The 68,169-nt window shown below is 39.6% G+C and overlaps 1 protein-coding gene across 2 annotated transcripts; it reads left to right on the top strand.

Annotated features, from left to right (window-relative positions):
• The first annotated feature begins 33,589 nt into the window (after positions 1-33,589).
• On the top strand, positions 33,590-67,824 carry CNRIP1 (cannabinoid receptor interacting protein 1). 2 transcript variants are annotated; one of them, XM_070798893.1, is made up of 4 exons: positions 33,590-34,143; positions 36,233-36,383; positions 63,185-63,303; positions 67,363-67,824. In XM_070798893.1, the coding sequence occupies exons 1-4, from the start codon at positions 33,965-33,967 to the stop codon at positions 67,379-67,381; spliced, it is 468 nt and encodes a 155-aa protein (XP_070654994.1). In that variant the 5' UTR covers positions 33,590-33,964; the 3' UTR covers positions 67,382-67,824. The 2 variants fall into 2 exon arrangements, with proteins under 2 accessions (XP_070654994.1, XP_019825977.2); XM_019970418.2 differs by lacking the exons at positions 63,185-63,303; positions 67,363-67,824 and adding an exon at positions 60,739-61,734 and having other exon boundaries at positions 33,616-34,143.
• The last annotated feature ends 345 nt before the right edge of the window (positions 67,825-68,169 follow it).

Raw genomic sequence — 68,169 nt, 5'->3', positions numbered from 1 at the left:
CACCAAATAAATAAAAATGACCAATAAGAATGAAAAACTAATCACCTCCGTAGTAATTTTTTAAATGCAACTTAAGAAACAACAAAGTTTTGCTATATAGCACAGGGAACTATATTCAATATCTTAAAACTATACTTGAAAAAAATCAGAAAAATAAAAAAGAATATAGATACATATATACATATAACCAAATCACTTTGCTGAACACCTCAGGGTAACACAATAATGTAAATCAACTATGCTAAGTGCTAAGTCGCTTCAGTCGTGTCCGACTCTTTGCAACGCCATGGACTGTAGCCCGCTAGGCTCTGCTGTCCATGGGATTTTCTAGGCAAGAATACTGGAGTGGATTGCCATTTCCTCCTCCAGATCTTCCCCACCCAGGGATCGAATGTGTGTCTCCTGCATTAACAGGCGGGTTCTTTACCACTAGCACCATCTGGGAAGCCCCCAAATCAACTATACTTCAATTAAAATACAAAATGCAACTTAAAACAATTAGAATGTGCCATTTTTTGCCCACCAGACTTAAATTTTTTTTCATATTGGTGAAATCATGAGTGCACTTTTATATACTGTTAAGTGAAAATATAAATTAGTAGAAATTTCCTTGAAGAACAATGTGGTTGGTATCTCTCAAAATTTAAACACATGCTGTGAGGGTAACTAACTGTTTACCCCAACTTGTGTATCCCATAAAGGACCTCTGCTCCTTCTAAGAAAAGTGTCCTCTACTTGCCAAGATTTCATTTGTGGTCTGCACTGAAGATTCTCTGATTTCTTTCTAAAATCACTTGTATTTAATTTTTTTTAATATTTATACATTTTATTCTTTGAATCCTTCCTTTTTAAATTGAAATACTGTTTATCATTCATCTCTAAATTAATAAACAGCTTTGTTCTCTTCAGTTCAGTTCAGTTCAGTCACTCAGTCGTGTCTGACTCTTTGCAACCCCATGAATGGCAGCACGTCAGGCCTCCCTGTCCATCACCAACTCCCGGAGTCTACCCAAACCCATGTCTATTGAGTTGGTGATGCCATCCAACCATCTCATCTTCTGTCCTCCCTTTCTCCTCCCACCCTCAGTCTTTCCCAGCATCAGAGTCTTTTCCAATGAGTCCACTCTTCGCATCAGGTGGCCAAAGTATTGGAGTTTCAGCTTCAACATCAGTCCTTCCAATGAACACCCAGGACTGATCTCCTTTAGGATGGACTGGTTGGATCTCCTTGCAGTCAAGGGACTCGCAAGAGTCTTCTCCAACACCACAGTTCAAACGCATCAATTCTTTGGCGCTCAGCTTTCTTTATAGTTCAACTCTCACATCCATACATGACTACTAGAAAAACCATAGCCTTGACTAGACAGACCTTTGTTGGCAAAGTAATGTCTCTGCTTTTTAATATGCTCTCTAGGTTGCTCGTAACTTTCCTTCCAAGGAGTAAGCATCTTCTAATTTCATGGCTGCAATCACCATCTGCAGTGATTTTTGAGCCCAGAAAAATAAAGTCAGCCACACTTTCCACTGTTTCCCCATCTATTTGCCATGAAGTGAGGGAACCAGATGCCATGATCTTAGTTTTCTGAATGTTGAGCTTTAAGCCAACTCTTTCACTCTCCTCTTTCACTTTCATCAAGAGGCTCTTTAGTTCTTCTTCGCTTTCTGCCATAAGGGTTGTGTCATCTGCATATCTCTCCCGGCAATCTTGATTTCAGCTTGTGTTTCATTCAGCCCAGCGTTTGTCATGATGTACTCTGCACATAAGTTAAATAAGCAGGGTGACAATATACAGCCTTGACATTGTCTTAGTAGTGAAATATCATTGATTTTCACATTTGAAAATGTAAATCAGGGCTTGATACACTTTTTCTGTAGAAGGCCAGATAGTAAATATTGGATTCACCAAAAATTTCATTCAAATTTTTCCGTAAGATTTTAGTAAAAAAAAAAAAAAAAAAAAACAGAATGAACTTTTTGGGCAGCCCAGTATTTCAGGTGATAAGAGCCATATGGTCTCTGTCACAACTACTCAACTCTCCTTCATAGTACAAAAGCCACCACTGACAATACATGAATGAATGTGTGTAGCTGTGTGCCAATAAAATTTTCTTTTAAAAACAAATTTTATTTGTTTATTTATTTTTGGCTGTTCTGGGTCTTCCTTGCTGTGAGGGCTTTCTCTAGTTGCAGTGACTGGGATCACTCTCTAGTCTCAGTGCAAGGGCTACAGCTACTGAGCACATGCCATAACTACTGAAGCCCATGTGCCCCAGAGCCTGTGCTCCACAAGAGAAGCCACCACAATGAGAAGCCCTCGCATCACACTGCAACTCCCTGGATCTAGGGCACAGGCTCATTAATGGTGGCTCAGGGGCTTAGTTGATCTGCAGCATGTAGGATATTTCCAGATCAGGGATCAAACCCATGTTTCCTGCATTGGCAGGTGGATTCTTTACCACTGAGTCACCAGGAAAGTCCTGTGCCAATACAATTTTCTATGTGAACTCTGAAATTGTATTTCACATCTTGTTCTTGTCTCACTAAATATTACCAGCGTGCTAAGTTGCTTCCGTCATGTCCGACTTTTTGCAACCCCATGTACTGTAGCCTGCCAGGCTCCTCTGACCATAGGATTCTCCAAGCAAGAATACTGGAGTGGGTTGACATGCCCTCCTCCAGGGGATTGTCCTGACCCAGGGATCCAACCCGTGTCTCAGGTATCTCCTGCATTGACAGGCAGGTTGTTTTACCACCAGCGCCACCAGAGAAGCCATTAATCTTTTTTATTTTACTATAAAAAATGTAAAAGACATTATTAGCTCACAGTCCATTTAAAACCAGATGACAATTTAGACCATGTGCCATTTGTCCACCCCTAATCTTAGGGATGGAACTCTTTTTGCACATGAGAGAAACAAGCTACAATATGGTCTTTTGTCCTTAACTCTAGATAGTAACAGAAAAATTCTCAACTAAATTTCTAACAGTTTTCTCAGCACTCTGTAATATGCATACATTACAGAAATATAATAAATTTCTTTTTTATAGTTTTGGGTGGCATCCCTTAACAGTCATGCTGTTTCTAACATATGTGTGAATAAACTCAGGGATTGATTGGATTATCAAATAGTACAAACCAGGGACTTCACTGGTGGTCCAGTGGTTAAGAATCCACTTTGCAGTGCTTGGGACATGGGTTCAGTCCTTGGTGGGGGAACTAATATCCCACATGCCTTAGAGAAAACAAGCCCATGAGCCACAACTAGAGAACCTGAGCACTGCATGGAAGACACTGCATGCTGCTACTAAGACCTGATCTGCTGTATGCTTAGTTGCTCAATCGTGTCCAACTTTTTGCGAGCCATAGACTGTAGCCTGCCAGGCTCCTCTGTCCTTGGGAATCTCCAGGCAAAAACACTAGAGTGGGTTGCCATTTCCTTCTCCAGGGGATCTTCCTGACCATCGATTGAACCCAGGTCTCCTGCATTGCAGTCAGACTATCAACTGAGCTACAAGGGAAGCCCTAAATAAATAATTTTTTAAAAATTATACAAACCAGTAGACATTTCAGACAGTACATAAAGGAATGAGATAAATATAGAATGAAAGAGGGTGAATTAATGTTTTAAGTGTTTTCCATTAAAAGCAGGGATTTTATATTAATATTTCAACAGAGTTGTTTTCATCACATCAGAGAAGGTAGATGCTAAAATCTCAGAACTGTCTTCTTGCAGGTGCACTGGTCAGGAAAGCAGAAGGAAACACACAAAACTGTTAAAACATTGGGAATTGTTTGGTGGTCCAGTGGTTAGTACCTCTCACTTTCACAGCAAAGAGCCTGGTTAACATAATCCCAAGTGTTTCAGGAAATCAGAGAAATTGGAAACCTTTCACTTTACACTTTAATCACTGCTTTATCATTTGAACTTGTTATGAAGTGCATGTATTCCTGCTTATGCATTAATCCAATAAACATTTATTTTAATGATCTTTAAGGTGTTGTCAAGAGCATGGTAGGAGTGTAAATCAGTCCCACCATTGGAGAGGGAAACTAGATCACATGTTGCAGAAGCCTGAAAAAAACAAACTCCTTTGACTCAGGGCTTCCCAGGTGGCACTAGTGGTAAAGAATCTGCCTGCAAATGCATGAGATGTAAGAGATTCAGGTTTGATCCCTTGGTCAGGAAGATGCCCTGGAAGAAGGTATGGCAACCCATGCACAGAAGAGCCTGGCAGGCTACAATCCATAGGGTCACAAAGAATCAGACATGACTGAAGCAACTTAGCATGCATTAGCATGTGGGGGGAAATATAACCATGAGGATGTTCTTTGCAGCATGGTTTATAATATGGCCCTCTATATCCACAGGTTCCAAATTTAAGGATTCAATCAACTGCAGATAAAAAAAAATACTCAGAAAAAAAAATTCCAGGAAGTTCTAAAAAGTAAAACTTGAATTTGCTAAGCACTGGCAACTATTTACATAGCATTTACAATGTATTAGGCATTATAAGTAATCTTCAGTTCAGTTCAGTTCAGTTCAGTCGCTCAGTTGTGTCCGACTCTTTGAGACCCCATGAATCGCAGCACGCCAGGCCTCCCTGTGTCCATCACCAACTCCCGGAGTTCACTCAGACTCACGTCCATCGAGTCAGTGATGCCATCCAGCCATCTCATCCTCTGTCATCCCCTTCTCCTCCTGCCCCCAATCCCTCCCAGCATCAGAGTCTTTTCCAATGAGTCAACTCTTCACATGAGGTGGCCAAAGTACTGGAGTTTCAGCTTTAGCATCATTCCTTCCAAAGAAATCCCAGGGCTGATCTCCTTCAGAATGGACTGGTTGGATCTCTTTGCAGTCCAAGGGACTCTCAGGAGTCTTCTCCAACACCACAGTTCAGAGATGATTAAAGCAATGGCACCCCACTCCAGTACTCTTGCCTGGAAAATCCCATGGACGGAGGAGCCTGGTAGGCTTCAGTCCATGGGGTCGCGAAGAGTCGGACACAACTGAGCGACTTCACTTTTACTTTTCACTTTCCTGCATTGGAGAAGGAAATGGCAACCCACTCCAGTGTTCTTGCCTGGAAGATCCCAGGGACGGGGGAGCCTGGTGGGATGCCGTCCATTGGGTCGCACAGAGTCGGACACAACTGAAGCGACTTAGCAGCAGCAGCAGCAGAGATGATTAAAGTATTCAGGAAGATATGCATAGGCTGTATGCAAATACTGCTGCTGCTAAGTCGCTTCAGTCGTGTCCGACTCTGTGCGACCCCATAGACGGCAGCCCACCAGGCTCCCCCCTCCCTGAGCTCCTCCAGGCAAGAACATTGGACTGGGTTGCCATTTCCTTCTCCAATGCATGAAAGTGAAAAGTGAAAGTGGAGTCATTCAGTCGTGTCCGACCCTCAGCGACCCCATGGACTGCAGCCCTCCAGGCTCCTCCATCCACGGGATTTTCCAGGCAAGAGTACTGGAGTGGGGTGCCATTGCCTTCTCCGATGCAAATACTATGCCATTTTATATAAGGAACTTGAGCTTCTGCCAGTTTGAATATCTGAAGTGTGGTCCTGGAAGCAATCCCCATGGATACCAGGGGACGACTGGAATGAAAAATTAGGGCAAAATCTAAATTTGCAAGAATAAAAGGTTGGTTGAATGAATTATGAAGCCCAGACAGACTGAATAAAGGTATTCAACAGAAATAAGTGGAAAAAAACAGGATATAAACCAGTTCAAAACTTTATGTGATAATTTTTGCACAACAAACTTGGAACTTTAATTAGGCTGAAAAGTGTTGAGTTCTGTGATGATCTGGGTGCTATGGAATCAACTGTTTCATTTTTAATAAAAGCACATTTAATAACGGTCCATAAGAATTTCATTAGTAACAGGTACAGAGTGCTGGAGATCTGGGGGTATAGCTTTGGTGTCCAATTAACAGATGAATAGGATTAACAAATGTCAAAATGCCCTCTGCTTTGGGGTTGCTTCAGCTACACCAAAGGCTCCAGAAGACCAAGCACAGCTTTTAAGGGACTGGCAGCAGCAGCCTCTGCAAGTGGGGAACGTGCTCTCAGTGCAGATGTCAGCATCCTTGGCATTACACATCCCTGGCCTGGATGGATGCGGCAGACCTAGGCAGGCATCACCTGCTGCAGTGGCAGCATGAACTGCAGGAGACAATGGTAAGAAGGGCCAACAGGGGAAACCCATGGTAACTGATAGGGCTGTCCATGAGTCCATGTGAGTCAACTGCACAATTTCCAAAATACACAAGGGACCCACGGAAGGGAGCCAGAGCTCACATCACTGAAAGTATGTGCAGAGCTCGAGAAATACTATGTACAACTGTTGTTGGGTAGCTTCATTTTCCCCAGGCTTGCAGGGCTGGAGCTATACAAGTTCTGTATCTGCATCACAGCCACTGGACACCAAGGGTATCTTCCATCTTCAACTTGTTCAGGCAAGTTCTTTCCTAAAACGGGCTTCTGAAGACACAGCTGCTTGGAATTGCAGTTGTCGCCCATCCTTCTTACATTTCTTGCCTGTGTCCAGATGAGCTAAGAGGCGCTAAGTGTAGCTGAGGTCACTGAAAAGACTTTTAAATAAGCTATTTTAAAAGTTACTGACATCATCAGCTCAGAGCTGTTATTCCTGGGTCAGCAAAATGTCTTCACTGCAGCAATGCTGATCACTGCCTGACTGCACAGGACCACAGTAGGTACCTGATCTCAGTGGGTGCCAAGAACACAGGGGGATCACAGGCCTTCTAGAAGTTAACCTTCCATAAAAGACAGAGGAAACTATTTCCCAACAAAATTTAAACCAAGTGTTATATCAGATTATGGCTTGGTCCTGAAAATATTTGACACTTTAGAAATAGTAAGTATATATTTCATTCTGATTCAAACTGACTTCTCATTTCTTTAAAAGATGCCTTAGTCTCACAGGGAAAAAAGTTAAAATTGAGGTTTATTTAAATATTTAGTGAATAACTCTGGGAAGGAAAACTGGATCAGGTAACATCCAAATTATTTTTTGACACCTAGATTCTGTAATTCTATGAAATGGATAGGATTCACTCACATTTGCTTTGTTTAACTTTTTCAAGTCCCCATTTTCTGATGTTAAGGATGATAGCAAAAGAGAAATAATTCATCTCTTCCTGGGAAGGACAGAGGTCAACACATCTAAGACTTGTATTAACCTTCCAAATGCTATAAACCATTTTTTAAATGGCAAACTTCTAAACATTTGATCAACTTGAATCAATAACAATAATAATAAGCTAAGTTTTATAGAATGCTTACTATGTTTTGGCATTGTGCTAAAGCCTTCATTTATTTTAATCTCGTCTAATCCTCCCAATCTAACAAAGGCAAATGTGATTATTATACCCCGCTTACAGATGAGGCAGCCAGCACAGAGATGTTAAATGACTTGCCCAAGGACCTACAGATTGTCATATTAAGTGAAGTAAATCAGACAAAGACAAATATAATATGATATTACTTATATGTAGAATCTTATCTGGAGTAGGAAATGGCAATCTACTCCAGTATTCTTGCCATGGACAGAGGAGCCCTATCACTTCATGGCAAATAGACAGGGAAACAGTGGAAATAGTGTCAGACTTTATTTTGGGGGGCTCCAAAATCACTGCAGATGGTGATTACAGCCATGAAATTAAAAGACGCTTACTCCTTGGAAGAAAAGTTATGACCAACCTAGGTGGCATATTAAAAAGCAGAGACATTATTTTGCCAACAAAGGTCCGTTTAGTCAAGGCTATGGTTTCTCCAGTGGTCATGTATGGATGTGAGAGTTGGACTATAAAGAAAGCTGAGCGCCAAAGAATTGATGCTTTTGAACTGTGGTGTTGGAGGAGACTCTTGAGAGTCCCTTGGACTGCAAGGAGATCCAACCAGTCCATCCTAAAGGAGATCAGTCCTGGGTGTTCATTGGAAGGACTAATGTTGAAGCTAAAACTCCAATACTTTGGCCACCTGATGCGAAGAGCGGACTCATTGGAAAAGACCCTGATGCTGGGAAAGATTGAGGGTGGGAGAAGGGGATGACAGAGGATGAGATGGTTAGATGGCATCACCAACTCAATGGACATGGGTTTGGGTAGACTCCGGGAGTTGGTGATGGACAGGGAGGCCTGGCATGCTGCCATTCATGGGGTCGCAAAGAGTCAGACACGACTGAGCAACTGAACTGAAATGAACTGAATGGGCTACAGTCCATGGGGTCACAAAGAGTCAGACACAACTGAGTGACTAACACACACACTAACATATATATAGAATATAAAAAAAGATACAAATGACTATTTACAAAACAGGAATAGACATACAGACACAGAAAACAACGTACAGTTACCAAAGGGGAAAGAAGGGAGAGGGATAAATTAGAAATTCAGGATTAACAGATACATACAATTATATGTAAAATACGTAAGCAACAAGGTCTGACTGTAGACTATAGGGAACTATATTCAATATCTAGTATTAGCTTATAATGGAAAAAAATGCATATATAACTGAATCACTTTGCTGTACACCTGAAGCATTGTAAGTCAAATATACTTCAATAAAAATACTTAAAGGACAAACATTATTCATAAAAATAAATGAGAAAATACATACATACATACATACACAAATACATGGCTTGCCCAAGGCAGCTCAGCTCATGAGAATGATGGGCTGAGATTTGATCCAGGTCTACCTCTTTCTAGAGCCTAAAGCTCCATACAACACCTGGCATACAGTCACCTTAAGCTCTGGTGCTTGGCAGCCAAGAGAAATCAAGCATTAAATTCACATCAGCCTCCAAAAAGAGCCACCATTTCCACAGAAGGAAAAAAACTTCACTGATTCTTTATTTTTAAAAAATGCTTACTGTGTATTTTTCTATCAGTTCAGTTCAGTCACTCACATGAATCCAACTCTTCGTGACCCCGTGGACTGCAGCACGCCAGGCCTCCCTGTCCATCACCAACTCCCGGAGTCCACCCAAACCCATGTCCATAAAGTCGCTGACGCCATCCAACCATCTCATCCTCTGTCATCCCCTTCTCCTTCTGCCTTCCATCTTTCCCAGCATCAGGGTCTTTTCCAATGAGTCTGTTCTTCGCATCAGGTGGCCAAAGTATTGGAGTTTCAGCTTCAGCATCAGTCCTTCCGATGAATATTCAGGACTGTTTTCCTTTAGGATGGACTGGTTGGATCTCCTTGCTGTCCAAGGGACTCTCAAGAGAATTGGAGAACCAGTACCACAGTTCAAAAGCATCAATTCTTTGGCACTCACCTTTCTTTATATAGAAGTCCCTGAATAAAATATCCCTACAATAAATGCAATCTTATGTTCTGGATAGCAATTTCTTAAAATTTCTCAACAAATCTGAGGTACAGAAATACTCACCTTCAAAAAGGTGTTAAAACAGTAGGAGTTATATATAAAGCTCTCTGCCATAATCGAGAAATAACACTTGAAAACACACACATGCACACACACACATATATAATCTGAAAGGAATATCTTTTAAGCAATTGTGCATGTAAATCATCTTTCATTAAAGTGCTTAAGATAAAAATTTGAGATTTTAGTCTTTGGCAAAGGACTTAGTGTATATATTCTAGTTGGTCAATTAGGAGCAGATGTATAAGCAGAAATAAGTCATTATTCAATAAATCAAAGTGGTGATAGCCATATAGAAAAAAACAGATACATTTAGATTCTACATTTCACACCTTATATCCCAATGACTTCCAGATGGATCAAAAATATAAATATTAAAAATGATATCAATAAAGTCTGATCAGAAAACACAAGATAAATTTATTTTTATCATCCTAGAGTGGTGATGCCATAAGAGATTGATGGATTTAATTACATAAAAGTTTTTAAAAATTATGTGTGAGAAAAGCATCACATACAAAGCAAAAAGATGTGTCAAGTCAAAAAACATTGTGCTACACATCCCAGACAAAAGACATTTCCTTCACACAAAGAAATAAAATATAGAGACCACAGAAAATGGGCAGAGAACATAAAGAGGAAAGGGAGTTCAAATGATTTCCTAAACTTATGAAAAATATGTGAAGCCATAAAAGGAATCATAAAAAGAGATGAGATGCTATTCTTTACCTATCAGATGGCTCAGAGTCGAAACTTAGATAGCAGCTTGTGTTGATAGAGGTGTGGGGAAATAGGCACGTGGCTGGTAGGAGTGTAAAGGAGAGCGAGCTCCACAGAAGGAAATTCGGCTACATTTATGAAAATTCCCCAAAGCATATACTCTTTGACCCAGCAAATCTGTTTCTGAGCAAAAATCCTATGGATATATTTCAGTTCAGTTCAGTCACTCAGTCGTGTCCGACTCTTTGCGACCCCATGAACCGTAGCACACCAGGCCTCCCTGTCCATCACCAGCTCCCGGAGTACACCCAAATCCATGTACATTGAGTTGGTGATGCCATCCAGCCATCTCATCCTCTGTCGTCCCCTTCTCTTCCTGCCCCCAATCCCTCCCAGCATCAGGGTCTTTTCCAATGAGTCAACTCTTCACATGAGGTGGCCAAAGTATTGGAGTTTCAGCCTCAGCATCAGTCCTTCCAATGAACACCCAGGACTGGTCTCCTTTAGGATGGACTGGTTGGATCTCCTTGAAGTCCAAGGGACTCGCAAGAGTCTTCTCCAACACCACAGTTCAAAAGCATCAATTCTTCGGTGCTCAGCTTTCTTCACAGTCCAACTCTCACATCCATACATGACCACCAGAAAAAACATAGCCTTGACTAGACAGACCTTTGTTGGCAAAGTAATCTCTCTGCTTTTCAATATGCTATCTAGGTTGGTCATAACTTTCCTTCCAAGGAGTAAGTGTCTTTTAATTTCATGGTTGCAATTACCATCTGCAGTGATTCTGGAGTCCCAAAAAATAGAAGTCTGACACTGTTTCCACTCTTTCCCCATCTATTTGCCATGAAGTGATGGGACCAGATGCCATGATCTTCGTTTTCTGAATGTTGAGCTTTAAGCCAACTTTTTCACTCTCCTCTTTCACTTTCATCAAGAGGCTCTTTAGTTCTTTTTCGCTTTCTGCCATAAGGGTGGTGTCATCTGCATATCTGAGATTATTGATATTTCTCCCAGCAATCTTGATTCCAGCTTGTGTTTCTTCCAGCCCAGCATTTCTCATGATGTACTCTGCATATAAGTTAAATAAGCAGGGTGACAATATACAGCCTTGACGTACTCCTTTTCCTATTTGGAACCAGTCTGTTGTTCCATGTCCAGTTGTAATTGTTGCTTCCTGACCTGCGTACAGATTTCTCAAGAGGCAGGTCAGGTGGTCTGGTATTCCCATTTCTTTCAGAATTTTCCACAGTTTATTGTGATCCACACAGTCAAAGGCTTTGGCATAGTCAATAAAGCAGAAATAGATGTTTTTCCAGAACTATCTTGCCTGTATGCAAATAAGAAGTATGCAAGGCCTCTGCTCATTGAAGTATAAAGTAGCACCTTGCATCATTCTCTCTTTCTCCTTCTTGGTCATCATAACACTTAGTAACACTGTTCTTACAATACTCTAATCTGTTTTGTGTGTCTCCCCCTTAAGTGTGTGCATGTGAAGAAAATGTGACCAGCAGGCTTGCTTGCAGAACTGATTCTGGGTTTGCTTTCTCACAGGGCTACTTCCTTTCATAAACATGGACTATTACATACTATGTTTTTGTTTTCTGTCTTGTTTACTGAGAGAGAAGCAGGCACTCAAGCCTTGGACTGACATATCCAGAATCATATAGAGAGACAAGAAGGGAACTAGAGCAGAAAAGTTTCTGTTTCAGGATGAATCACACATCTCCTGACCTTGTTCATGGAAACTGTTTGCACTCCCTGCTGGATCACTGATCAACCCAAAGATGCTTTGCGTGTTGCTTTCCATGACCTGTCTCTATGGACAGAGTAAGCTTAACACTAGACTCAGTCCCATTGAGTCCAGCCAGTTGGATTGCCAGTCTGAACCTGGAACTTCTCCTGGTAGAAGGACAAAGCACCAAAAAGCAGGCTGTGTGCCCAGCATCTAGAACAGCACCTGGCACATATTAAAGTTTTATAAATAGTACGTAAAGAATAAATGAATAGATGAATGAATATACTGGTAAGTGAAAAAGTGCAGGGTACACAATGGGGACACTGCATGCTGTCCTTTGTGCAAAAAAAATTATATTGGTCCCATCTGCACAAGGTAGCTTCTGCATTTGGTGGTTGCAGAATGTTTTAATGTCAGGACAGAGATTCTTCTTGGAAAACAGTTGTTGGTCTATTATTCTTCCAAATATACAAATATGTAAATGACTAATCGAGGTTGTGTATCAGAAGCAATAATGATTTTGAACTAGAAAAGTCTCAAAGCGGATATTACTAGGATAGCTCTGTGATTTGCTTTCAGGAGTATAGTGTTCTAGTTCTCTGAGGGCATGAACATGCCACAGAAAGAAAGATTTTAAAAGGCTCTGAACAAAGCTGGGAGTGGGATGCAGTAGATAGGCAGATATGTAACAACATAAAGTCAAAGTGATCCCACCAAGACAGCAGGTTGGAAAGTAATATACCAAAAGTGACTAATCATATTGGTATTCTCTAAGAAATTGTTGAATGTCAGTCAATAAGTTTTGAGGGAAGGGACGCTGACAAAAAGTAATTGCTTTTAAGGAGCTTGTATTAAGCTTTCTGATCATAGAGAACAAAAATCACTGCTATTTCTAACAACTAAAAGTATATCTATTGAAGCAGAGAAAGATTTTTTTTCTATTTCCTACATAACAAATGGGACAGATGAGGAGAAACTTACAGATGATCCAAGAGTTGTGAGAAAATCATTCAGAAATAAACTTAAAAGATAGGGTTAGAGCATTGCCTATCTTTATATCACTCAGAAAGATCATGTGATTTGATAGGTTCCTACTAACTGGTTATCATAGGATGAGCTCTTTAATCAGGCTCTAGGAATCAGCGAGCTGAAATGGACTGGAATGGGTGAATTTAACTCAGATGACCATTATATCTACTACTGCGGGCAGGAATTCCTCAGAGGAAATGGAGTGGCCATCATGGTCAACAAAAGAGTCCAAAATGCAGTACTTGGATGCAATCTCAAAAACAACAGAATGATCTCTATTCATTTCCAAGGCAAACCATTCAATATCACAGTAATCCAAGTCTATGCCCCAACCAGTAATGCTGAAGAAGCTGAAGTTGAACAGTTCTATGAAGACCTACAAGACCTTTTAGAACTAACACCCAAAAAAGATGTCCTTTTCATTATAGGGGACTGGAATGCAAAAGTAGGAAGTCAAGAAACACCTGGAGTAACAGGCAAATTTGGCCTTGGAATACAGAATGAAGCAGGGCAAAGACTAATAGAGTTTTGCCAAGAAAATGCACTGGTCATAACAAACACCCTCTTCCAACAACACAAGAGAAAACTCTATACATGGACATCACCAGATGGTCAACACTGAAATCAGATTGATTATATTCTTTGCAGCCAAAGATGGAGAAGCTCTATACAGTCAGCAAAAACAAGACCAGGGGCTGACTGTGGCTCAGACCATGAACTCCTTATTGCCAAATTCAAACTCAAATTGAAGAAAGTAGGGAAAACCACTAGACCATTCAGGTATGACCTAAATCAAATCCCTTATGATTATACAGTGGAAGTGAGAAACAGATTTAAGGGCCTAGATCTGATAGATAGAGTGCCTGATGAACTATGGAATGAGGTTCGTGACACTGTACAGGAGACAGGGATCAAGACCATTTCCATAGAAAAGAAATGCAAAAAAGCAAAATGGCTGTTTGGGAAAGCCTTACAAATAGCTGTGAAAAGAAGAGAAGCAAAAAGCAAAGGAGAAAAGGAAAGATATAAACATCTGAATGCAGAGTTCCAAAGAATAGCAAGAAGAGATAAGAAAGCCTTCTTCAGTGATCAATGCAAAGAAATAGAGGAAAACAACAGAATGGGAAAGACTAGGGATCTCTTCAAGAAAATCAGCGATGCCAAAGGAACATTTCATGCAAAGATGAGCTCGATAAAGGACAGAAATGGTATGGACCTAACAGAAGCAGAAGATACTAAGAAGAGATGGCAAGAATACACCAAAGAACTGTACAAAAAAGATCTTCACGGCCCAGATAATCACGATGGTGTGATCACTGACCTAGAGCCAGACATCCTGGAATGTGAAGTCAAGTGGGCCTTAAAAAGCATCACTACAAACAAAGCTAGTGGAGGTGATGGAATTCCAGTTAAGCTATTCCAAATCCTGAAAGACGATGCTGTGAAAGTGCTGCACTCAATATGCCAGCAAATTTGGAAAACTCAGCAGTGGCCACAGGACTGGAAAAGGTCAGTTTTCATTCCAATCCCAAAGAAAGGCAATGCCAAAGAATGCTCAAACTACCGCACAATTGCACTCATCTCACATGCTAGTAAAGTAATGCTCAAAATTCTCCAAGCCAGGCTTCAGCAATATGTGAACCGTGAACTTCCTGATGTTCAAGCTGGTTTTAGAAAAGGCAGAGGAACCAGAGATCAAATTGCCAACATCTGCTGGATCATGGAAAAAGCAAGAGAGTTCCAGAAAAACATCTATTTCTGCTTTATTGACTATGCCAAAGCCTTTGACTGTGTGGATCACAATAAACTGTGGAAAATTCTGAAAGAGATGGGAATACCAGAACACCTGATCTGCCTCTTAAGAAATTTGTATGCAGGTCAGGAAGCAACAGTTAGAACTGGACATGGAACAACAGACTGGTTCCAAATAGGAAAAGGAGTATGTCAAGGCTGTATATTGTCACCCTGCTTATTTAACTTATATGCAGAGTACATCATGAGAAACGCTGGACTGGAAGAAACACAAGCTGGAATCAAGATTGCCGGGAGAAATATCAATAACCTCAGATATGCAGATGACATCACCCTTATGGCAGAAAGTGAAGAGGAACTCAAAAGCCTCTTGATGAAAGTGAAAGAGGAGAGTGAAAAAGTTGGCTTAAAGCTCAACATTCAGAAAACGAAGATCATGGCATCCGGTCCCATCACTTCATGGGAAATAGATGGGGAAAGAGTGGAAACAGTGTCAGACTTTATTTTTATGGGCTCCAAAATCACTACAGATGGTGACTGCAGCCATGAAATTAAAAGACGCTTACTCCTTGGAAGGAAAGTTATGACCAACCTAGACAGCATATTGAAAAGCAGAGACATTACTTTGCCAACAAAAGTTCATCTAGTCAAGGCTATGGTTTTTCCTGTGGTCATGTATGGATGTGAGAGTTGGACTGTGAAGAAAGCTGAGCACCAAAGAATTGATGCTTTTGAACTGTAGTGTTGGAGAAGACTCTTGCGAGTCCCTTGGACTGCAAGGGGATCCAACCAGTCCATTCTGAAGGAGATCAGCCCTGGGATTTCTTTGGAAGGAATGATGCTAAAGCTGAAACTCCAATACTTTGGCCACCTCATGTGAAGAGTTGACTCATTGGAAAAGACTCTGATGCTGGGAGGGATTGGGGGCAAGAGGAGAAGGGGACAACAGAGGATGAGATGGCTGGATGGCATCACTGACTCAATGGACGTGAGTCTGAGTGAACTCTGGGAGTTGGTGATGGACAGGGAGGCCTGGTGTGCTGTGATTCATGGGGTCGCAAAGAGTTGGACACGATTGAGTGACTGATCTGATCTGATCTGAAATCAGACAATGCTTGTCTATACAAGTTTTCTATAGACTTTGGCCCATTAACTGCTTGCTTCCACAAAGTCAAAGGTAAAGTCCAACCAAAAAAAAGCAGCAAATATTACAAGGTTCTTCCAATCTGGCTGGTAGCAGTGCAAACCACTCCTGCACCCCCGCACCCCCACCCCAACCACCGCCCTTGAGCTCCAGGAATTATTCAGCCTTCTGCTTTCTGGTGGTTCTGTCCTAGTCTCATGGGATTTCACTCCACACAGATTCAATCCATCAGCCAAAGATTCTTGAGGACTGCCCTGCAGATATCCAGAGTATTCTCTCTCACTCTCTCCCCAAACCTTTCCTCACTGATATTCTGTACTGTAAATTCTAGCCAGTTTCCACTAATTCTGATCTCTGCTCCTCAGTCCCACTGGAGGCCACTAAGCACTCTTTCCATTCTCCTTCCAGCTCCATGGCCTGGAAGTGGCTGTAGACAGCAAGCTGGGACAGCCGTTGAGCTTACCTTGTGTGTATTTCACAGTCCTATGCTCCCTGCCAATCCACTGTCTGGAAACAGTGTCATATATTTTGTTTAATTTTCTACCTTTTTTTCATTACAGGAGGAAAATTCTTGTTGCAGTTAAATCTCCTTGAGAGGAAGTACATGTCAATTTTATGCTTCATAATTTCTCCAAGAGTATCTACTAGATCAACTTAAATGATATAATGATATTGTGGTCATGTTTTATACACATAGACACACCAATTCTTATCTTTTAGGGCTTCTGACTAAGTGATATAATTTCTGGGATTCGTTTCAAAAATATGGGTGAACGTGAAGTTGCAATGGGGTGAACACTGACTATGAATGGATAATTATTGAAGTTGGGTGATAAGTATGTAGTGTCTACTTTTTAATGTTTAAAATTTTCCATAATAAAAAGTTTTCTGAGATCAATTATAAGAACCTCTATGTTTAAGGCCCACTACACAACTTCTACTATGTCAGCTGAGTAAGAACAAAGGAGCTGAGAGCAAGCCTTTATGGTCAAAATGGGCAGAACACAAAGGAACATGGGGTGAATAAAAAAGAAACTGAAGGAAAAAGAAACAAGCTAATGGCAATCTTCAACTGCTGTATCTTATCAGTTCAGAAGAAACCCCTCCTGAAAGGGTATAAATGAACTTATCTACAGAAAAGAAGTGGAGTTACAGATGTAGAGAAGAAATTTATGATAACCAGGGGATAACGGAGTAGGGAGGGATAAATTGAGAACTGGCATATACACCCTACTATACATAAAATGTGGGCTTCCCTTTTGGCTCAGACAATAAAGCGCCTGCCTACAATGTGGGAGACCCAGGTTCGATCCCTGGGTCGGGAAGTTCCCCTGGAGAAGGAAATGGCTACCCACTCCAGTATTCTTGCCTGGAAAATCCCATGGACAGAGGAGTCCGGTAGGCTACAGTCCATGAGGTCGTAAAGAGTCGGACACAACTGAGCGACTTCACTTCACTTCATATAAACAATGGGCTTCCCTGGGAGCTCAGCTGGTAAAGAATCCGCCTGCAATGTAGGAGATCTTGGTTCAATTCCTGGGTCAGGAAGATCTCCTGGAGAAGAGATAGGCTGCCCACTCCAGTATTCTAGGGCTTCCCTGGTGACTTAGCTGGCAAAGAATCTGCCTGTAATGCAGAAGATCTGGGCTCGACCCCTGGGTTGGGAAGATCCCCTGGAGGAGGGGACAGCTACCCACTCCAGTATTCTTGCCTGGAAAGGAGCTTGGCAGGCTACATATATCTACACATATCTATATATGTATATATCTATATATGCTGCTGCTGCTGCTAAGTCACTTCAGTCGTGTCTGACTCTGTGTGACCCCATAGGCAGCCCACCAGGCTCCTCTGTCCACGGGATTCTCTAAGCTAGGGAGTGGGTTGCCATTTCCTTCTCCATATATCTATACATATCTATATATAAATTATATATATATATATAAAAGATAATTAGTAAGAACCTACTAATACTCTGTAATGGCCTGTAAGGGAAAAAAATATCTAAAAAAAGAGTGGACATTTGCATAACTAAATCACTTTGCTTTGTAGCAGAAACTACCACAACATTGTAAATCAACTGTACTCCAATAAAAACTTAAAAAACAAACAGAAGACAGCCCCTCCTGATCAACCCACACGTCCAGGACCTGGCACTAAGCCAGGCTGACAATAGCTTCCCCACTTTATGTGTGACTGGGAGGTCGCAGAAGCTCTACCCAACACCTTGTTGTTACTGCTGCCACCACTGCCTGTTCCTTAATTTAGAGAGTGAGATTTCACAAATCACAAAACCAATCTGTCCTGTTACAAACTCTGGCTAAATAGAACCTGGATCACCATGGTAACAGCAAAAGCAGGCGAGGGGGTGGAGAAGGGATACTACTTCATTACAGAGACAAAAAGGCTGGTGAAAAGCAAAAGTCAGAGAAAGCATCCTGAGGATCCATCCCAGAATTCTGCCCCTCTTTCAACCCTCCATGGCCTCCCTTATATAACTAGGTTTATAAAGAGCCTAGTCCGTGCACCGGGAAGCTATCATTATCTCCATTTTGCAGAAGGGAAAACTGAGGCTCAGTAAGGCCAAGAAATTCTCTAAAGGCTATTAGGTGCCAAAGCTAGGACTGAAGCCCAGATCTATCTAGTGCCAGGACTTATGTTATCCCATCCTGACCCTGTAGCATTTAGCACTTGAGACTGTCCATTTTGAAATTATCCATATAAACCTATAAGTCATCCCTTATTAAAAAAATACACAATGGAAAACAAAAAAAGGCAAAAAGTAGACATAAAAATAATTCTTAAGCATTTAAAGGTCCAGAGTGTTTTCAGAACTCATATTTCATTTCCTTGCTCTCCCAAATTTCAACCATATAAGAATGAAATATTAGAGTATAATAATAAGAGGAAAGTCTCTTTCCATCATAGAAACCTGAAAAGAGACACAGAAACAAAGAGCTGAATTAAGGGTTGGCCAAACAAGCAATATTCTAAGACATTGAACTGTATTTAAAAATCATTGGGATAAATAAAAATTCAGGTTCAGGTCTTCTCATATAACTCCTCAAAGAGTACAATGTAAGTTAGTCTTATTCTTGTTCAGGGTCTATAATAAATCCTTTATTTAAACATTTGAAAAAGTGGTAGAGAAAAGAATATTTATCATCACAAACTGGTTTCTACAGAAGGTATTTGTATTTGTTGTTGATGTTATTTTGGGGAATTGTTTGCTTGTGGATTTTTTATGTTTTGTTGAGCACAAATACAATTTTTATCTTCAGTATAGTTGCCTTGTCATACATGAAGAGAGAAATCTAGGTGTTCCAGCAGGAATTCCATGGCCAAGAGGCTGCTAATATAGAACATCCAACACCAACCACTCGTACAGCTGATGAATTCTCATCATGTTTTAGTCTTTGCATCATCCATTCTAGATTTAAATCTAGAAAAGTTTTATTTTTTTAAGTTTATTTTACTGAAGTGTAGTTGCTTCACAATGTTGTGTTAATTTCTGTACAGCAAAATGATTCAGTTATACATATATATATATTCTTTTTCATATTCTTTTCCATTATGGCTTCTCACAGGATATTGAATATAGTTCCCTGTACTATACAGTACGGCCTTGTCCTTCCATCCTGTATGTAATAGTGTGCATCTGATAACCCCAAACTCCCACTCCATCCCTTCCGCATCCCTGCTCCCTTCGTAACCACAAGTCTGTGGTCTCTGTGTCTGTGACTCTGTTTGTTTCCTAGATAAGTTCATCTGTGTCATATTTTAGATTCCACATATAAGTGATACCATATGGTTAAATCTTGAAAAAAATTAAGACCTATCCCTCACACTTTTCATAAAAAGTAACTGAAAATAGATAACAGCTCTAAACGTGAAGCCTATGGACAGGGAAGCCTGGCATGCTGCAGTCCATGGAGTCACAGTCAGACACGACTGAGCGACTGAACTGAACTGAAAACTAAAAAACTTGCAGAAGAAAAATAGGAAAAAACATTTTGAGACCTTAGATTAGGCAAAGATTTCTTAAATATGGCAGCAAATCATGATCTGTAAGAAAAACAGATTGGAATTCTTCTAAATTAGCAACTCTCCTTCTCAAAAAACACCGTTAAGAAAATGAAAAGACAAAGCTCATAACAGAAGAAAATATTTGCAGAGCACATTTCTGTATTAAGTCTAAAACATACGAAGAACTCTCAAAACTTAATAACAAATGCAAAAATTGTCCCAAAAAATTTAATCACTTTGCAGTAGGCTAAACAATGGCTTCCCAAAGATGCCCACATTCTAATCCCTAGAGTTTGTGAATATGATACTGTTATCTTGCATGGCAAAAGACACCCTGCAAGAATATTTAAATTAAGGATCTTGAGATGGGAGATTATCCTGGATTATTCAGCTGGGCCCAGTGTAACTACAGGAGTCCTTGTAAAAGGGAGGCAAGAAAAAGCGATGTGACAACAAAAGCAGAGACATTGGAAGATGCTAGGCTGCTGGTTGGGAAGATAGATATTGTGTCCACAAGCCAAGAGTGCAGGCAGCCTCTAGAAGGTGGAAAAGGCAGGGAAATGGATCACTCAGAGCCATCAGAAGAAACACAATCCTGCCAACACCTTATTTCAGACTTTTGACCTCTAAAGTGAAAGGCCATAAATTTATATTGTTTAAAGCCACTAACTTTGCTGTAATTGGCTACAGCAGGAAAAGGCAGTAAACACATATGTATACATATATATACGTACACGCATATACATGTATACACACATTCATTTCATAATTTTTCTTTAAACTGTTTATATGTATTATTCACCATTCTTTGTGGTAATATACACATATATATGTATATATGTATACACACATTTTAAAGAAAAACATTAAAACGTTTGTATATGTATGAGTAAAATATATAAACAGTTTAGAGAAAAGTTACAAAGTGAATATGTATGTAATCATCACTCACGTCTAGAAATAGAAGATCACCAGCAGCCTAGAAATTGCATACACTCCTCCCTATGGTGCTCTTCTCCTCCTCCCAGAGATTATCATTATCTTGACTGCTTGATAATAATTGTGTTTTCCTTTGTATTTCCTTATATGTACATAGAAATTCACATAGAAGTGCATCTCTAACTAGTACAGTAATTTTGCTTGTCTTCTAAAATTTTTTAAAATATAGGTAAAATACACTGTTACATTGTAAAATACATGTAACATAAAATGTTCCATCTTAACCATTTCTAAGTGTACATCACTGTACAACAGAGCTCCTGAATGTTTCATCTTGCTAAATGGAAACTTTATACCTGTTAAACAAGGACTCTCATTCTCCCTTTCCCTTAGTCTTGGTAAACCACTGTACTTTGTTTCTGTGATTTTGACCACTTTAAATACTTCATATAAGTGAAATGACACAGTATTTGTTTTTTTGTGGCTAGCTTATTTCACAAATCGTAACACCCTCAAGTTTCATCCATGTTCAATATGTCAGAATTTTCTACCTTTATAAGGCTAAACAATATTCCATTGTATGTCTACACCACATTTTGTTTATCTGATCATCTGTCAACAGGGCATTTGAGTTGCTTTCACCTTATGGTTATCATGAATAATGTTACTATGAACATGGTTGTACAATTATCCCTTCAATACCCTGCTTTTAGTTCCTTTGGATACATACCCGTATTGTGGGGCTACCTGGTAATTCCAATTTTTTGAGAAACACCATGTAAGATATATGATTTACAAATATTTTCTCCCATTCTATGGGTTGCCCTTTCACTTTATTGTCCTTTGACACAGGGAAGTTTTTAATTTTGATGTAGTCAAATTAATCTATTTTTCTTTAACTGTCCATGCTTTTGGTATTATAGTCAAGAAATCATTGTCAAATCCAGTGTCATAGAAATTTTCCCTTATGCTTTGTTCTACCAGTTCTATAGTTTTAAGCCTTACACTTAAATCTTTGACCCATTTTTGGTTAATTTTTTATGGCTTTAGTTAAGAGCCCAGCTTCTTTCTTTTGGATGTAGAAAGCCAGTTTTCCCAACACCATTTGTTGAAAAGACTATTCTTTGCCCCACTGAAAATCATTTGAGCGTGTATGCAAAGGTTTATTTCTGGGCTCACTATTCTATTCCATCTGTCTGTATGTTTGTCTTTATGCCAGTACCACATGGTTTTGATTACTGTAGTTTAATTTTGCTTGTTTTGGAACTATATGGAATCTTATTATTTGTATTCTTGAGGAGCTTGTTTCTTTGATTTGGCATTGAGAGATGGATTTGTATTACTGCTACAGTTCTAGTTTTTATTGAAGTATGGTATTCTATTCTCTGAAATGTATCCATTCTATTGCTGGTGAATATTTGATTCTTTCCCCCCAATTTTTATTTATTTATTTATTTATTTAGGCAATGGATTGCTGCTGCTTGGTCTCAGTGAGTTTTAAATTCTTTTTCATTGCCACCTGAGTCTATTTTGTAGCAGTCTCTTTTGACCTACCACATCAATGTGATTTTATCTTTTTGTTTCTTTAAGCATTTCATCCATAGCTATTTTATAGTTCCTGTCTGGTATTCTAAAATCTGCAGTTCTTGGTGGTCTAAACTTGTTTATTGTTTATGTGGAATCTCGTTATTTTTTCATTTATCTATGTGGCTTTGGTGATGTTTGATTGTAAGCTGACATTTGGTTGATACTTATCTGCTTGAAATCTGTGGCTCAAATTGAGGATGCTTCCTCCAGATATGGTTTTTATTCATTCTTTCAGGAGGCTGGGACTGCTGCAAACCTGCAAGCATTTCTAACCCGTATTTGGAGCATCAGGAGTCGTAGACATCCCTGCCTTTCCATCCCTCCTCCATTGTGTCGCTGACCCAACAGCTTGGTTTCTGGATTGTAGGACAGATCCTGTCCTTTCATTTGCCTTCTCAGAGGCATGAGATTCATTGAGCTGTTGTTTTTTCCTTTGGAAAGTTCTCTATTTGCTGTGACACAAGCAATATAACAAAACTGTGTTTTCTGTACATTCTAGGTGTTTTGTAAGAGATTATCTGGTCCATTGCCACGTCAAAAGCAGAAGGCTTCCAGGTCTCATTTCTTGATAGGTTGGTAAGGCACTAGGGTTGTGCTTGAGAACAGTAAATGGAAATCATTAGACTAACCAAACAAGGCTAATTTTTTTTTTAATAAAATAGACAAGAGCTGGCTTGTTCTCAGCTGAGGAAAAAAGCTAAACCTGGAAAACAGAGAGGATTTATAGTAATTTGGGGAAGAGAAGAAGAAAAAGCGGTAACTGGAAAGAGAAACAAACTCTATGGGATGAGTCTGATTTAAGCTTTTGCTGTTTGGTGAGAGATGTGACTCATAAACCAACTGCAAATACGTCTATGTTTTACAATAATGTGAATTCGTATCAACTTTGGAAAAAGCAATGAAATTCTGAATTTGGCTCTGAGGTAGGTGAGAGTGAGAGTCACGGTCCACTACCTACCGTTGATCATATCTGGAGAATGAAACTTACCTTAATCTTCTTATTTTGGTCTCTTGCAGAAATGTCTTCACTATATTAAGATGTAATATAAGTCTCATAGTTTTTACAGAATACTAATATAAAAGTTCATTTGAAGAATATTCTGTCTTTTACAAAAACACATTTTAAGATATCTATTAAATTACTCAGTGTACCTTAAACAGGAACCCACACATACAAAATTTCCCCTCAAATTCAGTGCCAGGAAAAATTTTGCCTTGTTAGAAAAATATGTTTGCTTCTTTTTATCAGACTAAATAACCCATATGTTTCCTGTCTCAATTCATTTTCCTTAACTCCCAAAAAAGTCAGATCTAAGCTAAGCTCACTTGGGTGCCTGGCCCATCTCTGTCTCTGATCCTGCTTGTGTTAAAAGTAGCTTGATTCATATTAAATCATAAGAGTAACACATATTCATTATTCACTGTAGAGAATATAGACACAGAAAATGAAAAACAAAAAACAATTGCTACTTTTGAGACCTTACTGTAGATTCTCTGGTTATACCATCCCCGCCCCCACCATCCCTGCCCCCACTCCAACTTTATTATTATTATTTGATGTCCAGAAGGAAAAACTGACTTGCACTATGCGGGGGAAGGAATTTTTCTTTTTCTTCTACCCACTTAGGTTCACTGACTGGGACCCTGCAAATTAGACTGACAAAAGATAAGTTAACAAGGGAAAACAAACAACGGCATATTAACAAGTACATCACAGACTTGGGAGAACCCGGTGAGATTATAAAATATCTTAGCAAAGAACAATAATTTTGTAGAGAAGTGACAAGATAAAACGACTTTTAGTTTCTGGTGGAAACAGATTACAGGAAGGCAAACAGATGGGGAAATGAATGGTGGATAAGAGTTCATTTCAGCCAGGTTCAGTATAGAGGTAACTCTAGTGCCTTCTCTGGGCTGATAAGGGTCTACAATGGCCTCAGTGATTAACTTCTGACCTTTCTGATAGAGAGGAGTGGGGGTACATATTTATGAATTTACATCCTGCATTTAGGCAAATAGGGGAGGACAGAGAGCTTTTCTTGTATCTGCTCTTTTCAGATGCCTTCAGCTCAATGCCAAAGTGGCATATTTGAGGGTGGCAAATCCTGCTACCATTCAGTTATTTAAACAATAAAAGGTATTTATTAGAAAGATCTGGTAAGCACCCAGAGTTCAACTGGAACACTCAGGCCTCAGAATGTACAGGAACCATGGTAGTCTTCAGAAAATGGAAATCACAGACAATCTCCCTGGGACTCATCTCCAGACTGCCTGTCAGCCAGCACGGAGCACTGTGTTTGCAATCCCACCAAGACTGCAGGGAATCAGGCAGGGACTAAGAGCCGGTGCAAGTGAGTGTGGGATGCTTCTGTTACCACCAAAGTGAACTGGATAAAAAGGAGTGCTTTCGAACCACCTGTTTTTCCTCCTTTCTGTGGGGTCACAGCCAAGTGTTCATGAATTTATGTTGCCCCACACCTACCACCACTGCTTGTGAGAAAGAAACCCTGGGCTCTCTCTCACTCTGGTGGGTTTCTGAACAGATATCAGTGACTGAGGACTGTGGTTTTCTGCTCCCTCCAGGCTCCTCCTACCCTTTATCCTGCCAAAGACAACTGGGTGATGAGAGGAGTGAGAAGAGAAAGTCCACACTGGACTGGAGGGTGTAGTCCCCGTAAGTACATTACACATATGCATGCTAAGTCGCTTCAGTTGTGTCCAACTCTTTATGACCTCATGGACTGGTCCTCTGTCTGTGGGATTCTCCAGGCAAGAATTCTGGAGTGGGTTGCCATGCCCTCCTCCAGGGGATCTTTCCGACCCCGGGATCGAACCCACATCTGTTATGTCTCCTGCATTGGCAGGCAGGTTCTTTACCACTAGCACCACCTGGGAAGCCCATATTACACATAATTAAAGCAAAATAAAAGTTGATTCTATTTATTTTAAAAATTATTAGGTGATCGGAGTCTATTCTACACTCTCAACAAATGAGAAATGAAAGGCAATATCCTCAGATGTGCATCTAAAGCAGTACTTTGCAATACTTATGGGCACATTCATTTATAGAATGCTAGTGCACTTGGTGATATTAATATTAATTTTGAGGAAGGAGTTTTGGCAGTCAACTACATTTGGGAAACATTGTATACTATGTTATATTTTTGGATATGCAAAGTGCCCTGTATCAAACTAAAAGCTCTAGGAAATTCTAGAATTTCTTTGCTGTCTCTCTAATATATAAATATATACACTAAAATTATACAGTGATTATATTCCACAGGGTAAGTAAAACTGCAGACATTTTTCTTTGTTTTGCTTTTCCTTTTATTCTGATTTTGATATTATATTCCAATTTTGATATTACATTCTGATTTTTATGTAACACATACATTTTAAAAGTTAACAATTTATACAAAATATATGACAATTTAAAGATTATTTTAAAACTAAAGATTAAATAGCTGTTAAATACAACAAATAAGGAGAATTTATTCTCATCAAACACCAAAAGTGTTTGATAATGTCTCCCATTATCTATTAAAATATAGCACACTGTCCATTAAATATCTGAATTGGATATGTGCTGAATGAGCATAGCAATATCATAATGTCTATAAGATTAATGTAGTATCCCTATATCGTTACACAAATACTCATCCATAAGATATACTGCATTATCAATTTAAAAGGTCTTCATATTCTTTTACCATTATGAGTAACAAGGACATTATTTTAAATATCCTTTGAAACCAGCGATTGGCAAGTTTTTTATATAAAGAGTCATATGGTAAATCTTTTAGAATTTGCAGGCTAGAGAGTTGGACTGTAAAGAAGGCTGAGCGCCAAAGAATTGATACTTTTGAACTGTGGTGTTGGAGAAGACTCTTGAGAGTCCCTTGGACTGTAAGGAGATCCAACCAGTCCATTCTGAAGGAGATCAGCCCTGAGATTTCTTTGGAAGGAATGATGATAAAGCTGAAACTCCAGTACTTTGGCCACCTCATGTGAAGAGTTGACTCATTGGAAAAGACTCTGATGCTGGGAGGGATTGGGGGCAGGAGAAGAAGGGGACAACAGAGGATGAGATGGCTGGATGGCATCGCTGACTCGATGGATGTGAGTCTCAGTGAACTCCAGGAGTTGGTGCTGGACAGGGAGGCCTTGCGTGCTGTGATTCATGGTGTCACAAAGAGTCAGACATGACTGAGCAACTGATCTGATCTGATCTGAACTGATAGTCTCAGTTGCAGAGCTTCCCAGGTGGTTCAGTGGTTAAGAATCTGTCTGCTAAAGTAGGAGACACAGGAGATGTGAGTTCCCATTCCTGGGTCAGGAAGATCCCCTGGAGCAGGAAATGGCAACCCACTCCAGTATTCTTGCCTGGGAAATCCCATGGACAGAGGAGCCTGGTGAGCTACAGTCCATGGGGTCACAGAGAGTCGGACACGACTGAGCATGCATGCACTACCACAATCTCAGTTGCAATTACCCAACTCTGCTGTCTCAGTTAAGTGCAGTCACAGACAATACCTAAACAAGTGTGTACAGGTGTGTTCCAGGAAAGCATATTGATGGACACTAAAATCTGAATCATTTTCTTCTTGTATGTTATTAAGTATAATGACATTTTAATTTTTTTCCAATCATTTGAAAATGTAAAACCATTCTTACTTCACGGGCCATGTGTAGTCCCCACCCATATCACAGTAGCACATGGGAGAAGTGATGCTACATAATGTCTAAGATGCAGTTTTAAGGACCATACGTTTCTGTCTTGGATGCATGCTCTCTCTCAGGTCTCTGCCATGTTGTGTGGTGAGGCCCACAAGGCAAGGAGCCAAAGCCACTACCCAATGTTCACAGATGAACCGAGGCCTCCTGAAAACACACATGAGGGTAAGTTTGGAGGCAGATCTTCCTCTTCCAGTCGAGCCTTTAGATGACTGCAGCCTTGGCTAACAGCTTGCACACAACCTCATGGGAGATTCTGCAATAAAGTCACCCCACTAACTCTCCTAGAATTCTAACATCACAGAAACTGTAAAACTGTGTATTGGGCTTCCCTGGTGGCTCAGTGGTAAAGAATCCACCTGCCAAAGCAGGAGACACGGGTTTGATCTCTGGTCTGGGAAGACCCCATCTGTCACAGAGCAACTAAGCCAGTGCACTACAACTACTAAGCCTGTGTTCCAGAGCCCGGAAGCCCTGACCACTAGAGCCCATGCACTCTAGAGCCTGTGGTCTGCAACAAGAGGAGCCACTGTAATGAGAAGCCCCTGTGCCACAACATAAGTAGCCCCCGCTTGCCGCAACTAGAGAAAAGCCCGCACAGCAATGAAGATCCCGCACAGCCGAAAAAACAAACAAACAAAAAGTGTGTATTCTTTGTAGCTGCTAAGCTTGGGGGTAATTTTTTATGATTCATAAATTAGTACAGTACGTATATTCGACCAAGGTCTGTTGGGCTCCTAACACTAACCCTTCACATATCGCTGCTCTCAAGAACACTCTGCTCTGACTCAAACCCAACAGCTTGTGCGGGTGCCCAGTCTACGAACCTTGCTGTACTAAGACACTCGCTGAAACCAAGCCTTAACTCCAGTCTTTGGAATGTCTGTGTGTTACATGTGGAAGTAGTAAAAGAAGAGGAGGGGAATGTTCCTACACATTATTTTCCATAAAACACTGGTCAGATTTTCTGAATCTTGTGGTTTAAAGTATCCTTCCCTCTCAAGAAAAAACAAGAAATTTAGTCACTGCTTCTTAACCTGCTATATAAATCTCCAGCTCTCCTCAATCACCCTTTTCAGTATCTTTCCACACAATACATTTTGTCTTTGAGAATTGTGCTTTATTTTTTGATCAGTCACCTGATTTTCCTTTAAAACGCACAATCGATTCCACTGTTTATTGCTTCTTACTTGTCAGTATTAAAGGTCCTGTGATTGTTCAAGATGACATTTTGTAAAACATAAGGCAGGAAAAGCAAGAAAATAATACTCTGCCAAGTCAATCACATGATCCTGACAGAAGCTTGGAGCCAGGCCTGTCGTCATTAGCAGGAAATCATCTTATTGTATTTTGTGGTTTCAGCGCAGTGGAATGTTCATAAACCCCTTCTATACATTCAGAACGTGACTGGGATTGTGCATTCTGTTTCATTGTGAAGGGGTTTGTTAGTCCTGAGCATGTGGGCACGTGTATGCAGGAGGCAACAAGAGACAAGGAGTGGGAAGTGGGAAATACCCAGTTGTTCTAACTTCCCTTGTTCAACGTGTTTCTTAATTAATCAGAGAACTCTAAATTCAGAACAAACATCAAGAGGTCTTTAAGAGGGCTTCCCTGGAGGTTCAATGGTTAAGAATCCACCTGCCAATGCAGGGGACATGGTTCGATCCCTGGTCTGGGAAGATCTCGCATCGCAGGGGGTGGGGGATGGCTGAGGCAACTAAGCCCATGCACGGCAACTACTGAGCCCTCACACCCTAGAGCCTGTGCTCCGCAACAGAAGGCACTACAGTGATAAGTCTGTGCAGTACCTTCACTGGTCCTTCTTTGGGAAACAGCACCCTTTATTGGGGGAAATGGTTCTCTCTCCAAGCATTCAATTTTAAAAATTCTAGTTCCAATGATTCCTGAGGTTCAGCTGAGCCTCTCCCTTTGCTACATATGGCTTCATTCACTCTTCATTTTGTTACATAATATATCCAGCTTTCCCTAAACTAGTTAGAACAGAGTTACTTTGCTAATGAATCCCAACTAATTCAGGTGTTGTGTTGTGATATAAATAAAAGAATAAGAAACACAAGGCATATTAAAAAGAAAAAAGTAGCGAATTGTGTAAGAGAGTGTATAAATATAATTACCTGCTGGTGCATCATGTGGTTTTCAGCTAAAGTGAATTTGAAAAAACAGTATTATATTTATGACAAAAATTATTAAAATTGCCATAACACCTGCATGCTAAAAGACATCTATTAGTAAGTAAAATATGCCCAGAATTAAACCTCTTACCAATCAGATACAACCTATAATACTGTGTTACAGCCAGACATTTTCCATTGTTCTGTGCATTCACAGAGTAAGAAAGTTTGAACTGGGGATGATGAAAACATTCTGGAGATGGATGTGGGTGATGGTTGCACGAACAATGAATGTGTTTAATGCCACAGAACTATATTTGTTATTGTTAGTTTAGTTATTGTTGTTGTTTAGTTGCTAAGTAGTGTTCGACTCTTTGCGACCCCATGGACCATAGCCCAACAGGCTCCTGTTTATCAGTTTCCAAAAAAAACGGTAATAATGGTTGCCTTGTTGATTAACAACATTTAAGGTCATCAGTTCGAGGTAATAATACCAGACAACTTAAAACTATAGTTTTGTTTCAGACAAAAAAAAAATAGCTACAATGTATTGAGTTTCTATACATGACGGATACTCTTGTGGGTTTTATATATTCTCACTTGATTCTATCATTGAACAAATGATTTTAAAAAATAAGGGGGTTCTGATAGGCTAAATACCTTAGTTTGTTCAAGGTCAGCCAGCTTGTAATCAGCAGAACTGAGATACAAACACATCCATTAAACTCCATTCCCACTTTCTTTGCAAATTTATATCAATGACAAGAAATTTTCCTATTACTTTGACATTTATTAATTCTATCTTAAGAAGTTGCATTTTATTGTTCCACAAATGTTATTCCTAATGCAAGCTGCCCAGCATTTGTAAAACTTCATATTTGGAAAGTAATTTATTTTTTCAAATGCTTTCCCTTTTCTCATTTAATTTTCATGACATTGGGAAGGAAGTGTTTTAATTCCCATCTTGCAAAAAATGAAAAATGAAATGCAAAGATTGAAGTGCTTGTGTAAAAGAAACCAATAGTGACTGAGCCAGGATTCAAACTGAAATACTCTTACTCCATGTTCAACACCATCTTCAATATCTAGGTGGAAACTGGCTAGAGACTGTGGAGCTATTGAACAAAAAGTTAAGAAAAAAAGTGAAATTTTAAAAAGACTTTCAAACAATTCCAAAAAGTTATCTTCTTCTTCCCAGCCCCATCCACCAAAGTAACTAACATTAAGTTTGCTGTACACCCTCTAATTCTTTAATATGCTAATAAAAGCATATATAAATTTATTTGTGGTTTTATTCGTGTTTTTAAATACTATCATACTATAGATGTTATTTGAAATTATATATTTTTTCTCTTTATTATTCTACATAAATCATATGGATATAACTACTTTTCAAGATATGGAAAAAACATATAAGGACATGTTTAAAATTAGACAGAAATTCAATTCAACAAATACTTACAGAGTACCTACAATGAGCCAGGCACTGTTCTGTGCATTCTGGGGATACAACAAAGAACTTAGCTTAGTCACTCAGTTGTGTCCAACTCTTTGCAAGCCCATGGACTGTAGCCCACCAGGCTCCTCTGTCCATGGAATTTTCCAGGCAAGAATACTGGAATGGGTTGCCATTTCCTTCTCCAGGGGATCTTCCTGACCCAGGGATCGAACCTACATCTCCTCTGTCTCCTGTGTCTTCTGCAGGAGGATTCTTTACCACTAGTGCCACCTGGGAAGCCCTAGATAAAAATGCATGCCGGCAGGCTTCCACAGTTTGCCACTGTGTAGCTGTCCCATCTTTATCATTAATAGTTTAAAACACATGTTTGCCAATACAACAAGCAATTTATTATTTTAACAGTGGTATAAATTCTATAGTATGGATATATGAGAAGCTTTTTCAGTCATTTACTCATTGGTTAACATTCAATTTATGCTTGGTTTTGATTTTCACAATCAGAACTGCAATAAACACCCATAACACAACAACAACAACAACTACATATATCCAATTATATACAATGATGCCTTTATTTCTTCTGAAGGATAGGTTTTTTAAAGTAGGATTTCTAACTCTATATATACATATATATGGTTTAATAAAGTTGGAATAAATTCATCAGATTACTACTAGGAGGCCTGATTTCCCCACATCTTTACCAACACTGAATTTAAAAGCCTTTTAAAATTTTTCCTACTGATAGGCCAAATAGTTTGATATTACTGATTCAATCTGCATTTTTCTGACTCTTCTACTAGAGATGGTGAGCATCCTTGTGTGTGTGTTAGTTCCTCAGTCGTGTCTGACTCTTTGCGACCCCAAGGACTGTAGCCCACCAGGCTCATCTGTCCATGGAATTCTCCAAGCAAGAATACTGGAGTGGTTTGCCATACCCTTCTTCAGGGGATCTTCCCGAACCAGGGATTGAACCAGGATGTCCAGCACTGCAGACAGATTCTTTACTGTTTGAGCTACCCAGGAAGCCCAAATAGTGCCTATTTGCATTTCCACCTAATAATAGTTGTTAATATTAGATTCAGCACTGGAATGTGCATTATCTCATTTGATCCTCACAACACCCATATCAAAGAGATAGCATCTACTTCCCCCTCCCTTATTTTACAGATGAGAAAACCATTTCCAAGAGGCAGTGAAACTTACACAAGGTTACACAACTAGCCAAGTGGTCGAGCATGGATTTTATGAAGTCTGATTGTAGTGATTCTGGGCTTAATCACTGCACCACCTGCTTCTGCTGCCAGGAACATTTTCAAGCCATTTCCTCCAGCATTACTCACTCCCTTCTAGTGAAGTCTGAACAAGTTGGTTAAATTAGCAAAAACTTGAAGAGTCCTTTTGCCGAAGACACTATGGTAGACGCTATTGGGAAATCTGAAGAGGCAAAGATCCTGTGCCAAAATCTTCTTAGGGAACCAAAATACACTACATATAAGAAGCATATGGGTTCCCCGGTTCCTCAGACGGTAAAGAATCTGCCTGCAATGCAGCAGATCCTGGTTCAATCGCTGGGAGGGGAAGATCCCCTAGAGAAGGGAATGGCTACTCACTCCAGTATTCTTGCCTTCCAGGCTCCTCTGGGCATGGGGTCACAGTCAGAGAGGGACTAACACTTTCATTTTCACTTTTTAAAACAAATTAATATATATATATGGATATATATCAGTATTTTTAGAAGGAAACTAACAGTAATGTTAGTAACTGTGGTGTGGTGGGCAAATCTATCCAATGTCAGGGAAACAAATGGCCATACCCAATTCTGCAGCTCTACAGAATTTAATACCCTTTAAAGAGTAGTGTGGGGAATATTGCAGACCATCCTGAAATGAGAATTAAAGCTGATTTATTTTTTTTTAGATGACCAGGTTTTGTTCCTTTTAAAAAACAAAACAAAACAAAAAAGCTGATTTATATTTGTAGAATGTAGGAAACAAATCACCTTCGAGATGGAGCTATTTCTAAAGAAAATATTACTACCGTGAGTGAGCAAAAACCACCGAACGGACTCATCCCGCCCCTTCGTCCTCACTAACCTGCTTCTCCATTACCCAGGTGTGCTCTGCGGCCCTGGTACTATCCACGAAGCGGTGCTGAAGCAGGTGATCATTCCTGGCTATCTGAAGCCATTCCCAGTGGACCATAACACCCTTGGTCTCCCCTTGCCTCCAAAATCTCGAGCTGTCAACCGACTTATGCATGCTTAATATGCAAATCTGAACTCTGCGGGTGTCGCACCAGATGCCCTGCCAACAATTTTTTTACTGATCCCTCCTCTTGGCCACTGTCACCATGCCTTAGACCCATGCCAATTCCTTTGACAGGGTTATAATAGCTCATCCTACAAGATCAGTGAAAATGTATGTGATTCATTATACGCTTTCATTCTTGAGACAAGGATATGCATAATGGAAATACACACCCAAGAGAAGATGTAGCTCCTTGAATATGTATTGGTTATTTTTTTTTCTTTTTCTTTTCTTTTTTTTTTTTTTTTTTGCGCGCATTACTAATCCAGGATGGTTTGCAATCCACATTACATGGAATTGCGAGTATCCTCAGCCTTGTCCCCTAAGCTTTGGAAAAACATGTCTCCTGAGATTAAAATCACTAGCTAACGGTTTCCTGCCCCGCTTTGGCCCCTCAGCTTCCTCCTGCCTGGCTGGGGCCAGATCCGCGAGCAACGGTGTCCACAGCTCTTCGCTGTGCGAGGGGATATCCAGATCCCGGAGTCTTGCGGCTGCCTCTTAAACCCAGGATCTACCCTGTCCCTCCCCATCCTCCCCTCCGCCCGCCCCGCGCTGCCCTAGGAGGAGCCTAAATGTCCGCTTCCCCCGCTGAAGGGGATTGTAATGCGTAAACAGGATTAACTCTCTCTCCTCCAGTTGCGCAGATCTGCCCGCGGCCTGCGGGCCGGAGTGAGCCCCATGGGTCCGCGGAGCGCGCGGCTCGAGGAGTGGGGGATGTGGGAGCATCGGACCTCGGAGCTGTCCCTGGGGCCCGCTTCTTCGCCGAGAGGGGCTGGGGACTACAGCCTGCGGAGCTGCTCCTGGGAAGCCGGGGCTGACGGCCGCGACGGCTCGGGCTCCTAGCGGCAGCCTCCGCTCCGCCACCTCCCTCTCCCTCCCCGCGCTTCCTCTCCGCCCACCGCGCTCCAGCCTCCCGGTCGCCGCTGGCTCAGTCCTCCGCCCCCCTGGAGCCGCCGCGCCCGCCCGCCCCAGCCATGGGAGACCTGGCGGGCCTCGTGCGCCTCTCCATCGCCCTGCGCATCCAGCCGAACGACGGCCCGGTTTTCTACAAGGTGGACGGGCAGCGCTTCGGCCAGAACCGCACCATCAAGCTGCTCACGGGTTCCTCCTACAAGGTGGAGGTGAAGATTAAGCCCACCACGCTGCAGGTCGAGTGAGTGCGGGCGCGCGCCGCGGCTAACCGGCCCGTCTCGGGATACGCTGGGTGGAACGAGGTCCCCGGGACAGCCAGAGCCTCTCCCGGGCACCTCTTGCCTCTCACCTCGCCCGGAGGGCCCAGGAGGTTTTGTTGGGGGGAGGTATGAGGTCAGCTGTCTGCTCCCTAGGTCATCTCCTTCGCTATTCTCGCTTCCCTCCACGCCTTAAGGGTGAGGTGTTTAAAACTGCAACTGGAAGCCAGGGGATTGGGGGTTTTTTCTTGTAAATTTCTCATCCCTTCTGTCCAGCCATTGATGTGGACCCTCAGGCGGCCGGGGTGGGGCGGAGGGGAGAAGCTCGCCCTGGGCTTCACCTACCGCAATTCCGGTTCATCTCCGCCGAGTTCTGCGAGACTGAAGGAGGGAAAGAGGCTGAGTTATGAGGTATAAAATTGGGGGTGGCTGATTACTGGGGCTTCTTAAGGATGCTCGCCACTCATCCATCAGCCATTATGAGCCTGGAATCCCGGGGCTGGAAGAGCAAGCCTGAGGGCAGCCTTCCCCACTTAGGCCTAGTTTTCTTTGCCTGGTGTGTTTCTTTTTCTCCTGAATTGTCTGTTTCAGCCTGATGATGGGATTAGCAGCATCCTTACAACAAAAGGATGGTGGTGTGTGTGTGTGTGTGTGTGTGTGTGTGTGGCAGAAACTATCTCGTCTCTGCTATCAGAGGTTGATGTATCCAGTAAACCTCGGGCTAGAAAGTCAGTGTAGAAGAGTGCAGGAACGGGGAAGTATCCTTTACCATAAGAGGTGGAGTCCTTTACCTCTCAGCTTCTGCCTAAGCATGGTGGAAAGAGGAAAGAAACCACCCCGTATTGTATCTACTACCATTTGCTGAGCTCAAAAGGTGGGGTGCAGAGAAAGGGCTGATAGGTTAAGTCTCCCCCAGTACACCTTAATTCAACAAAGTTGTATCGGCCAATAGACTTTAATTCAACAAAGTTGTATCCACCTTCTAGGTGCCAGGCTCCAGTTGAAAGACCTAGAATCAAACCTGGGTTGATTCTGATGCTCTTGGTCTATTTACTTGTCAGCATCCCCAGCAGCTCCAAGCATCCATTATCCTCACATTTCCCAGTGTTCTATGCATCTAGATATGATCTAGACTTTTCCTTTCCCTTTTTTCCTGGCAAACTCTTCTACCAAGTTACCTGGTCTAGTTCCCTCAGGATAGTTCTCTATTTTTCAAGTTAATCTAAAAACAAATTTGTGTTAATGATAAAACTTTTTTTTTTTCCTGTTATACTTTAATTTTTTCAAAGCGCTTCAATGCCCTAACTAGAGGTTCTCAAACCTGAGTGTACATGAGAATCACCTAGAGGGCTCTTTAAAACACAGATGACTAAAAAAAAAAAAAAAACACAGATGACTGAACCTCACCTTAAGTAGATGTAGTAAACTCTAGCACTAGAGTGGAGCTTAAGAATTTGCTTTCTGATAGGTTGGCAGGTGATACTGACATTGCTGGTCCAGGGATGAGACTTCAAGAACCATTACCCTAACATGAGGAATGATGCAGTGAGAATTTTTGGTATATGCCTGGCTTGAGGAAGTGTACCCCCCAAATCATGGACCCCTAATGTTCTATTGTTGCAACAGAAAAAAAAAATTATTAGAGAACTTGTTCAGTGGTTCTGAATTCTACCTGTGCATTAGAATCACCTCTGCAATGTTAAAATAAATTTACAAATGCCCAAACCACACCCCAAGCCAAGTGTTTGAAATAGGCTGGGTATAGCTAGATTTTTAAAAGTTCCATGGATGAGAAACTAAAGAGGAAGACCATTGACAGAATCTGACTTAGCCTTGTACAAGTATTCTGGATGAGAATACTCATGTCAATCCAGAGAGATTAAGCATTGATCTAGGTTCACATGACTGGTTAGTTGGGAAAGACAAGCTCCCTAAAGTTTCAGAACTTTCTATCACACCACAGTGTCTCTGTTAGCCAACCCTGTATGGTTTCTGCCCAGGGTTATGGTCCAGACCAGGACAGGGTGCCTAAGCTAATATCTACCATATATGATCAACTCAAGTCCGTTGCAGGAACATTTCCATTGGTGGTGTGGTTGTCCCACTGGAACTGAAGTCTAAAGAGCCCGATGGGGACAGAATCGTATATACAGGAACATATGACACAGAAGGTGTGGCCCCAACCAAGAGTGGAGAACGGCAGCCCATCCAGATCACCATGCCGGTAAGGTCTACTTGGGAGTGTTGGGGTATGATGCCAAAGCAAATGGAAACCATGTAAAGGAAAATAATCACTATTTTCCCTTAAGAAAGGATATAAAATCAAATATTATGAAATGTTATATCAGCTCATAGTTTCATATATTTGTTCATAATGTCCCAGTTGTTGTTCTAGTCTCTAAGTCATGTCCAATTTTTTGTGACCCCATGGACTCTAGCCTGCCAGGTTCCTCTGTCTATGGGATTTCCCAGACAAGAATACTTCCCAACCCAAGGATCGAACCCACATCTCCTGCATTGGCAGGCAGATTCTTTACCACTGAGCCACCTGGGAAGCCCAGTGTCTCAGTACAGTTAATTAAATAATCCATGCTTCTCCAGTGATCAGTTTTATAGTAATTTCTTTGTGGCAAAAAATGAATTCTCTCGCTACATTTTTGTTATCTGTTCCATTGATCTGCCTATACTTAATGCCACTGCTGCACTGTTTTTACAGTACATGTTTGTGTATTTTATAATTGGCCACCTTACTGAACTTGCTTACTAAAATTCTTCATTCATTTATCTTGGATTTTTCAGGTAGATAGTCACAATCTATTAATTCATATCATAGTGTCATTTTCTGGGTTTTTTTTCCTGCCCTTATTGCACTGGCTAATGTTTCTAGAATAATGTTTTCTACTAATAGTGGTAATCCTTATCTCCAACATTTCACTATTAGATATACTGTTGGTTTCAAATATTTGTCTTGTTAAAACATCCTTTTTCTGGTTCATTAAGAGATAATTGGGAGATGTGTTGAATTTCATTTCATTCCTTTACCCATCTATGGAAATAATATAGAATACTAAACTTCTCATTTCTTCAAAGAAACCCTACTTAATGTCACTTATCATTTTTAATATGTTGTTACATTGAAAATGCTAATATTTAAGGGTTTTAGTTTTTAATTTTATATTTTTTTTGTTTGGCTGATTTATCAGCAAATATGTAAAGACTTCCTCTATATATCAGGCATTGGGGGAAGAGTGGTGAACAGAATAGATTTCCCTGGCTTCATAGGGCTTCTAATCTAGAGGAGGAAAACATACTTTATACAAGATTATCAATAATAAAGTAAATAATTATTATTGTACAAAATGTACTAAAAAAGTAGTGGTACCCTTGGGACATATACCAGGGGTCTTAGTCTAGCCCAAGATTTAAGGGATGGCTTTCTTAAGAGCTGACAGAAGAGGGAACACTTGAGGAAAAAGGAGCTACAACGATCAACAGCTGGAGGACAGCAAAATGTGTTTCAAGGAATGAGTAGCCCAGCATAGCTTGAGCAGACAGTGAGGTACAGACTGACTTAAGATTAAGATGGATTTAACACAACATTGTCGGAGAAGGCGATGACAACCCACTCCAGTACTCCTGTCTGGCAAATCCCTTGGACGGAGGAGCCTGGTAGGCTGCAGTCCATGGGGTCGCTAGGAGTTGGATACGACTTAGCGACTTCACTTTCACTTTTCCCTTTCATGCACTGGAGAAGGAAATGGCAACCCACTCCAGTGTTCTTGCCTGGAGAATCCCAGGGATGGGGGAGCTTGGTGGGCTGCAGTCTCTGGGGTCGCACAGAGTCAGACATGACTGAAGCGACTTAGCAGCAGCAGCAGCAGCAGCAACCCAAGATTGTAAATCAACTATATTCCAATAAAAAATTTTTTTAAAAAAAGATTAAACTGGAGAGGTAAATAGAGCTTAGATGTTATAGGGCCTGCTTATTGAATTTACCTTCATGCCTCTGGGAATCCATTGAAAGTTTGTTAGTCAACTTTGGTATACAATTTACATAAAAATTTTATGTAAATATATTCACCAGGCTAGATTACTGGAGTGGGTAGCCTTTGCCTTGTCCAGGGGATCTTCCCAACCCAGGGATCAAACCCAGGTCTCCCACATTGCAGGCAGATTCTTTACCAGCTGAGCCACAAGGGAAGCGTAAATATATTAATACACCAATTTAAACTGTACAGTAACATAGATTTTGACTAGTGTATAATCACCACCCCAATAAAAATATAGAACATTTCTGGTCATCCTGAAAATTTCCTCCATGCCTATCTGTAGTCAGTGCCCCCAGTCTTAGCCACTCTGAGCTTTTTGTCTCAATAACAGTTCTAATGGTTCTAGAATTTCATGTAAATAGAATCATGGCATTGTGGCTGATTTCTTTCACTTAGCATTATGTTGTAGTATAATGTTTTTGTTTAAATAGTTGGTTCCTTTTGTTATGAGTAGTATTTCATGGTAAGGATATATAAGAGTTTATTTATCCCTTTACCAATAAATGAACAGCTGGGTTGTTTGCAGCCTTTGGAGTTATAAATAAAATTGCTATGAATATTTGAGTATGAGTCTTAAAGTGAACATGTTTTCATTTCTCTTGAGTAAACACCTAAGAGGAGATTTAACAAATCACATGGTAAGTATACATTTAACCATATAAGAAATATCCTGATTGTTGTACCATTTCATATTTTTACCAGCAATGTATAAGAATTCTAGTTACTTTACATAGTTAATTATATCAGTCTTTTAAGTTTCGAAATGCAAAAGACCTACAAGAGCTAAAACATTTTATTTCATGATCTATATTTTAGTCTTTAAATTGGATAGCCTAAATCTTTCAGCTTTGTTTATTCAAAGTCATTTTGACTATTCTAGGCCCTTGGCATTATTATATAGATTTTAGCATGAACTTGTCAGTTCATTCTCCAATTCTCCAAGAACTGGAATATTAATTGGGTTTGCAAATTGGGCAGTTTGGGAAGATTTGACACTTAAATATTGAGTCTTCGGATACATAAATACATCTGTTTATTTAGGTCTTAAAGCTTTAATTTCTCTATATAATGCATTACAGTGTTTCCTGTACAGATTTTATATATATGTTGTTAAATTTTTCATTAAGTATTTCATATTTAAATACTATTATATATGGTGATTTACTATTTATAGAAATAAAATTGATTTTTTTCTATATTCATCTTGAATTCTGAGGCCTTGCTAATCTCACTTGTTAATCCTAATAGTTGTTTGGGATTTTTTTTTTATAGAACACTTAAGCTTTTCCATGTTTGATATAATGTCTTCTGCAAAGAAAAAGTTTTTCTTCTTCTTTTTCAATTCATATTCCTTTTATTTCTGTCTTGATGGCAATGCCTAGGACCTCCAGTTTGATGCTAAGCAGAACTGATGAGAGTGGACATCTTTGTTCCTTAATCTCAGAAAGAAAGCATTCAGTTTTTCAACACTAAGTACAATGTTAGCTGTAGGGTTTTTTATTAAATGCCTGTTATCAGGTTAATGAAGTTCCCTTCTATCACTAATTTATTGAAATTTTACTGAGAGGTTTAAAAAATATGAATGTGTAATGTTTTCAAATATTCTTTCTTTACCTACTGGGATGATCATATAATGTCTTCTTTATTCTCTAGTAGATTTTATTGTTTATTCAATGTTGAAACAACTTTGAGTTATTGAATACTAGGATAAATACCAATTGGTCAATGGTATGTTCCGTGTATATTTGACTGGATTTGATTCATTAACATTTTATTGAGGATTTTACATCTGTGTTCCTGAGAAATATTGGTCTGTGGTTTTCTTTTTTTGTATTGTCATTGTCTAGTTTTGGTATCAGAATAATAATAAAATTATTTGAAAGTTGTTCACTCTTCTGTTTTCTGGAAGAGTTTATATTATTATTATTAAAATATTATTTTTATTTAATGTTGGATAGAATTCACCAATGAAGGCACGCATTTCATTTTGTTTAAAGGCTTTTAGTTACAAATTCAACTTCCTTCTTTGATAACGGGCTATTCAGGTTTTATTTCTTGAGTTAATTTGTATAATTTGTCATTGATATCATTGATTTATTTCAACTAAATTGTCAAATTTGTTGGCACAAAGGTGTTGGTAATAATCCTCCACCATCCTTTGATGTGTTAGGATCTCTAATAATGTCCACTCATTCTTTATGTTTACGAATTGCCATTCCTCCCTTATCCCCAACCAGTCTAGCTAGAGATTTACCAATTTTATTGGCTTTTTCAAAAACCCAGTTTTGTTTTCATATGCTTCACTGACCCATTTTTCTGTTTCATTGATTTTCAATCCTATCTGAATTATCTCTTTCTTTTGCGTGCATTAAAATATTTTAATTTAGGTTATACACACAGAGATAGAATTTGAGTCTATAATGTTCTTACCAAATTTGAGTTATTTTTAATTTTTATTTTGCCTCAAATTCTTTCCAACTTTACTCTCTCCTTTTCTTGTAGTGCTTCAATTACACATTGGACAGTTTGGTATTATCCTATAGGTCTTTAAGATCTTGTCCAATTGCTTTTATGGATCTCCAAATTATATACTTTCTATGGAGAAGGTAATGGCACCCCACTTCAGTACTCTTGCGTGGAAGATCCCATGGACAGAGGAGCCTGGTGGACTGCCGTCTATGGGGTCCCGAAGAGTCGGACGACTAAGCGCCTTCACTTTCACTTTTCACTCTCATGCACTGGAGAAGGAAATGGCAACCCACTCCAGTGTTCTTGCCTGGAGAATCCCAGGGACGGGGGAGCCTGGTGGGCTGCCGTCTATGGGGTCGTACAGAGTTGGACACGACTGAAGCGACTTAGCAGTAGCAGTATTGATATATACGCAAGTTCACTGTTTTTTTCATCTGCCCCAATTTACTCATGCTTGTTTTCTGATTTTTTTTCTATCATTATATTTTTCAGCTCTAGAATTTTTATCTGTATTTTCTATAGTTTCCATTTCTCAAGGTTCCTGATCTGTTTGCCCATTTTGACCATATACCCCTTTACCTCTTTGAGCATATTTATAATTGCTGGTCTGAAATATTTATTTGGTAAATCTGGTATCTAATCCCATTTAGAGCAGGAATGACTTTTTTCCTGAATATGGGTCATGCTTTCCTCTTTTGTTACTTGTTTGATAATATTTGATTAGAAACTAAACATTATAGATGGTATATTATTGATTTTAGTTTATTTTATTCTTCTGAGGATTATTCTCTTTTTGAGTTACATTCCTGGACTGAAGCAGCAAATTCTGTCTTTCCAGTAGGATAGCAGCTGAAGTCTCTGCTTACTTTTTTTCAACTTCCAGTTGCTGCTCTAGCCTAGTCCCCTTTGTCCCAGTGGAGTTTAGCAGTCAGCTAAGGAATTGGACAGTTTATACTAAGATTTTGGTATCATCCACCCTCAGGTTCCTCTAAATTTCCAGTTTCTCTGCCAGTCCTGAGCCCTTTGCTTTGGTACTTTCAAGCCATTAAGGCTTCAACTTCTCAGGTTTGGGAATGCATTCAATTAAAAAAAAAAAAAAAGGCAGCAAACTTCCAAATCTTATTCAGCATAACTTTCTCTTTCAAAAAGAGACGCTTCACTTAGATGAAATCAACCATGCTAACACCCTGATCTGGGGACATCTGAGGAGCCTGACGTCCTATAGTCCATGGGGTCGCAGAAGAGTCAGAAACGACTTAGCGACTAAACCACCACCAATCTCTTGAACTATGAAACAATAAACTTATGTTGTTTGGTGGGGGGAAATAGACTCTTTACTGGTTTGTCTGCTTTTTCAAGCAGGAAAAACCCCCTCCCAGCAGCCTATACGTGCGATTAGCCTGTAGAATTATGGCGTAGTCATAGTCAAGATTTTGGGTCTCACCTCTTCTGTAGCTCTCTTGCTTCCAGGATTTTCTCCCTAAATTTCCAGCTGCTCTTCCAGCCCAGGACACTCTTCTCCCTTTTCCAGTAGATAAAACTGCTGTTTCCTTCTGCGAGAACTGCCTGGGATTGGGGAGCACCCTCAGGCAAAAAACCACAGGGACAGTTCTTAATTGTTAGAATTGAGATCCTTCAAGAGGAACTGATTTCTGTCTTGCTTTCAGTTGCTTTTTAAAGGCATCAAATAGCTTTTGTTTGCGTTTTGTCAGTTTCTTACAAACTTACATCTTTGTAAGTTTCATCTAACAGTTCCACTCCACTATTATCATCATTTTAAAAAAACATTTCAATGTAGGACTTCCATTTCCTGGTAACGGTGATAAGATTTGCCAGTTGTTAAAAATCAGTCTAGTAGCAATGTGTAGATTAGAAAGGGAAATGGGCAAAGGACAGAAGGTCTTCACAGTTTCAGATGGGTTGTTAGAGTTAATCGCTTTATAAAATGAATTGGGCACATTTTCATAGTTTGTGCTCTGAAACTGTTTACATGGTGTATGATTTAGCTGTTATTTGAAAGTCTGACAGAATTTCCCCATGAAAGTCAGGATCCAAAGTAAAGATATTTGGAAAGAATATCCATAACTTTCAACTTAGTCCATTAAGTTTGCCTTTGGAGAGGCTTTGAAGATTTTATTGAGTCCATTTTAGTTGGTTTTCTGAGAAAACTATCCATTTCTACAGAAACACATTTTAAAAGGTATTTTTAGACTTCTAAAAAAATATTTGAAGATCACATATCCAGTAAAGGGCTGGTGGATCAAAATAGATTTCTTTTGTATCAAACAAGTATGCTTCTATTCTAGTGTATCAAGAATAGCATATGTATCAATAATTAGAGTTAAAGGAATGATTAACTGGAAGCAGAATTGCAAATGCTTATCAGAATTTTATTTTTGTTAATTTTTTTTTAATTTTATTGAAGTTTAGTATATTTACAGTGTTGTGTTAATTTCTTCTGTATAGCTAAGTTACTCGGTCATATATGTTTATATTTTCCAGAAAATCCTGGAAGACTATATATATATATATATATATATATAGTGTTTTTCATAGTCTTTTCCATTATGGTTTGTCATAAAATATTGAACATAGTTCCCTGTGCTATACAGTATGACCTTGTTGGTTTTCTATCTTATATATAATAGTTTGCCTCTGCTAATCCCAAACTTCCTTTCCTTCCCTCCCCTACCCTCTCTCCCCCTTGGCAACTACAAGTGTGTTGTCTATCTCTGTGACTCTGTTTTTCTTTCATAGATATGTTGATTTGTATAGTATTTTAGATTCCACATGTAAGTGCTATCATATGGTATTTGTCTTTTTCTTTCTGACTTACTTTGCTTAGTATGATAATCTCTAGGTCTATCCAAGTTGCTGCAAATGGCATTATTTCATTCTTTTTGATAGCTGAGTAATATTCATTGTATGTGTGCACCACATCTTATTTATCCATTCATCTGTCAAAGGACATTTAGGTTGTTTCCATGTCTTGGCTAAATGGTGCTGCTTGAACATAGTGATGCATGTATCTTTTAAAACTTTTATTTTTGTCTGGGCATATGCCCAGGAGTGGGATTGCTGAATCATATGGCAACTCTCTTTTCAGTTTTTTTGGGGAAACTCCATACTGTTTTCCATAGTGTCTGCACCAATTTACATTCCCACCAATGGTGTAGAGATCTCCGCCCCCTGTCCAGAATTTGTTATTTGTAGACCTTTTAATGATAGCCATTCTGACTGGTGTGAGGTGGTACCTCATTGCAGTTTTGATTTGCATTTCTCTAATAGTGATGTTGAACATCTTTTCATGTGCCTATTGGCCATCTATCAGAATTCTAATGAGAGCTCAAAAGGCCATAGAGCTGACTTTAAGTTGTTCATTCTTTCACTGAACTGGTACTGAGCCCTGGATTAGGTACAGAGGCAGTCACAGTAGATGAGACTGTATCCCGTTCCAGGTGGTCACCGGACAGGAGAGGAGACCTCCCCTCCCCACCTTCTCCCTGGAGCCAGTATGGGCAGAGCTATAACTTCCTGGGGTTTTAAAAGGGTGTGGAGTCACACTTCTTTTGCTGCAAGTGTAAAAACAACACTAGGGAGAACAATTAATAAACAATTTAGAACTTGGTTAAAAACTTAATTGGATTTGTAAACTAAGAACATCTACATTTTTTTTTTTTTTCCTTCCAATTTTATTTTATTTTTAAACTTTACATAATTGTATTAGTTTTGCCAAATATCAAAATGAATCCGCCACAGGTATACATGTGTTCCCCATCCCGAACCCTCCACCCTCCTCCCTCCCCATACCATCCCTCTGGGCCGTCCCAGTGCACCAGCCCCAAGCATCCAGCATCATGCATCGAACCTGGACTGGCAACTCGTTTCCTACATGATATTGTACATGTTTCACTGCCATTCTCTCACATCTTCCCACCCTCTCCCTCTCCCACAGAGTCCATAAGACTGTTCTATACATCAGTGTCTCTTTTGCTGTCTCGTACACCGGGTTATTGTTACCATCTTTCTAAATTCCATATATATGCGTTAGTATACTGTATTTATGTTTTTCCTTCTGGCTTACTTCACTCTGTATAATAGGCTCCAGTTTCATCCACCTCATTAGAACTGATTCAAATGTATTCTTTTTAATGGCTGAGTAATACTCCATTGTGTATATGTACCACAGCTTTCTTATCCATTCATCTGCTGATGGACATCTAGGTTGCTTCCACGTCTTGGCTATTATAAACAGTGCTGCGATGAACATTGGGGTACACGTGTCTCTTTCCCTTCTGGTTTCCTCAGTGTGTATGCCCAGCAGTGGGATTGCTGGATCATAAGGCAGTTCTATTTCCAGTTTTTTAAGGAATCTCCACACTGTTCTCCATAGTGGCTGTACTAGTTTGCATTCCCACCAACAGTGTAAGAGGGTTCCCTTTTCTCCACACCCTCTCCAGCATTTATTATTTGTAGACTTTTGGATCGCAGCCATTCTGACTGGTGTGAAATGGTACCTCATAGTGGTTTTGATTTGCATTTCTCTGATAATGAGTGATGTTGAGCATCTTTTCATGTGTTTGTTAGCCATCTGTATGTCTTTTTTGGAGAAATGTCTATTTAGTTCTTTGGCCCATTTTTTGATTGGGTCGTTTATTTTTCTGGAGTTGAGCTGTAGGAGTTGCTTGTATATTTTTGAGATTAGTTGTTTGTCGGTTGCTTCATTTGCTATTATTTTCTCCCATTCTGAAGACTGTCTTTTCACCTTGCTAATAGTTTCCTTTGATGTGCAGAAGCTTTTAAGGTTAATTAGGTCCCATTTGTTTATTTTTGCTTTTATTTCCAATATTCTGGGAGGTGGGTCATAGAGGATCCTGCTGTGATGTATGTCGGAGAGTGTTTTGCCTATGTTCTCCTCTAGGAGTTTTATAGTTTCTGGTCTTACGTTTAGATCTTTAATCCATTTTGAGTTTATTTTTGTGTATGGTGTTAGAAAGTGGTCCAGTTTCATTCTTTTACAAGTGGTTGACCAGATTTCCCAGCACCACTTGTTAAAGAGATTGTCTTTAATCCATTGTATATTCTTGCCTCCTTTGTCGAAGATAAGGTGTCCATATGTGCGTGGATTTATCTCTGGGCTTTCTATTTTATTCCATTGATCAATATTTCTGTCTTTGTGCCAGTACCATACTGTCTTGATAACTGTGGCTTTGTAGTAGAGCCTGAAGTCAGGTAAGTTGATTCCTCCAGTTCCATTCTTCTTTCTCAAGATCGCTTTGGCTATTCGAGGTTTTTTGTATTTCCATACAAATTGTGAAATTATTTGTTCTAGCTCTGTGAAGAATACTGTTGGTAGCTTGATAGGGATTGCGTTGAATCTATAAATTGCTTTGGGTAGTATACTCATTTTCACTATATTGATTCTTCCAATCCATGAACATGGTATATTTCTCCATCTATTAGTGTCCTCTTTGATTTCTTTCACCAGTGTTTTATAGTTTTCTATATATAGGTCTTTAGTTTCTTTAGGTAGATATATTCCTAAGTATTTTATTCTTTCCGTTGCAATGGTGAATGGAATTGTTTCCTTAATTTCTCTTTCTGTTTTCTCATTATTAGTGTATAGGAATGCAAGGGATTTCCGTGTGTTGATTTTATATCCTGCAACTTTACTGTAGTCATTGATTATTTCTAGTAATTTTCTGGTGGACTCTTTAGGGTTTTCTATGTAGAGGATCATGTCATCTGCAAATAGTGAGAGTTTTACTTCTTCTTTTCCAATTTGGATTCCTTTTATTTCTTTTTCTGCTCTGATTGCTGTGGCCAAAACTTCCAAAACTATGTTGAATAGTAATGGTGAAAGTGGGCACCCTTGTCTTGTTCCTGACTTTAGAGGAAATGCTTTCAATTTTTCACCATTGAGGATAATGTTTGCAGTGGGTTTGTCATATATAGCTTTTATTATGTTGAGGTATGTTCCTTCTATTCCTGCTTTCTGGAGAGTTTTTATCATAAATGGATGTTGAATTTTGTCAAAGGCTTTCTCTGCATCTATTGAGATAATCATATGGTTTTTATTTTTCAATTTGTTAATGTGGTGTATTACATTGATTGATTTGCGGATATTGAAGAATCCTTGCATCCCTGGGATAAAGCCCACTTGATCATGGTGTATGATCTTTTTAATGTGTTGTTGGATTCTGATTGCTAGAATTTTGTTAAGGATTTTTGCATCTATGTTCATCAGTGATATTGGCCTGTAGTTTTCTTTTTTTGTGGGATCTTTGTCAGGTTTTGGTATTAGGGTGATGGTGGCCTCATAGAATGAGTTTGGAAGTTTACCTTCCTCTGCAATTTTCTGGAAGAGTTTGAGCAGGATAGGTGTTAGCTCTTCTCTAAATTTTTGGTAGAATTCAGCTGTGAAGCCGTCTGGACCGGGGCTTTTGTTTGCTGGAAGATTTTTGATTACAGTTTCAATTTCCATGCTTGTGATGGGTCTGTTAAGATTTTCTATTTCTTCCTGGTCGAGTTTTGGAAAGTTGTACTTTTCTAAGAATTTGTCCATTTCTTCCACGTTGTCCATTTTATTGGCATATAATTGTTGATAGTAGTCTCTTATGATCCTTTGTATTTCTGTGTTGTCTGTTGTGATCTCTCCATTTTCGTTTCTAATTTTGTTGATTTGATTTTTCTCCCTTTGTTTCTTGATGAGTCTGGCTAATGGTTTGTCAATTTTATTTATCCGTTCAAAGAACCAGCTTTTGGTTTTGTTGATTTTTGCTATGGTCTCTTTTGTTTCTTTTGCATTTATTTCTGCTCTAATTTTTAAGATTTCTTTCCTTCTACTAACCCTGGGGTTCTTCATTTCTTCCTTTTCTAGTTGCTTTAGGTGTAGAGTTAGGTTATTTATTTGACTTTTTTCTTGTTTCTTGAGGTGTGCCTGTATTGCTATGAACTTTCCCCTTAGGACTGCTTTTACCGTGTCCCACAGGTTTTGGGTTGTTGTGTTTTCATTTTCATTCGTTTCTATGCAAATTTTGATTTCTTTTTTGATTTCTTCTGTGATTTGTTGGTTATTCAGCAGCGTGTTGTTCAGCCTCCATATGTTGGAATTTTTAATAGTTTTTCTCCTGTAATTGAGATCTAATCTTACTGCATTGTGGTCAGAAAAAATGCTTGGAATGATTTCTATTTTTTTGAATTTACCAAGGCTAGCTTTATGGCCCAGGATGTGATCTATCCTGGAGAAGGTTCCATGTGCGCTTGAGAAAAAGGTGAAATTCATTGTTTTGGGATGAAATGTCCTATAGATATCAATTAGGTCTAACTGGTCTATTGTATCGTTTAAAGTTTGTGTTTCCTTGTTAATTTTCTGTTTAGTTGATCTATCCATAGGTGTAAGTGGGGTATTAAAGTCTCCCACTATTATTGTGTTATTGTTAATTTCTCCTTTCATACTTGTTAGCATTTGTCTTACGTACTGTGGTGCTCCCATGTTGGGTGCATATATGTTTATAATTGTTATATCTTCTTCTTGGATTGATCCTTTGATCATTATCATCTACATTATTTTGAATGAGACTGAAACACAGTATTTTTTTTAATGTGAGTATAATTTAAACACATCCATAAAAAGAAAGATTTTATTATTCACAGTAAGTCTGGATTGCCTGTCCAGGTACCTGCTAAAAGGCTGGAGAGCTTTTAAGTTACTCAGTGCCTTTGGGGTGTGTTTTGGGGAAAAGAATCTCTACGCTCTAACTCAAGAATCCTGAGTTCCATCTGTAAAGCCTAGATTCTTCCATATAATTTCCACTCTAGAAGAAGCAGGTGATTGATAGTTGAATGTTCCAGCAGTGATCACATAGCGTTAGGTTTGAGCATTGGCCATGCATTTGTGTTTTATTTGTAGTAGGCTGATTCTCAGGAAAACAATGGAAATTAGAGGTTTTCTGTATGTTAGCAGCTCTGGTATTGAATTCAAATGTTCATTCTAGTGGTGAAGCTTTCAGCTAGTTTCATCATTATCCTGTGACATTTTTAAGTTACCATTATTATGACTCAAATTTTAAAAAGTGTAGACATACCATATTCTCACAGGCAACACCAAAACCGTGAACTATCCAGGTAAATACAGTCAGTTAAGCAGCAAGTTCCTGGATTATTAAAATTACATACTTTATCAAGGGAAACATCAGTGGTGTGGGTGCCTGAGGAAACCTCTAGAATGTGAGAATTAAAACTGGAAGTTATGAAGGTATTAGGAGGCCATCTTCTTCTATAATTAACTGTGTTAGTCCCTCAGTTGTGTCCGACTCTTTGAAACCCCATGGACTGTAGTCTGCCAGGTTCCTCTGTCCATGGGATTCTCCAGGCAAGAATACTGGAGTGGGTTGCCATTCCCTTCTCCAGGAGATATTCTTGACCCAGGTCTTCTGCTTTACAGATGATTCTCTGTCATCTGAGCCATGAGGGAAGCCCCATAATTAACTGTGATTCCAGGCATTGGGATCCCAGGCTTAACTCAGTGGGCCTGTTTCTTTAATACAAATAGGTGGATTCTACTCTTTGATCACTAAGACCACTGTCAGCCCTAACAGGGTATAAAAATTATAAACTTACCCATAGGGTATGATACTAGTTATTTGCTGAAGAAGTCAGATTCTCAAATACTGTCATTTAGGATGACACCAACTAGGACTGAAACCCAACAAACCCATATAGGATTCCTTCCTGGTTGGGTACAGGCATGCCGAGAAGTGTGGCAATGCATCCCAGCGTCTCAGGGGATTTGCATGTTTCTTTAACAAACTGTGAAATATCAAGACAAGATTCAGAAATGTGAGCAAACTTTTAAAGCACCAGGTAATCCCTACATTTTTATTTGGTTCATTTTCAGATTAACTTCCACATAAATACATTCTATAGTTGTAATCATTTTTAATATATATTGTCCAACTTTCTACATATTTTTAAAATTTTAATGGTAATATAAGACTCTATCACAATGTATCACGATTAGATTTACCCAGATATTAGATATATTGATTGTCCCATCATAAAAAGTGCTATAGTGTAAAATTTTATATATGTATATACATATATATCTACCTCAATCTGAGTAAAAATATTTGGTCAAAAGAACTGAATCTTTAAGGCTGTTCTCCAATATGGCATTTTGGTGTTTGTTTTTTTTTTAAGTTGTACGTACTATTTTACAATGTTGCTAGCAATGAAGAAGCCTACTGACTTTGTTATAATTATGACATCACCAAGAATCACTTCAAATGTAATAGATTTTCCAGTTTACTTTTCACTATCACAAGAATGAACATTTCTACATGTCAATTTAATTTTGTTTCTTCTGTAGATTGTTCTTTCATGTTTTGTCAATGCTTCTGTTGAAAATTATTTTTTTAAATCACAGACTCCTAATAAAGAAAAAAATCTGTCATACCTATCCTATTTCTCTTACTTTTGCTCTGTTTTATTTTCCATTGTATAGGAATACAATTACACTAAAATTTTTCATTTTTTATTATGATTTCTTCTTTTAAAATGAAGATGGTTATTTTTTCATAGTCAACAGTCTATTTTGGCTTTCCCATAATTTTAGATTTTATGTGATTTAACTTTCCTCTAATTCAAACTTGATTTATGTTTATATTGTACATCATTTCCAAAAGATTTAAAATGGTATTTCACATTTTATGGGTCCAAGCAGTAAAGCCTAGGTCCTTAAATATAATTTCTACTCTAGAAGAAGCAGGTGATTGATTGTTCCAACAATGATCATACAGCTTTTGGTTTGTGCATTAGCCATGCATCTGTATTTTATCAGTGATAGGCTGATTCAATTACAGTTGAAATTAGAATTATTAACTGAAATTAGAAGTTTTCTTGATTAAGTAAGCAGCTGAAATGTTAAGTGAAAATTTCATTTTAGTGATGAAAGCCTTGCATATGCTTTAACACTATCCTATGACAAAACTTTTGTCAAGCTTAAGTATTACACATTGCTGACACAACCAATTACACAAGTAATAATGAAGTCTTGAGATGTCCAGGTAAAGTCAATTAATCAAGTAGGTGAAGCTACCAAGGAAAGCTGAATTAAAGGGACACCAAAACAACTTCTTATAAGTCTAAGGTTACCTCAAAATAGTTTCTCAGATTTTTAAACGTTGGATAAATGATGCTAGGATAAATTGGCTATTTGGGAGGCTCTGTTCTTCTTTCCTGATGCCTTTCCTTCTTTCGTGATCAAAAAATATTTCAGATGGATTATGAGATTATCTCTAAAGCATCAACTTTGTAAAAAAAAATCAAAATGAAAAGAATCTATCTAAACCTAAAAGAAATGGAAGAAATTCAAAGGTAAAAATGGAAGAAATCCAAAGATTAAAAATGGAAAACTCTGATTACATAAATGTAGGTTTCCTATTAAACATTGTAAGCAAAGTTAAATTAAATTTTCCTTAAAAGGCAATTTAAACCAAAAGGCAAATGATACTTGGTGACACGTGAAAAGCTTATTTATAACATGGATGGTTAAGCAGTGTTGCCTCGATTTACCACTGCCTGTGCAGACAATGCTGCAGCCCTGAAGCTGAACTCAGGATGTTATCAAATGCCATCTGACTTAGATTAGTGGCAGTGATCTCTTTATTCACATAATTCCAGAGGCCCTGGTACAAGGAATTAATGAATGATACCCAACTCTAAGTCCTTCGCTGACAGCTCAGTGGTAAAGAACCTGCCTGCCAGTACAGGAGACAGAGGGGATGTGGGTTCCATCCCTGGGTGGGGAAGATCCCCTAGAGAAGGAAATGGCAACCCACTCCAGTATTATTGCCTGGGAAATCCCACAGACAGAGGAGCCTGGTGGAGGGCTACAGTCCATGGAGTCACAAAAGAGTTGGGCACGGCTTAGTGACTAAACAACAACACCCAACTCTAAAAGCTCTCCACCCCCATTTCAAAGAGTATTGCTGACTTGTACTTTAATGGGACTAATTCTCCACTTAGTCCCTTCAAGGAGAGAGCTCAAAGGGAGATTCTGTCTGCGTTATGATAGTCATCACATTATTCCCCTTTTGTCTGGCCCTCTTAGACAGGAGACTGGGGGGAGTTTGGAGGAATGAGGCAAGCAGTACATGAGCCTGTTGTGAACCTGTGTTGTGCCGCTTACACATACGTTCCCAAACGTAAAATGTGTTCCTCATGTCAACTCTTTCTAATATTTTGGCACAATCTGTTACTTCATATATAAAGAATTCTTAGAAACCAGTAAGAAAGAGAACCTTACTGGACATAGGAAATTGAAAGAGAAGGACATGGGAAATTGAAAAATAAGCAAAAAGTAAAGAGGCTAAAGGAATGCAAATCATCAATAAATATTAAAGAATGATAATTTCACTATTGATAAATATATATATATAAATAACACAAGGCCAATGTTCACCCACAAAATTTGCAAATAGTAAAAATAATACTACTAATTCAGTGCTAGTGTATTTCTTTATGAAATATGATTTACTCTAAATTGATTTTGGGTCCTGCAAACTTGCTGAATTTGCTTGTTAATTGCTTCATAGTTTTTGCACACATATTTTTATTGTGAATTGAAAGTTTTGTTTCCCTTTTTCCCCCTCTTGCCTTAAGATACTGACTTAGGGCCACTAATACAATGCTGAACAGGAATAGAAGCAACTGCTCTCCTTGCCTTATTTCCATCTTATAGGGAAAGGACTCAGTTCACTTAACGTTGAAGGTGATGTTAGCTATTTTTTTTTATTGATGGCCCTTAATCAGACTGAAGAACTTTTCTTCTATTCCTAGTTTGGTGAGAGTTTTTATTATATATATGATAATAAAGTATAAGGATGGTAAAAGGTATAAATAAGGATGGTATAAGTATAAATAAGGTATAAGGCAGTTGAATTACCACATGTTCTTTCTGCATTTATTGATATGATTACATAGTGTTTCTCCTTTATTTTGTTAATATGGCAAATTACATGGATTTTCAAATATTGAACCATCCTTAAGTTCTGAAGATAAACCTCCCAGTGTAATATCCTTTATTATGTATTGGTGGATTTGATTTACTAATATTTCAAGCAAATAAAATTATATGTAAATTTTATGCATAAATCCATGAGGAATTTTTGTCTGCAACTTTCCTTTACCCGTAATATCCTGGTCAGGTTTTGGTATCAGGGTAACAGTGGCTTCACAAAATGCATTGAGACGTATTCCTTCCTTTGTTACGTAGAATCAGTATTTTCCCTTTAAGTGTATGAATTTATCAATGAAGGCACTGAGCCTGAAATTGTCTTCCTGGGAAGAATTTTAATTACAAATTCAATTTCTTTAGTAGTTAGAGATTTAGTGATAGTTTGTGTCTTTCAAAGAATTTGTACATTTGTACACCAAATGTATTGGTATATGTTGTTGTTTAGTCTCTAGGTTGTGGCCAACACTTTTGCAACCCAATGGACTGCACCCTGCCAGATTCCTCGGTCCTGGAGATTTCCTAAACAAGGATACTGGAGTGGGTTACCATTGCTTCTCCCAGGGATCTTCCCAATGCAGGGATTGAACCCATGTCTCCTGCATCGGCAGGCAGATGTTTTTACCACTGAGCCACCAGGGAAGCCCATTATTGGTATACCATTGTTCCTAATCTAAGGATCCCATGTTGTTACCAATATAGGATCAATAGTGATAGCATCTTTCATTCCTAATATTGGTAATTTGCCTTCTTTTTCCTGCTCAGTTTTATCAATTTTAAAGAGTTTTTAAAGAAGATTTTAGTTTCATCAGTTTTTCTTTACTGTTTTCCTTTTTCTGTTTCATTCGTTTCTGCTCTTTATTGCTTTTCTTCTTCTTACTACTATACAGTTAAAATTAAAAGAACTGGCAATGTCAGCTTTTGGAGAGAATGTATCAATAGAACAACTGAAATTCATATTGCTGGTGGGAAAGTAAAATGGCACAATCACTTTGGGAAAGTTTAGCAATTTCTTATGAAGTTAGGTATACTTATAAGACTTAGAACTTTTAACCCTATCTATTCAGCTAAGAGAAATGGAAAATAAGGATTTACTAATAAAACTTCAAACGATACAGGAATAGAGATGTTCAGAATCCAGTAGGAATTGGTAGGTCATACCACAGTAAAAGTTATAGATGCTTATTTACACTGAATTAGTTTACTAATGAAGTAACATCTATCAATACAGTAAGTTCATTCTGTGCTCCTAAGTCAATGAATTTCTGAGTCGCTTTATTCTTGATGAATTTCACAAGTCACTGGTGAAATTGAGTAGAATGGTGAATAGAGAGAAGTACTCTGGGGATTCTAGGTCATATGGTTGTAAGACCACCACAGAAATTGTTTAAAACAAATTCTTCAGGACTTCCTTGGTGGTACAGTGATTAAATATCTGCCTTCCAATTTAGGAGACATGAGTTCAATCCACAAATCGGGAAGATTCCATATGCCATGGGGCAACTAAGCCCATGTGCTACAATTACTAAACCCACACTCTAGAGCCCATGAGCCACAACTACTGAACCCATACAACAACTACCGAGCCCAAGTGCTGCAACCCAGAGCCTTTGTGCCGAGAGCCTTTTCTCTTCAACAGGAAAAGCCACCACAGTGAGAAGCCCATGTACCGCAACTAGAGAGTAGCCCCTGCTCTCCTTAGGGAAAGCCTGCACAGAGTAACAAAGACCCAGCACAACAGAAAAAAAAAATTAATAAAATATTTACTGTTTATTAACAAGTCAAGATTCCTCACTTAGTACTGAGGACAACAAATGATTCTCCTCTCCTTAGAATCTGATGGGTTCCCCTTCACATTGGTTGTGAAATTAAAGTGTACCAAGGCTTGTAACTTGTAAGAACACTAAAGTAAACAAAATGTCCAGATGTATAGTAGAGTGTCAGTTTCAGAATACGATAAACTGGGTGGTTTAAACACCAGATATTTATTTCTCACAGTTCTGGAGGCCGGAAATCCAAGATCAAGGTGCCAGCAGACCTGGTGTCTAATGAGAACACTGTTCTGATTCATAGACAGCTTCTTTCTTAGCATGGGAGAAACAGATAAGGAACAGAGAAACAGATCATCCCTCTCATGTCTACTTTTATAAGGGCACTAATTCTATTCATGAGGGCTCCATCTTCCCGCTGTAATTACTTCTGGAGGATCCCACTTCCAATACCGTCACTGGGGATTTAGGCTTCACCATATGAGTTTTGGGGAGATACAGTCAGTCTGTAGTGGCGTCCTAAAACATTCTACACATGACGATTCATAGATGTTCTTCTCATTCAGGGAGGAAAAAGAAACACTGTTCAGTAGCTTATAGCTCATTTGCTTGTACACTGGTTATCAGTTTCTAGATGAAAATGAGGAAACCTAGCTTCTTGACTTGCTCCTACCACTAGCTGGCTGCACAGTACTAGAGCAACTCACGTAACCTCTCTGAATTAGTTCTTTCATCCACAAAATGGAGATGTTAAAACCAGTCACAAGACTGAATGAGATTAAATGATAGTAATTGTGTATTTTAAAAAAGAGAGCTATTAAATGCACAGAATTATACTGTGTCTAATTGCATCACTGGGGAGCTTGCCTGGGTAGATTTTCCTTGGAAGGCACAGATGGGTTGGGAGCGGGTAGAGAGCTGTGTAGTTGTTTCTGTTCTTCAAAAACAATGTCAGCTTTGAAGACCCCATCTGTTCTTAGCCAGAACAGAAGAAATCCTGAGTTAGGTAGAGATGGCCAGGAAATAGAGCTTCAGAAGGAAGACTACAAAGAGCGCTTATGAGAAGTTAAAACAATTAAGATGTGGGAGAGAGGAAAATAATGCCTAGTCACCAGCAGTTAAGTTTACTATAACATGACCTTGAATCCAACATTAATAAAAGAGAAACAGAGTAGAATTTTTTTTTTCAGGGCAAAATTTTAAAAATCATTTATTCATGAATCTGGAATGGATTCCCTCTCCCCCAACCCGCACACACATGATGACAGGAAAAGAAGGCAAACAGTGGTGTCCAGTCTCATTACACAGTGATGATACGACTCTCAAATCAGTCTGCTGATCACAGCAAAGAGGACGCTAACACCAATGAACTCGACACGATCACGTTAAAGAAGTTCATCAAAATCAGGTCTTTCTTATGAAAGAGGATTTGGAGTACGACCTCAGACAGGAATAACAGCACAGTTCTCTCTTACAGTCTCTATTTCACCGCACTCTGCCTACAGAGAGGAGCTAGCTAGTGAAGTTCAGAGTTCACCTGGGGGGTTGCCTTACAAGTTTCAACCTCAGGCTCTTAGTCTCCTGCAGGTCAGATCAGCTAATGTCCAGAAGTTGTGTGTGTGTGTGTGTGTGTGCGTGCGTGCGTGTGTGTGCACGCGCACTCAGTCACTCAGTCCTGATTCTTTGTGACTCCATGGACTGCAGCCCACCAGGCTCCTTTGTCCATGGGATTTTCCAGGCAAGAATACTGGAGTGGGTTGCCATTTCCTTCTCCACAGAGTAGAATTTTTAGCTGTGACTTGCTGTCAACATATTTCTGTTTTGGTGTACTGTGTTACTGAGAATTCTTGGATGGAGACTTTCTTAGTTGTAAGGTTACTCAGATGTAAGTGTAGTGCCTTAAGGGCTTTCATTTTTGTTCATTGCCTGTGGTCATAATCATCTTTATTTGTTTTTGTGACTAACTTTTATTTATATCTAGTTCCAAAAAGGCTGCAGTATTGTTTCTCCCACTTACCTAACCTTGTTTCAAGCTGCTCCTGAGAAAGTTTAGTTGGTGTTTATAAAATATTTTTATAACTTAATTCAGTTGCACTTAAAATGTACAGTATCCTACGTTGGTCAAAAGTAATAGTAAGTTATCTCGGTGATTTGTAAAATGAGATACCAGTTTATTATTACCACTTAAGGGTGGTATTATAAACAAAGTTGTAATGTTTTCATTAGGATATATGTATCCTTAATAGGTTTTATTAAATCCCTAGGGTTTGAGGGATATTTATGTTAATTTTTCAGGGGTGATAGATCCATTTCACCATTTAAAATATTCTTTCTGCTTATAAGAGTAACATTTATTGCAGAAAATCTAAGTAGAAAGATAGAGAAAGTTTACTTTGGGAACTATTGTTAATATTTTTCCTTTTTCTTTTCTCTATACATCCTAGTGTATTTGAGCTCATTTTCAGCCATCTCTTTTCTGTTAACATTGTTTTAATCATCTTCTGTCATCATTAAAACTAAATTCCTGGGCTTCCCTGGGGGCTCAGTGGTAAAGAACCCATCTGCCAATGCAGAAGACACAGTTTCAATCCCTGATGAGGAAGGATTCGACATGCCCCTGGGCAACTAAGCCTGTGTGCCACAGCTACTGCGCCTGCTCTCTAGAGTCCACCGACCACAGCTACTGAGCCCATGTGCTGCAACTACTGAAGCGCACATGCCTCAGAGCACATGCGCCCAACAAGGAGCCACCGCAGTAAGAAGTTCGGGCACCACAACCAAAGCATAGCCCCCACTCGCCACAACTAGAGAAAAGCCTGCACAACAGCGAAGACCCAGCAGAGGCAAAACTAAATAAATAATACATTTAAAAAAAACACCTAAATTTCTGTGTGGAGGTTATACATATTCAGGGTACAGATATACCACCATTTCTCATAATAACTTTCCTAAGGTTTTAGGCTTAAATTGCTTCTGGTATTTGAAAATATTTGCTAAGTTGATAGGTGAGCAAGTTACAAAACTCTGAAAGTTTGTATCTCTTTAATTACTAATAATACTACATTTGAATATTTTTCAGAGTTAGCCAATTGTTTTAATGAACTGTTCAGTTTTATCCAAATGTTCTTAGTAGTTCTTCACATATTTTATGTTAAGGATATTAGCTATTTGGTAAAACTTGTAAATACAATTTGGCTTAACATTTTTTCTGATTATAAAAGTAAAATTTGATCATTAAATCTTTAAAGTACCAATAAGTACATAGAAGAAAATTAAACTTATTCCATCAGCAGTAACATGTATAATTTTTTAAATGTAATTTATTTATTGGCTGCACTGGGTCTGCGTTGCATGCAGGCTTTCTCTAGTTGCGGAGAGTGGGGGCTCCTCTCTAGTTGTGGTGCACGGGCTTCTCGTTGCTGTGACTTCTCTTGTTGCAGAGCCTAGGTTCTAGGGCATGGGGTTCAGTAGTTGTAGCCCCTGGCTCAGTAGTCGCTTCTCATAGTCTCTAGAGCACAGGCTCATTAGTTGTGGCATGTGGGCTTAGTTGCTGCACGGCATGTGGGATCTTCCTGGACCAGGGACTGATCTCATGTCCCTACACTGGCAGGCAGATTCTTAACCACTGGACCACCAGGAAAGTCTGTAACATGTATAATTTTAATGAAATTAATGCTAGACAGTCTTGTTGGTACTCTGCTTAGTTCAGGTGACAATACAGAATAATAGAAATTTTTTATTTAAATATTTACATTTAGAATTGTTACATAGTATCCCACTATATAGATATGCCATAATTAATTAAGGATGGAAATTTAGTATTTAGTTTTTCACTATTCTGAACCCTGTGATGTCAAGATAAATTATAAGTGAAATTGCTATACCCAAGTTATGTTCACAGCTTTACTTGATACAAATTACCCTTCCAAAAGGCTGTGTAATTCAGTTCCCACTGGCAGGGTTAAGAATACCTGTCTCCTTGTTGCTCATTAAAAATCAATATTTTTAATTTTTAATCAACTTTGTTGTATAGTTTACATTTAATAAATATACCCATTTTAAGTATACTGATCAATGAGTTTTAACAAACACATACATGTGCTCTTGTAACCACCACCCCAATCAAGATGTAAAATGTGTCCGTCACCTGCAAAAAGTTGCCTGTGGCACATTTTCATCAATCATCTATCCCCTCCTCCTACCTCAGGTAGCCTATGTAACCACAGATATTTCCTCTCAGCATAGATTATATTCTGGGGCTTCCCTGATGGCTCAGCAGGTAAAGAATCCACCTGCAGTGCAGGACACACAAGAGATGCAGTTTCAATCCCTGAGTCAGGGAGATCCCCTGGAGTAGGAACTGGCAACCCACTCCAGTATTCTGGCCTGGAAAACTCCATGACAGAGGAGCCTGGCATTCTATCACTATAAACTATATAGATACACATATATATGTACAAACATATATGGAATCATATAGTACATATATTCTTTGGGGTCTGGATTCTTTTGCTCAGCATGACTTTGAAATCCAACCTTATTGCTGCCTGAATCAGTATGTTCTATTTTATTGTTAAGTAAAAAGCCTTTTTATATTAATAGATATACCAAAATGTGTCTATCAGCAGGTAAATGATGGAACATTTGGGTTGATTCCAGTCTAGGGCTTTTGTGAATAAAGCTGCATATTTGTGCACAGGTCTTTAAGTCATTCCTTTCTAAAAAGAGAGACTTCATTTTCTTAGCTGAGAGAAGATTTGTGGACTCGAGGTACATCATCCACTGTTACAAGTCAAGCAAATTTTCCAAAGGCAAGCCAAACCTTGTTTTGGGATCAGATTAACAAGATGAGGCAATGGTGCAGGATATAATTTTGAAAGCATCTTGGAAAGCTATCTGGGAAGCACCTGATCACCCTCCCCCTGTGGCAGCCGCAAGCAGAAGGCTCCTATTGCTCCCTGCCCTCCCCCCTCCACGTCTTCTGGCTCCTGACAAGTCTAAGAACCCTACTAAGTCAGTGCCTGTCTCCTCCCATGACAAGGGAGGGTCAGAGGAGAAAATAACAACAGGCATCATGCTATTTAATGCCAGGTCCCCTAAATAGCTCCAGGAGATGGTGGCAGGGTCAGGCTACCCTGCAGGCCACTTGAGCCCCTGCCCAGTGGCCTCTAGGGTATTCTGTACCCTCTTCTCAGCTACATGAGAATTGTGTGCTCATGACTCTGGAGGATTCTGTGCAGTGTTTTCAGGGCCTGTCTTCTGGAAGAAGAAGGCAAATTTCTTGGGAACAAGGAGCATCCCTTATACAAATTTTTCTATGTGCAAGGCACACAGTAGGTACTCAACTGTGGCTTTGGATAATGTATAATCAAAACCTGAGGCATGGGCATGGCTTATAAACAATAGTACTTGAAAGTTAGCGTCTTTAACAAGGAAATGCTTTCAATAAAATAGGTTTTCCTGGAGTTGAAATTAATGATGGGAGGGCAGTTGTATGTTATGTTTAGTCATGTTATACACACGTTATTTTGTACAACTGTTTTTTGAAATAGAAACCAAAAACAATCAGTAAACACCATTCCCTCTCTTCTCTTCCCAATCTCCCTTCTGTGGCAAGCTCTGAAATTCTGAGATTCTAAGAGTCATTTCCAGAACTTAAATTTGGGAAACATATACATTTGGGGAGTTATTTTTATTAAAGGCAATATCATAGCAAATGCAATAAGTGCAATGGGAATATGATTTTATAGAGAAATAAATGACTTACAGATAGCTTTTCAGGAAAATCTCTCTTGTAACAGAGGAAGATCCTTCGTTAGAGTAAAAGGCCTAAGCTTTTATCACAGGAGCCTGGAGTAATTATACTGGTTACTAAAACGCAAGGGGGCAGAGTGTAGGGAGGAGAGTTAGTCGTTGCAAACCTCTTGGCGCAGGCTTCCTTTGTTCTTGCAGCAGTCCACATCGGTCAGGTCACAACGTTACCGGAAACCTCCAACAAGATGAATGTTACTCTCTGTTCTGCAACATTTTACCTCCATATGAGTAGAAAAGTGTACTCTTAAAAGTCAGAACCTTGAAAATTGGCTATCCTGTGTATTTCAGGTAACATTCTTACCTCGAAGCAAAAACAATAGAATGTGAAGGTTAAAGTAAAAGAAACAGCTCTAAAATGGAGTCAGATTTGTTCTTCCCTATTAACACCTCTCCCACGAACATCAGCTGTCTACTGCTAGTGGCAGAATGAGTTTTTGATGGGGTGTGCTTCTCTTCCCTCAGTTCACTGACATTGGGACCTTCGAGACGATGTGGCAGGTCAAGTTCTACAATTACCACAAGCGAGATCACTGCCAGTGGGGAAGTCCCTTCTCTGTCATTGAGTATGAGTGCAAGCCCAACGAGACCCGCAGTCTCATGTGGGTGAATAAGGAGTCCTTCCTCTGAAGACAGCACTTTCTGATGCTGCTGGACAGTCTCTTCAGAGATCCACTTTAGACAACCCAGCACAAGCCTTCACCGAGGCACACCACACCACTGCTGTGTCCTGTCGGGTGCCAAGGACCCATTAGCCCCGATTATTTTTGAAAGTGTAATTCCCTTTGATTCAGTATCCCTGACACAAAAGATTGTGATGTTCCCTCCCTAAGGGGCTCTCTTTCTGTATTCTGTATTGATATCCCTGCCTCCAGTTGTTCCTGGTCACCCTGGTGACCTCTTGGAGGAGCTTCCTGGAATCTTCAGGCCCTGTCCGGCACTTAACTTCTCCAATGATGACTGTGCTGTTTTGTTTCCAAGTTGAGTGCTTCCCTCTTTTTTGTTAAATGTTAAATAAAAAATAACAATGTGTGTGGGTTCCATCCCAAGTGTGCTGTGGTAACATGTAACTTGCAATGTTTTCCAACTCTCAAAGCAGGCTTTGTGAAAATGTGATGCAAACAGCAGTCAATGGGACTCAAGTGTTGTGCTTTCTACAAACAGCTTGGCTTTTTCAGGGAAGGATAATGACAGAAGAAAAGGACAAATGTTTAAGGATTTATAACTTAGTAAAACCCAAGTAATGTATTGTGCTGTGGCCTAGTGAAAGTGGGAGAGAGCTTGTGTGGACCACTGTTAAGATGACCAAAAGTGACAAGGTCACCTTTTTGGTAAGTGATTGTAGTGTCCAAACAGGCATACTGATGGCCTCCCTACATTCCCCTCCACTTGAACTTTGTAAAACTGTGTATGGAAATGTAATCAACTTTTGATATTTCTTAATAAAGATATTGAAAATCATCCTTGACTTACCTTCTTAGTTTGGGCAATGTTCAGCAGGTAGACCTCTGCTTCAGGTCAGCTCTACTAAGACTGTTCCCGAGTCCAAACTGGTACTGCTAACTGCATGACAGGTCAATAAATCAAGAGATGACGTGTCGGGTCAAAGAATAGAACTTCATTTGGAAAGCCAGCAACCCAAGAAGATGGTGGACTAGTGTCCCAAAGAACCATCTTACCTGAGTTGAATTCAGGCATCCTTCAGAATACTAAAAAGGGAGGAAACGTGGCTGATTGTTGCAAACTTCTTTATGTCGGAGTCATTTTACTTGCAGCTGTCTGCATAGGTCAGGTCATGGTGTTCTGCAAACCTCCAACAAAACAAATGTTATTCTCTATGTTCTGCAACCTTTTAATCTCTCTCTGATTAGAAAACTGGTACACTTTGATCTCTCTCTGATTAGAAAACTGGTACACTTTGAAAGGTCAGAGCCTTGAGAATGGGCTTTCCTGTGTATTTCAGACTGTAGGCCACATTCTTTTACAAAAGTACAGAGCCAGCATGACAAAGCACAGGCAACAGAACACAAAGATTGGAGCTAAAGGAACAGATCCCATATGAAGCCAAGTTTATTTTTCTCTGTTACAAGATCTCCACATATGTTGCAAGGCCAGGGGGATATACCTGGAGTAGAATTAGCACACTTACTCATTGATCAATTCTGACCCTTACACAGGGAATACTCCAGCTGGCTCCAACAAAGCAAACGCAGGCTTGAGTTCTTGGTGAACAGTCAAAAAATGTCCCTCTCCTTGTCTCCATTCCTTCTTCCAGGGTGACCAGTCCCCCATCAGCCAGCCATGTAGCTGAGCTGTTTGAGGATGTGGCTCTGTAACTGTGCGTGTCCAATAAGGTAGAGGCCTCCTTGCCTGCTCCCAGATACTGCAAGACACCTGGCACAAAGCCAATATCCATGCAGGTTGAGGATAAATCTCTAAAAGGCAAAGAACCATTCTCTTGAAAAGTGACTTAATGGAAATTCCCTGACTGTCCAGTGGTTAAGACTCTGTGCTTCTAATGCAGGAGGGCTTGGGTTTGATCCCTGGTCAGGGAACTAGGATCCCACATGCCATGCAGTGTGGCCAAAAAATTTTTTTTAATATATATAAATATATTTGCACATAGATGAGGGAGAAAAGAAAAGTAACTTACCACTTGGTAACAATATGTAATGTTCACTTGGGAAGCACAAATCCTACTGGGTTGGAAAAAGTTAGTTGGGGATTTGTTTCTTGCTGCCTGTGAACCTTCCATGTAAGAATGAAAAGTGAAAGTGAAATTCACTCAGTTGTGTCCGACTCTATGCAGTCCATGGAATCCTCCAGGCCAGAATACTGGAGTGGGGAGCCTTTCCCATCTCCAGGGGATCTTCCCAACCCAGTGACTGAACCCAGGTCTCTTACATTGCAGGCGGATTCTTTACCAGCTGAGCCACAAAGGAAGCCCAAGAATACTGGAATGGGTAGCCTATGCCTTCTCCAGGAGATCTTCCCAACCCAGGAATTGAACCGGGGTCTCCTGCATTGCAGGTAGATTCTTTACCAACTGAGCTTTCAGGGAAGCCTGGGACTGTTGTAGAAATGAATTTGGAAGACTGGCCGCGGAACTTCTGCACCTGTATGTTACTTACCTGCAATGAGGCTGGACTGCCAGCAGGGCCCAGCAATGCCTTGGATTTGGGCTAATCGTGAGTGGTATTAAAAGAGAAGAGTATGCTTCTCAATTCTCTTGTTTTTCAAAAATGGCAGTGTCTGTTACAACTGCTGCTACATGTTAGCATTAATCCATTCCTAATTACTGTGTTTTAAAAGTTAACACTTGACTTCAAACATTGAGATATTTAAAGTAATAGATTTACTACAGGCAGAGGCTTAAGTTTTCTTCCAGAATATTCAGGGGAAATGCAGAGTTATTAGAAGGTGGAGTAAATGTGAAAACCACATATCTTAGCCTGTTGAAACATTTGCTGAGTCAGTATTCTCATTTGGGAAACAAGCTAGTGACTCATTCATCAGAGCCTTAGTATTTGTTTTGAGAGGTAGAAGCAGTATCGTGACTTTGGTCATTTTCCATGTTTTTGTTTTTTTTCTAACTAGAGGCTTCCAGTTTTGAGTTTGGAATGACTTAAGGTAGGGCTGGGGGAAATATGGCCCATATCACTGGACACACCCTCCCACCAAAGAGAGAGAAGATGAACTCCGACCCAGAAGCTGGGGGGTCCGAGTCCTAGAGACATGCTGGGTGGGTTTCAGTGTTCCCCATTATTCTGCTTGTGACTAAAATGAGCTGGCTAGTGGAATTCTAACACACATTAAGATTCATGGTTTATACCACTACTTTGTACCCCTTATTTCGTTTAAGTGTGTGTGTGTGTGTGTGTTTCCCTTGAGGCTAGGAGGTAAGGTTGAATCAAGGGAGGTGAGGAGAGGATGAAGATGAAGTAAACAGGAAATCTTAACAGCTAATCTGCCACGTTAAGTGATCTCTCCTGGCATCTCCTGTTCTACTTATGATTGGACTCAAGCCCAGTCTCTCTGGCTACTTCTCGGCATAGCTCGCCTCCTACTCCTAAATTCAAGTGCTCAGCTATATCAAGCTGCTGAGTTGTAACTTTGCCCCTCGACCATCTGGAAGGGCTATTTTTATACAAGTTGTAGCCACGTCTCTCTACTTCCAAGCATCGGATGGCTACCCAGAAGCTTGAGGAACTAGGCCATCCTTCCAATTACCATGATGACTGAAACACTTTGGAACAGGTGGAAGAGTAGAAATGCCTTGAATTTCTATTTTGTGACACCTTGCTTATTGAGAAGTCACTTATCCAGCCATCTAAACCATCCAGAATCCCAGTTGAGGACAGAAAACATGCCCAAAAGTGAAGATCTCCATCACAGGTGTCACAAAGTCCAATCACTAAAGGCTTAGGTCTTCTCTCAAGACCTCATGACTCATATTTTAAAGACAGTTCTAGCTTAAAGGGTGACCTGGTCTCTGGCTCTTAGAAAATTGGGAGCAGAATAACTAGAGGAAAGATGGCAATTTGTAGGTTTATATACTGAAAATAATTTTTTCACAGAGAGAGGACAAAGAGAAAAAATATTGAAAGAAGGTAAGTCAAAAAGCATAATAGATAGGGACATAGTTCTGAATTAAACAATAGTTTCTGTGGACATCAATAAAAATTGATATACATAATCATGACTCTGATTTATTTAGGATGGTGATCCATTATCTTCAGAAATGTTACATCGTGACCCAGTGTTTTTTAAGAGTTCAGTCTGGAGCCAAGATCCCTCGATTCATAACCTGACTCAGCCTCTTATTAACTGTGTGATCTTAGGCAAGTCACTTACTATCTCTTTGCTTCCATTTTCTCAGTTGGAAAATGGAGATAATAACAGTATTTACCTTAAAGAAAGAGTTGTTGTGAAGATTAAGTAAGTTAATGCATATAAAATTAACTGTGACGGACACATAACATTATTACTTGGTGTGTTTGGGCCCAGTCATGTTCAACTCTTTGCGACCCATGGACTGTAGCCTGCGAGACTCCTCTGTCCATGAGATGTTATTTTAAAAGACAGGGGAAAAAATACATTTTCCACTAAAACCATTAAAATGCAAAGAGAAAAACTGAAGGTGTTTAAAAAGATGCTCCATAGATGGGTAATGGTCAAAGTTTGTGCTTTGATTTTATATAAAACATGAAGAAGGAGAAGGAGAGAAGAAGGAGAAGAAGAGGAAGAAAGAGAAGGGGAAGAGGAAGAAGAGGAGGAAGAAGAAGAAGGAGAAGGGGAAGAGGAGGGAAAGGAGGAGAGGAGGAAAAGGAGAAGTAGAAGAAGGAAAAGGAGAAGAATGCATGTAAAGACAATATTTTTAATTACTTAAAAACAAATAGTTTGAATCAGTATATTTTCAGATATATTAGGGAAAGACTTTCTCCACCAACAGGCTTCATAGAATCTCTTTTACAAAGAGCCAGTTCTTAATAATATGTAAACATCAGGACCGAATCAGAAAACTTAAAACCAGAGAAAGGTTGAGATTGATGTCAAAAGTTCTGTTTGTTATTTCTTTTAATCCTCCCAACAGCTCTATGAGGTAGGCAGCACATGTCAAATCTCTGTTTTATAGGGAAAAAACAATGTCTCAGATGTTGAAAAATAACGCTCAAGCTTAAACAGATGATTTTATAAGAAACTATTTGTTCCTCAGTTTTCTCATTTGCAAACTGGTGATATTACTATCCACTTTCCAAAGTGTGTTAGGATTAAATAATATGTCCCATGCAAAAACCTTCCTCCTGACACATTGTATTTAAAATGACTTCATCATGTGCCCACATTCCTGCAGTGTTTACTTTTTTTAACTGGTGGTTTTGCCTTCCTTTATTTGCAGTCTACTAGGTCAATGCTTTTCCCTCAAAAAATTACTGTGGATTGATGAAATCTAGATAGCATATTCAAAAGCAGAGACATTACTTTGCCAACAAAGGTTCATCTAGTCAAGGCTATGGTTTTTCCTGTGGTCATGTATGGATGTGAGAGTTGGACTGTGAAGAAAGCTGAGCGCCGAAGAATTGACGCTTTTGAACTGTGGTGTTGGAGCAGACTCTTGAGAGTCCCTTGGACTGCAAGGAGATCCAACCAGTCCATTCTGAAGGAGATCAGCCCTGGGATTTCTTTGGAAGGAATGATGCTAAAGCTGAAACTCTAGTACTTTGGCCACCTGATGTGAAGAGTTGACTCATTGGAAAAGACTCTGATGCTGGGAGGGATTGGGGGCAGGAGGAGAAGGGGACGACAGAGGATGAGATGGCTGGATGGCATCACTGACTCTATGGACGTGAGTCTCAGTGAACTCTGGGAGTTGGTGATGGACAGGGAGGCCTGGCGTGCTGGGATTCATGGGGTCACAAAGAGTCGGACATGACTGAGCGGCTGATCTGATCTGATCTGATATAGATGACTCTAAATTATTGTCAATAAATAGAAGTATTCCATTCCTAGAAACTCTGTATTTAGTTAGAAACCTACAGTTCTCTAGAAACAGATTACTTGGAGAGAAACTTTACTCTTAAAAGTCATAGGAACTACTGTTAGAGCATTCAGTTCAGTTCAGTTCAGTTCAGTCGCTCAGTCGTGTCCGACTCTTTGCGACCCCATGAATCGCAGCAAGCCAGGCCTCCCTGTCCATCACCAACTCCCAGAATTCACCCAGACTCACATCCATCGAGTCAGTGATGCCATCCAGCCATCTCACCCTCTGTCGTCCCCTTCTCCTCTTGCCCCCAATCCCTCCCAGCATCAGAGTCTTTTCCAATGAGTCAACTCTTCGCATCAGGTGGCCAAAGTACTGGAGTTTCAGCGTTAGCATCATTCCTTCCAAAGAAATCCCAGGGCTGATCTCCTTCAGAATGGACTGGTTGGATCTCCTTGCAGTCCAAGGGACTCTCAAGAGTCTTCTCCAACACCACAGTTCAAATATTTTCTTAGCAAGTATGGTATTTATTTGGTATTAATACCAAATAAAAGCATGGTATTTTATTTACTGACAAGTGAAAAATATGACAATATTTTTGGCCCCAGTCTCGTTCTAGAACAGTAATCCTGACAGGCACTCCAGCCTCTGGCCATGTGGATCTCTGATTCTCCTTCAGATAGTCAGAGCTGGTTCAGTTTCCTTGGCATCACACAGCCTGTACCCTCTGCTTGGAATGCCCTGCTCCATTTTCTACCTAGCAGATGCCTTCGAGTGCCAACTTAAATGTCATCTCAGCAATGAAGTCTTTCCTGACTCCTTTAAAATGTTGAGTCCAGAATTTTTCTGAAATCATCTTTATTCAAATGCTTTATTTGATGACCCCATTTCTGAAAACTGTCACCAGCTCCCATCTAACTCCTGATTTTCTGAAGTTCCCTGGATGACTTCCATGTATTCTGACTAACTTGGTGAAAATGAGCTGACTCAATAAAAAAGCAATGAGATTCTAGAAAGAGCTAGCTGGCTGGCTGACTAGCTGAAAAAAAAAAAAAGCAGGAAGTTTGGGATTTACTAGCCTTTAACAGATTAGTTCTGCTCCCTTTAAAGGAGACTGAAAGTAGGCAAGTGGATGAGAAAGGAAAAGCATCTGAGTTTTCTGTCCGACATTTCTTAAAGTGAATATGTCTTTTCATGTTAGTATCATTAATGATGACAGGATTAAGGTGCGTGGTTCTTGGAAAGAGTCTATTTATGTCAGGGTCGTCATTTTGTGCTGCCCACAACGTGTTTATAGCTCTTTGCTCTCTAGGCACGTGACAGGATTGCACTCTCATGACGGGGGTAGGGGCATGTGAGAGGAGTTCAGGTCAATGAGCAGAAATGACATGAGTCACCTCCAGGCTGAAATAGCC

Source organism: Bos indicus, chromosome 11 (genome assembly GCF_029378745.1).
Source record: "Bos indicus isolate NIAB-ARS_2022 breed Sahiwal x Tharparkar chromosome 11, NIAB-ARS_B.indTharparkar_mat_pri_1.0, whole genome shotgun sequence".
NCBI lineage: Eukaryota > Metazoa > Chordata > Mammalia > Artiodactyla > Bovidae > Bos > Bos indicus.
This window is presented reverse-complemented; position numbering and strand designations above follow the sequence as displayed.

Excerpts from the sequence above, each read along its gene's own strand:
- CNRIP1 (XM_019970418.2), top strand. The coding sequence starts at position 33,965 with ATGGGAGACCTGGCGGGCCTCGTGCGCCTCTCCATCGCCCTGCGCATC. Across the intron at positions 34,144-36,232 it reads CCCACCACGCTGCAGGTCGA|GAACATTTCCATTGGTGGTG; the intron begins GTGAGTGCGGGC and ends AGTCCGTTGCAG. Across the intron at positions 36,384-60,738 it reads CCATCCAGATCACCATGCCG|TTCACTGACATTGGGACCTT; the intron begins GTAAGGTCTACT and ends CTCTTCCCTCAG.